At 61.6% G+C, this 65,734-nt stretch overlaps 6 protein-coding genes across 6 annotated transcripts; 3 read left to right on the top strand and 3 right to left on the bottom strand.

Moving 5' to 3' along the window:
* Window positions 1-1,691: 1,691 nt before the first annotated feature.
* On the bottom strand, window positions 1,692-4,715 carry EBI3 (Epstein-Barr virus induced 3). Its single transcript, XM_082297762.1, has 7 exons — window positions 4,493-4,715; window positions 3,785-3,915; window positions 3,188-3,403; window positions 2,978-3,095; window positions 2,717-2,877; window positions 2,042-2,205; window positions 1,692-1,959 (listed from the first exon to the last, which is right to left on the bottom strand). Exons 1-7 carry the CDS (start codon window positions 4,504-4,506, stop codon window positions 1,807-1,809), a joined length of 957 nt encoding a protein of 318 aa, XP_082153888.1. The 5' UTR covers window positions 4,507-4,715; the 3' UTR covers window positions 1,692-1,806.
* Window positions 4,716-4,921: 206 nt separating this feature from the next.
* Window positions 4,922-12,351, bottom strand: ANKRD24 (ankyrin repeat domain 24). The gene is made up of 19 exons (XM_082297757.1): window positions 12,228-12,351; window positions 9,959-10,089; window positions 9,793-9,881; window positions 9,451-9,515; window positions 9,069-9,126; window positions 8,920-8,990; window positions 8,651-8,757; window positions 8,390-8,577; window positions 8,140-8,168; window positions 7,950-8,042; window positions 7,652-7,756; window positions 7,495-7,539; window positions 7,277-7,375; window positions 7,129-7,201; window positions 6,912-7,033; window positions 5,741-6,832; window positions 5,357-5,494; window positions 5,209-5,274; window positions 4,922-5,048 (listed from the first exon to the last, which is right to left on the bottom strand). The coding sequence occupies exons 1-19, from the start codon at window positions 12,261-12,263 to the stop codon at window positions 4,971-4,973; spliced, it is 2,685 nt and encodes an 894-aa protein (XP_082153883.1). The 5' UTR covers window positions 12,264-12,351; the 3' UTR covers window positions 4,922-4,970.
* A 1,587-nt stretch (window positions 12,352-13,938) lies between these two features.
* Window positions 13,939-19,480, top strand: SIRT6 (sirtuin 6). The gene is made up of 8 exons (XM_082297832.1): window positions 13,939-14,014; window positions 15,143-15,270; window positions 15,554-15,736; window positions 17,581-17,640; window positions 17,807-17,902; window positions 18,135-18,215; window positions 18,298-18,421; window positions 19,107-19,480. The coding sequence occupies exons 1-8, from the start codon at window positions 13,949-13,951 to the stop codon at window positions 19,413-19,415; spliced, it is 1,047 nt and encodes a 348-aa protein (XP_082153958.1). The 5' UTR covers window positions 13,939-13,948; the 3' UTR covers window positions 19,416-19,480.
* An 855-nt stretch (window positions 19,481-20,335) lies between these two features.
* On the bottom strand, window positions 20,336-23,297 carry CREB3L3 (cAMP responsive element binding protein 3 like 3; the record flags this gene model as incomplete). The annotated part of the gene is made up of 10 exons (XM_082297789.1): window positions 20,336-20,685; window positions 20,800-20,896; window positions 21,120-21,204; window positions 21,287-21,355; window positions 21,442-21,548; window positions 21,629-21,760; window positions 22,007-22,122; window positions 22,509-22,764; window positions 22,870-22,994; window positions 23,132-23,297. 10 exons carry the CDS (start codon window positions 23,295-23,297, stop codon window positions 20,336-20,338), a joined length of 1,503 nt encoding a protein of 500 aa, XP_082153915.1.
* Window positions 23,298-25,647: 2,350 nt separating this feature from the next.
* On the top strand, window positions 25,648-35,237 carry MAP2K2 (mitogen-activated protein kinase kinase 2). Its single transcript, XM_082297635.1, has 11 exons — window positions 25,648-25,769; window positions 26,917-27,127; window positions 28,228-28,374; window positions 28,927-29,004; window positions 29,312-29,363; window positions 29,459-29,583; window positions 31,655-31,868; window positions 32,642-32,706; window positions 33,428-33,489; window positions 34,010-34,055; window positions 34,873-35,237. The coding sequence occupies exons 1-11, from the start codon at window positions 25,684-25,686 to the stop codon at window positions 34,981-34,983; spliced, it is 1,197 nt and encodes a 398-aa protein (XP_082153761.1). The 5' UTR covers window positions 25,648-25,683; the 3' UTR covers window positions 34,984-35,237.
* Window positions 35,238-39,596: 4,359 nt separating this feature from the next.
* Window positions 39,597-58,856, top strand: ZBTB7A (zinc finger and BTB domain containing 7A). The gene is made up of 3 exons (XM_082297753.1): window positions 39,597-39,732; window positions 52,571-53,778; window positions 56,810-58,856. Exons 2-3 carry the CDS (start codon window positions 52,586-52,588, stop codon window positions 57,261-57,263), a joined length of 1,647 nt encoding a protein of 548 aa, XP_082153879.1. The 5' UTR covers window positions 39,597-39,732; window positions 52,571-52,585; the 3' UTR covers window positions 57,264-58,856.
* Window positions 58,857-65,734: the final 6,878 nt, after the last annotated feature.

Raw genomic sequence — 65,734 nt, 5'->3', positions numbered from 1 at the left:
GAGATTTTCCCTTTGCTGTGTGTTTGGAAGGTCACACAGCTGTAAGTCAGACACAGGAGGAGCTGGAAGCCTGCAGGGATCATTGCCTCCATCCCACATGTCCCATGGAAGGAAGCTCTCCTGTGAACTGACATCCCATTAACTCCTGCTGGTGGGAGCCTATTCCTGGGGCTGGAAATCCTTTGGAGCCTCCAACTGCTGGTTGCTCATCCCACAGATTAACTCCGGTCCCATCCCTGACCTGGTGACTTGTATTTATTTTCTCATTTTATAAGAACCAGGCTCTTCCCTGCTCTCATTCCGGGTGGGAACGAACACTAACCGGGTGTGAGGCTGCTCTGTCTCAGATACCCGAGATGGAAAACTGGGATCTTGTCCAACAGGCTGTCTGTCTTCCTGGGAAAAACCTCGGCTCCACACGCTCCCAATCGTGCCATCAGCTGGAGCGAGGTGGAACTTCACGGGATGGAACAAACCAGCCCTTTTCCAAAACTACCTGAGGACAGAAAGCGGTTCCAGAGCCCGTAGAGCTCAGTAAAGACAATCTGGAGGGCACAAAGCCCGGCAAAGCTTGGGAAAAGTTCTGGTGCTTTCTGGAAGGTGGCAGATCTCAGCCTAGGTCCCCATCAAATCCCTTTTGAGAGATGGAATATGGGGAAGGAATTCCTCGCTGTGAGTGTGGGGAGGCCCTGGTACAGGTTGTCCAGAGAAGCTGCGGCTGCCCCTGCATCCCACCAGGCTGGACGGGGCTTGGAGCAGCCTGGGTTATGGAAAGTGTCCCTGCCCTTGGCAGGAGGGGCCCGGGACGATCTTTACGGTCTCTTTCCCTCCCAATCCCGTCCGCGCCCCCCCCGGTTCCCGCCATCGCCTCAGCCCTGAGGGGCGGCGCCCCGGGGTCTCCCCTCCCCGCGCGCAGGGGCTGCGGGCGGCGGGACGCGCCGGGACCACCCGGGGGCGCCACCGCTCGGGGGCCCCGCTGCGCATGCGCACAGCGGCCGCCGCCGGAGCGCGGGAAGGCAGCGGCGGACAGGTACCACCAGGCGGCGCTGCGGGGGGGGCCGGCGTCTGTAACGGCCGCGGGGCTCCGGTGTGGGGCCTGTGACTCCCCGGGGCTCCGGTGTGAGGCGGGTGACCCCCCGGGGCTCCGGTCCGCGGGGCTCCGGTGTGAGGCGGGTGACCCCCGAGGCTCCGGTGTGGGGCCTGTGACCCCCGGGGCTCCGGCGTGAGGCGGGTGACCCCCGGGGCTCCGGTCCGCGGCCTGTGGCCCCCGGGGCTTCGGTCCGCGGGGCTCCAGTGTAGGGCCTGTGACCCTCCGGGGCTCCGGTCCGCGGCCGCCTCAGCCCGGAGAACGCCGCGCAGGGATCAGGCACCCCCCGTTAATCACGGCACCCCCTCCAGCCCCCGTCCGACACGGCCGCCCACCCCTCAGAGCCGCCGCTTCCGTGACAGCCCTGCCCCGGTGGTCGCTGAGGGCCGGGATGGGGCGGGGAGCAAAGGGGCCGTCCTGCGGCGTAAAAAGGACCGACCCCAGCGGCAAAAAAAGGGTCAAACGCAGGATAACAAAGGAATTGTCCTGGAACAGCAAAGGGACCATCCTGGGACAGCGTAGGGACTGGCTGTGGGGGCAGTGAAGGGCCCGACCCCAGGGGCAGCTCAGCCATCACAAATATCACAAGATTAGGACAGGGACGGAGCCTCAAGCCGGTTTATTGCCCATTCCTGGCAGCACTCGTGGCTCTGCGCGGCTGGGGTGGGACAAGGGATGGGAGCAGGCTCGGGACAGGGACAGCGGCCCTGTCCTGCTGGTCACGGCCCCACCCAGGGTGTCCCCGAGGCTGGCGGGCTCCAGGCGCTGAATTCCCCGGAATCCGCGAGGTCCTTGGTGGCCACCTGGACGTGGTGGAGGGTCCCAGGCTCCAGGTCCGTCAGGGTGTGGGATGTCAGCTCGTATGGCCCCACCTGGGGACAGCGGGGTCAGGGGCACGGACACGCCAGCTACAGCCACAGCTGTGCCTCAGTTTACCCAGCGTTGTGGCAGTACCGTGGTGGGGATGGAGTCGTTGTCCCGGGAATAGCGGATGCGGTACTGGAGCGGGAAATACTCTGGGAAGGGCCAGGATGATGGAGGGCTCCACTCCAGCAGCAGCTTCTGGGGCTCCCCAGGGATGGGAGAGACCTGCAGGGCCTCGGGGGGGTCTGGCTTTACTGGGGAGACAAGGTATGAGAGAATTCCAGAATGGATTGGGTGGGACAGGACCTTGAGGATCATCTCATCCCACCAGGGACACCTTCCACTATTCCAAGGTGCTCCAGGCCCCATCCAGCCTGGCCTTGGACACTTCCAGGGATCCACGGGCAGCCACAGCTTCTCTGGGAAATCCATCCTAGGGCCTCACCACCCTCACAGCCAAGAATTCCTTCCCAATATCCCATCTAAATCCTTTAGATTAAAACCATCCCCCTTGTCCCACCACTGCGTGGAAAAAGTCACTTTCCTTCCCTTTTAGATGAAGGGGGGGGTGTGGGATCCAGCATGGGGTCATTGGATCCTGCCCTTGTATTCCCCTGTGAGCTGTGCAGGGACAGTCTGAGCCCCAGCAAATCACTGCACTGATGATCCCACATCCCAAGCAGGAGAGAGCCCCAAAGGACACGCCAGGGTGAGACACGAGGGTCCTGCAGGGGACCCCGGTGTCCCCCATCCTGTAGCACTCACTGATGTTCTCCAGGAGGAAGGGCAGGATTCCGGAGGCAGCTCCCAGGGGGTTCTGGGCCGTCACGTTGAGCTCGTAGGGAGTGAGGGAAAACACCTGCAGGTCCCCAAAGGAGCAGCTCCGTGGGCCCGTGAGGGTGCACTCACCTGTGTCTGTGCCGTGCCTGGGGACACAGGGACAGCAGCCCAGGGCTGGGTGCCATGGGGGGCTCAGCTGGGCCAGGGCTGGGTGACAGAGGGGAGGCTTTGGGGACCCCCACTGACCTGTAGGTGGCCACGAATTCGGTGTCCAGCAGGGGGTCGGGGCTCAGCCCCCAGGAGCAGTTCACAGCCTGGGGATAGCTGGTGGCCCAGCACTCAATGGCCGGTTGCGGGGGTGGGTCTGGGGCAGGGGACAGGGGTCACCCCACTGCCAGCACCCCCAGGGACCCCCGGCCAGCGGCAGGGTCACGGCAGGGCTGGGGGATCACTCACAGCCCAGCCGCAGGCAGATGGTGGCCCAGGTCTCACCGGTGACAGGGTGGTGGCAGCTGTAGTGGCCCTCGTGGGCCAGGCTGGCATTGGGCAGGGCCAGCCCCGGGGCAGGGGACGTGCCCAGGACGGTGCCCCCCCGGCGCCACTCGGCCGCACCCCCTGGGCATGGCAGCAGCACCTCGGTGCCCAGGGACCCGTGCTGAGGGGTGCAGGGGCCTGGGGGACACATGGGGACACAGTGGGGACACAGCCATGGCAGGGGCAGGGACACTGCCTGAGGAAGGGTCTGGGCCTCCCTGGGCCCCCCAGTGCCATTCCCAGTGTCCCCAGTCCCCCGCCTCTGCCCCTGGGCCCCCCATGTTCCCAGACCCCCAGGGTCCCTATTCCTCCATCACCAGTCCCTCCGTGCCCATGTTCTGTACCCCCATGTCCCCCCTACACTTCTGTCCCTAGAGACCCTGTCATTCTGTCCTGTCCCCTCAGTGTCCCAAATCCTCTCCATCTTCAACCCCAGTGCTCCCAGTCTGCCCAGTCCTGCTGTATCCAGGCTCCCCAGATCCCCCCAGCCTCCAACCCAGTCCCCCCAGTCCCCCATACCTCTGTTCCCGTTGTCCCCATGCCCAGTGCTCCCCACCGTGCCGTTGTAGGGGACGGTGCAGGCAGGTGCCACCAAAGCCACGACCCAAAGCCACCTCATGCCAGGAGACTCAGCGGGGCTGCCCAGGCACCTGTGGGGACAGGCAGGACGGTCATACCCCAGAGCAGGGGACAGCAGGGACACCAAAGGTCCCCAGGGATCTCGGGACATCACCCTGGAGTCACCCCACACTGCTGTGCCTCAGTTTCCCTGCTGGCCCTGCCACACACCCTGCGGAGGGATGGATTCCAACAGGGTCAGATCCTACAGCCAGGAAGGAAAGGGGGTGAAAATTCCCGCTGTTCCCACAGTTTCCCAGGGGGACCTGCAGCCACCCCTGCAGTCCCACACCTGGAATCAGGGTTTGGATCCCTTGGGTGGCCCCCACCTGCATCCAGGGCAGACCTGTCCCTCACAGAGACCCCCAAAGCCCAGCCTGGGGGCCGAGTTGAGCTCTCTGCTGTCCCCAAGCCCGGCACCACAGGGACAGGTCCTGCCCTTGTCACCTCCTGCCACAGCCATGGGCTGGCTCAGCCCCAGAGGGGACATGCTCCGCTTTCCCTGGATTTGGGGGTGCCCCAAGCCCTGCGCTATGGGGTCACCCCACACCTCCAACACCCCCCACTGTCCCCAGCCCCGAGGGGATCCCAGTGCCCCCAAACACTCACCGCAGCAGGGCCATCTGGGACCGAACTGTTCCCACCGGATCCCGGCGCTTCCCAGCCCATTTCCTCGCAGGAAGTGCCGTTCCCGTGGGGACGGACCCGTTTCCCTGCGTGTTGCCACCGGGATCCCCAAGCCCCGCGCCCCTGGGAAAGGCATTCCAGCCCTGGCCAAGAGGGTTCCCACCTTTCCCATGCCACCATTCCTTTCCTTCACGGTCACCCCTCCCCTCGGGGAACCGCAGGGCTGGAGATGGTGGCACCGATCTCCTGCAGTCCCCAGATCCCCACAGCCCCCCGTGCCCACGCCGGTGCCCCCAGAGAGAAGCCACCCCGTTGGTGTGACTATAAATAACTTTATTGCTGCTGTGCTGGGGGTGGGGTGGGTGCCAGTGCCAGAGACTGCCTGGACAAGCAAAGGAACACAGAGGGTGCTGTGACAGACCTGTCCCCCCCTCCCCATGCCACCCGTGCTGGCAGGGGCTCATCTGCCCTGCTCCTGCAGCTGCTGCATCCTCAGGATCTGGCACAGGAGTCTCTGCACATCCTCGTCCATGTGGCCCTGGGGTGGAGGAGACTTTGGAGCAGGGACATCAGGGAGGCTCCATGCGTGTCCCTGGGCTGGCACTTGGCTCGGCCCCTCAGTTGCCTCCTGTGGATGGCAGGTGGCCCAGTCCCCATCCCAGTGTCCCCAGTTGCCCCCAGCCCTGTCCCCAGCTCACCTGCACAGCGTAGAGCAGGTGGCTCCGGTACAGCGTCACCACCTTGCTGTGCCTCGTCTCTGTCTCCTGCAGCACAGGGAGGGGGTTTGGCCAGAGGGCTGGGGGCTCATGGGAGCCCCGAACCCACCAGGCGGCACCTGGTACCCACCTCCAGCTTCTCCTCCAGTGCTCGGATCCGGGCCTGGAGCGTGGCTGTGTTGGGCGGGGACTGTGGGGGCCCCCCAGATTCGGGGAGGGCGTTCAGGGCTTCCTTCAGCCTGAAAACCTCCTTGGAGAGCTCCGTGATCTGCACAGGGCACAGGGTTACAGGGTGCTCAGAGAAGCTGTGGTTGCCCCATCCTTGAAATTTCCAAGACCAGGTTGGACGGGGCTTGGAGCGCCCTGGGACAGTGGAAGGTGTCCCTGCCCATGGCAGGGGTGGAATGGGATGAGCTTTAAGGTCCCTTCCAACCCAAATTCAGTGACTTCTCATGTGCAGCTCCCAGGCCACCATTCCCCTCCAAGCATCCCCTCATGATTCCCTGAGCCCTACCTTCCTGTCCCTGTCCCTGACCAGCCGTGCCGCATCCTCGGCGTGGCCGTGGAGCTCCCGCAGCCGCCGCGCCTCGTCCTGGGCCTGCTCCAGCTGCTTCTGCGCAGCGCCCAGCCTGTCCTCGGCCGCCTGGCGCTCGCTCTTCATGAACAGCGCCTGCCGCTGCACGCGGAACACCTCCTCGCACGTCTTCTCGTGCCGCCGCTCCAGCTCCTGCAGCCGCCGCGCCAGCGCCGCCGCCTCCGCCCGCAGCCCGGCCTCGGCCGCCTCATGCTGCGCCCGCGGCACGGCTGCCGCCAGCTCTGCCTCCAGCCGGGCGGCCTCGCGGGCCTTGGCCTCGGCCGCGGCCTCCAGCTGCGCCAGGCGCTCCCGCAGGGCCTGCGCCTGCCGCAGCCGCGCCGGGGCCTCCTCCTCGTGCTCCCGCAGCCGCTCCCGCAGCGCGCCCAGCTCAGCCTCCCTGCGCGCCAGCACGGCCCGGAGCTCTGCCAGCTGTGCCTCGGCCTCCTCCTGCTGCCGCGCCAGCTCCGCCGCTCCCGGCTCCGGCGCTCCTGGCGTGTCCCGCGGCCTCGCCTCCAGCTCCCGCCGCAGTGCCTCGGCCTCAGCCTCGGCGCGCCCGCAGCGCTCCAGCAGCGCTTTCTTCTCCCTCGACGCCTCCTCCGCAGAGGCTCCCGGTGAGGCAGCAGCCTCCGCAGCCTCCAGCCGGGCCTGCAGCTCCTTCAGCCGCCGCTCCCGCTCCTCCAGCTCGGTCTGTGCCTGCTTCAGGGCTGCCTGTGCCTCCACCAGCTCCGTGCCCGTCTCCCGCTGGCCAGAGGGTGAGGAGGAGGGGGATGTCTGCACCCCCAGCTCGTCCAGCACTGCCTTGCACTCGCCCCAGGCCCAGGTTGGCCCCTTGGTAGGATGTGGTCCCGCGCTCCCCTCCGGGATGGGCTCCGAGGCCCCGTGCTGCCCATCCCCTCCAGCCTGCGCCGTGGCCTCCCTGCCCTGCGCCCGCAGCTGCTCCAGCTCCCGCTGCAGGGCCCGGTACAGACTGGCGGGCACCACGTCCCCTGGGGCAGGGGGGCTGCTCTCATCCCGCTCGTAGTTCTCCAGCACCTGCCGAGAGACCATGAGGCCACCGTGGGACAGGGGGCAGGAGACAGAGGGACAGATGGATGGACAGAGGGGGACATGCCTGGATTTTCTCCCTTAGCTCCTTGTTCTGCACGGTCAGGGACTGCACCTGCCCCTGGAGCGTGGCCAGCAGCTCCTCGGCCGAGGGGCTCAGCGTCTTCTTGGAGAGCAGCAGCTCCGCTCCTGTGGGACAGAGGGACCTGGGCCTGTGCCTGCCTGTGTCCCTGCTGCCCAGTGCCACCTCCCGAGGTGTCCTTGGGAGGCCAGCAGGACCCTACCTGGGAACTCAAGTGGGTCTCCCTCCTCGTCCTGCAGCGTCTCAATGTCGTAGCTCGTGTTCTCCTTCTCGTTCTGGGGGTGCAGGGTGGAGGTGACTCCCCTGTCCCCAGCCCTGGACGCTGCCAGCTGTGTCCTGCCCACACCCACCTCCATTGAGGACAGGCGGCTCCGCAGAGCCTCCACCTCCTTGCCCAGCTTCTCCTTCTCCCCATCCCGCACCGCCAGTCGCTCTTCCAGTTCCCGGATCTGTGGGGCAGGACATGGCAATAGGGTCCCCTTGGCTCCTGCCAGAGTCCTGATGGCATTCCCAGCACCGGGACCCCTCGGACAGCTGAGGTCACCTCCAGGCTCTTCCCTGGCCTCACCTGCTTCTCCATGGAGCGCAGGGAGCTCTCGTCCAGCTCCGCCCGCTGGCAGGGCCCAGGGAGAAAACAGGGAGGGATGAGTGCTGTCCCCATCCCCCCTGTCCCCTCTGCTCTCCAGGGACACGGTGGCCTCTCCCTGGGACCCTGCAGCCGGTACCTCCCGTCTCTGCTTCTCCTGCTGCTCCAAGCCCCGGATCTTCTGCAGGAACTGGGCCCTCTCCTGCCGCAGCCGCACGATCTCCTCGTAGGCGTCCCGGTCCTCCTGCAGGGAATCACAGAAAGCATCGAGTGCAACTCCTGGCACAGGAAACCCCAAAAATCCCACTGTGTGCCTGAGGGGGCTTGTTGGCACAGACCCGTCAATGAAGGAACCCCTCATCAAGGAGTGTTTTGCGCTGCTCTGCACCTGCCAAGCCAGGTGGGGACCTGGAAGTTGATGGGGACCCCCCTTTTACCTGGCTGGGGGTGCCCAGGGGAGGCAGAGGGGCCTTTCTCTTCCTCGGGGTGCTGCTCTTCTCCCTGACGGACGACTGGCTGGGCGAAGACGTCTGTGGAGACCCCAGGGCAGAGGGGACATCACACCCACAGTGCCCTCCCTCCTTCCTGAGCCAGGGGACTCTCCAGGGATGGGCAGCAGTCCCTCACCTGCGATGTCTGCTCAGTTGACTCCTCTTCTATGGGGCAGAGCAGGAGGGAAAGGAAATTGGGGAGATTTAGGGGCTCAGAGCTCAGGTGGGTGCAGGGGCACCTCGGCTGGGGGCAGCACAGGCAAAGGCAGCCCCAAACACCCGGGAGAAGGGAACACATCCTCCCCAGCCTGTCCCAGCCCTGTCCTGATGGTGACAACCCCCCAGCGACGGTGACAGGGAGCCCCGGGGTGTCCCGGCAGCCTCACCGCTGGCCCACGATCGGCGCTGGGCCGCCTCCTGCAGGAGGTGCTGGATGAGGGCGTTGCCCGTGGCCAGCCCGTAGTGAGCGGCGTCGTGGCCGGTGGCGTCCACCACGGCCACGCGGGCGCCGGCGCTGACCAGCACCTCCACGGTGTCCACGCTGCCGCTCTCGCAGGCCAGCATCAGGGCTGTCCTGGGCACGGGGAGAGCGCGGGTGAGGGGACAATCCCTGCGGCCGCTGCCGGCCCCCAGCGCTGCAGCCCCACCTGCCCTGCAGGTCCCGGCTGTTGACGGCGGCCCCGCGGTGCAGGAGGTACCGGCACAGCTCCGAGTGGCTCATCTTGGCAGCCAGGATCAGCGGCGTGGAGCCGTCCTGGGCAGCGCAGGTGGGAGGATGAGCAGAGGAGGCTCAGATCCCCCCACGGGGCACCCTGCTCCCGATATCAGCCCAATTTCCGTGTCCCACCCCACGCTGTGCTGCACTGCGGGACAGCCCCACCCTGGCACAGCAGGACCAGGAGCAGAGGGACCTCACCTTGTCCTTGCTGTTCAAGGGAGCCTTGAAGTCACAGAGGATCTCGGAGCAGGAGATGCAGCCGCTGGCAGCTGCGGACAAGGACAGAGGCTGAGCACTGCCCCCGACGGGGACATGAGCAGGACAGGGCTGGCACTGTCCCCACTCACCCGCCAGGTGCAGCGCGGTCCGGCCACTGCCATCGGCCACGTCCACGGGGCAGGAGGCCTGGGGGGAGAGCCTGGATTACAGGAGGATGGGGACAGAGGGACAGACTGCTCGAGTGGCTCTGTGGTGCGGTGAAGGACGGGGGACTGATGGACAGACTCTGTGGTGTGGTGAAGGACAAGGGACAGACCCCCTGTGGCTCCCTGGTGCCAGGCAGCAGCACGCAGAGCTGGGAACCACCATGCCAAGGCACTGGTGAGGGAAGGGGGTTCAAGGACAGGGAGGACACTGCACTGGCACAGCACCTTCCTCCCTCCCTCCCTCCCTCCCTCCCTCCCTCCCTCCCTCCCTCCCTCCCTCTGTCCCTCCTCCCTCCAGCCGTACCTGCAGCAGTTTGCTGACACACTGAGGGTGGCCGTGCTTGGAGGCCAAGTGCAGGGCAGTGTAACCTGGGAAGGGACAAACAGGTCAGAGCACGGCCAGCGGGGCTGTGCCAGAGGGGACGGCTTGGGGGACAGACAGAGGGACGGGCACACAGGGAGATCTGCTGGAACGGGGCTGAACAGGAAGGGAACAATCCCAGGAGCTCATCAGGCAGTGCTTGAGCTCCTTTAAGAAACTGGGACAATTTACAGCCCCCCAGGTGTGGTCGCCACCTCTGTCCCCTCAGCCTTAACACCTGCAGACAACCACTGGCCCAGGGGCACGTGGTAGCCATGCCCTCACCCGAGCTGTCCTTGGTCATGGCATCCACGCCGTGGGCCAGCATTGCTTCCAGGCAGTCCACATTGCCCCGTGTGGCGGCCAGATGGAACCTGCAGCAAGACCAGGGGCTGTGGGACTAGTGTCCCCTGTCCCCAGCCGTGTCCCCAGGGCAGGGCTCGGCACTCACGCGGATTTGCCCTCCGAGTCCAGCTTGGTGGGCACCAGGCCCTTGCGGAGCAGGAGCGACGTGACCCGCCCGGCATCGTTGTAGTCCACGGCCTGCAGCAGCTTCTCGTCGTTCTTGGTCCAGTCCTGGCTCTGCAACGGAGCCCAGAGGAGGCTGTGACAGCGTCAGCTGTGACAGTGCTGTCCCCAGGGCGGGCAGGGCTGGGCTGGGCTGGCTGTCCTTGTCCCCATGCCCGGAGTGCTCCACCCAGCCCTGTCCCTGGGGGTGGCCGTCTCCGTGTCCCTCTCCTGGGAGCTCACCCCCAGGTACGGAGAGTTCAGCTGGGGCTGGTATGAAAATCCCCTGCAGGCCCCCCAGTCTGCAGCTCACAGAGCAGGGGATTTACAGACACAGCCCAGTTGAGCTGTGCCAGGCTGGGATTTGGGAGTGAGCCCGGCTGCCCTGGGGTTTGCTCCTGCCACCCCCAAATCCCAATACTAAACCCAGCCAGCACCCATGGGAGCCCCAACCCTGCCCATTCTCCCTGCTCCCCTTCCCAGCTCTGCTTTGCTCCCGGTGGAGGAAGGGATCAAACCAGGGCGAGCACAGCTGGCAGCGAGAGCGGATCCCCGGTGAGGCTCCAGCCTCCCAGGATAACGGGGCACAGCGCCATCCCCCCAGAACAGGACCGCGGCTGGATGGGGACTTGCTTTCCTGGTGCTCCCGCACATCCCTCTCCCTAAGGAGCGACCCGCAGCGGGACAGGACCGGGACAAGGACTGCGAGTCTTGGGTTCATCCCGCAGCCGGTGACGACAGAGCGGCTCTGGCTGCGGTCGCGGCGGCAGGAAATGGATGTCACCTTTCGGGAGCCGCTGGCACCTGTCCCGAACCCGCCTTTGCCCGCCGGGTGCCCCCCCGAGCCCCTCCAGCCCGGTGGGACCAGGGACAGGGAACAAACCAGTCTCCCAAGGCTCCTGGGCAAACTGGGAGGGTGGTGCCCGCTCCCCCCACCCCCTTGTCAGGCAAGGACAAAGCAGGACGGGGAGGACACGGAGGAGCCCCGGGATGGGGACGGGAATGGGGATGGGGGGGTGCAGGTGGGGCGGGGAGGACACGGCTCAGCCCGCAGGACGCGGCCGGAGGGGAGCCGGGAGGGGAGCCGGGACGTACCGCGAAAGAGGCGGCGGCACAAAGGCAGATCTGCTTCATGGTGCTGAGCAGGAGGCGGCGGGAGGACGCCATGCGCCCCCCGCCCCCCGCCCCGGCCAGCACGGGCACCCCCGAGCCCGGAGCGCTCCGGCATCGCCGCCCGGGCGGGGGCCGGGGCTGCGGCAGTGGGAGCCGGACCCGCCTCCCTCCACCCCCGTCCCTCCTCCTTCCCTCCCTCCTCAGCATCTCCCGCTCCGCGCATCCCTGCATCCCGCCTCGGAGCGGGGACCAGCGCCCAGACTGGTCCCAGTTAAAGTGGGAGGGGCTGGCGGGGGCAGCTGTCCCACCTCGTGCTCAAAAGCACCCCCAAAACAGGGCTGAGCATCCTCCTGCCAGCCACATCCTGTACCCGAGGAGGGGACCTGGGACCCCCTGCCCTGCCCTGGGACCAAGGGAGGGGCAGAACCCCCCGCCTGCACCTCACGGACCCCCCCAAGCACCCTTCAGGAAGGAACCCCAAAACGCAGAGGGTCCCCAGGCACTGTACAGGCAGTCCCGGTGGCAGCAGGACATCGGGAGCCTCTCGGGGATGTGTCCAGGGCAATGTGGGGAAACTGAGGCACAGAGCACCCCGAGCAGGGGGGTCCCCTAGACTCAAGGTGAGGGGCTTCAACCATGTCCCCATGTCCCCAACCCTGTCCCCCCCAGTGCACTGGGAACAGCGCTGTCCCCCTTTGCCCTCTGCGGCCCCGCGCCAGGCTGATGCTGAATAATTGAGGAGCATCGACAGGCGGGTTCCACGGGCTGTGGCAGCTGGCAAACCGGCACTTGTCGCCAGGAAGGGGACACGGAGGGGGACCTGGGACCCGCTTCCCTCTCCTTTGCTCTGCCCCACTCCCAACGATGGCTCTGGGAGCACTGGGGGTGCACTGGGGGCTCAATCCCACCAGACAGGGTGGCAATGCCAACCTCCGTGGGGCTGCTGTCCTTGTGGTGAGCGACCACCCCGCGTCCCAGGGCAGGTCCTCGTGTCCCTGTGACGCTGGGGGCATCGTGGGGGAAATCCCCAGGTCCTCATGTCCCTGTGAACACCCCGGGGCAGGTCCCCGTGTCCCCACGTTCCCAGGGATGGCACTCACATCCGCCTTCTTGAACCTGGCCTTCAGGCTCTTCATGGTGGCTCAGCCTCAGCCCTGCGGCACCTGCTCGGGGGGGATGGCCACGCTCGAGGGTCTGTCCCTGCCTGGGGACAGCTCAGCCCCGATCCCGCTGCTCCCAGCCCGTCCTGGCGTTTCCAGCGCAGCGCCCGGAGCTGGGAACCGGAGCCGGGGATTGTGTTACGGCCGCGGCTGCTGTTACAGCCCCGGGCAGCCGGGGGGGCCGGGTCGGGCTGCCTTTGGGGAGGGGTCTGCGGGCACCTGCCATGCCCGGGGACAGGGGACACGGCCCGGGGGGGCTGGGGGTGCGTGGGGAGGGCTGGACGCTGGGGGTTCGCACCCCTTGCCCATCCCAAACACCCCCTGCCCTTGGTGGCAGCTCTTGTCCTGACCTGACATCCCCTTCCCCGCCCCCGTTTTTGCCAGCACCTCCTGTTCTTGTCAGCATCCTCTGCTCCTCCCTGGCACCCCTGTCCTCCCCTGGCATCCCCTGCCTCTGTCAGCACGCCCTGTCCTTCCCTGGTATCCACCGCTCTGCCCTGGCACCCCTGCCCTTGCCAGCACCCCCTGTTCTTGTCAGCACCTCCTGTCCTTCCTGCCTTGGCACCCCTGCCCTTCCCTGGCACCTCCTGGTTTTGCCAGCACCCCTTGCTCTCCCTGGCACCCCTTGCCCTTGGTGGCATCTCTTGTCCGTCCCTGGCACCCCTGTCCTTGCCAGCACCCCTTGCCCATCTCTGGCGCCCCTTGCCCATCCCTGTTTCCCCCCGGGCCGGGGGTTCAGCGCAGGTGAGGCAGTGCCGGGGCAGGGTGAGGGCAGGCTCGGGGCAGGGTGAGGGCAGGCTCGGGGCAGTGACGGAGCGGGCCCGGGGCAGTGTCCGGGCAGTGACGGAGCGGGCCCGGGGCAGTGTCGGGGCAGTGTCCGGGCAGTGCCGGGGCAGTGACGGAGCGGGCCCGGGGCAGTGTCGGGGCAGTGACGGAGCGGGCCCGGGGCAGTGTCCGGGCAGTGTCCGGGCAGTGTCGGGGCAGTGACGGAGCGGGCCCGGGGCAGTGTCCGGGCAGTGTCGGGGCAGTGTCGGGGCAGTGACGGAGCGGGCCCGGGGCAGTGTCCGGGCAGTGTCGGGGCAGTGTCGGGGCAGTGTCGGGGCAGTGACGGAGCGGGCCCGGGGCAGTGTCCGGGCAGTGTCGGGGCAGTGACGGAGCGGGCCCGGGGCAGTGTCCGGGCAGTGTCGGGGCAGTGACGGAGCGGGCCCGGGGCAGTGTCCGGGCAGTGTCGGGGCAGTGACGGAGCGGGCCCGGGGCAGTGTCCGGGCAGTGTCGGGGCAGTGACGGAGCGGGCCCGGGGCAGTGTCGGGGCAGTGTCCGGGCAGTGTCGGGGCAGTGACGGAGCGGGCCCGGGGCAGTGTCGGGGCAGTGTCCGGGCAGTGTCGGGGCAGTGACGGAGCGGGCCCGGGGCAGTGTCCGGGCAGTGTCGGGGCAGTGACGGAGCGGGCCCGGGGCAGTGTCCGGGCAGTGTCGGGGCAGTGACGGAGCGGGCCCGGGGCAGTGTCGGGGCAGTGACGGGGCAGTGACGGAGCGGGCCCGGGGCAGGCTCAGCGTGAGGGCAGCCCCGCCTTGCCCGGCTCCAAGATGGCGGCGGCGGCCCCGGGGCGTGTCCCGCGGCCCCGGTCCCGCCCCGCGCTTCCGGCCGCGCCGCGGCCGCGCCGATGGCGGTGAATTACGCGGCCGGGCTGTCCCCGTACTCGGACAAGGGCAAGTGCGGCCTCCCCGAGGTGAGCGCGGCACCGCCCGGGGAACCCCCGCCCGCCCGGGGGAGCCTCCGCCCGCCCGCGGGGCCCCCCGCCCTCCGCGGGCCCCGCCGCGGCCCGGCGCGTTCCCATGGCAACCGCGGCCTCGGCCCCGCCGGGGACACCGGTGGGGAGCGCAGCACCGGGGAGGGAGCGAGCCCTTTGTGTGTCCCCAGCGCATCCCGCCGCTCCCTCCTTGTGCTCCTCCATGGCCCTTTCCAGGGCCTCCCTGACCCCACCCAGCGGCTCTCTCCTTCTCCCCCCAGATCGCCCCCTGGCTCCCTCCACGTCTGCCCTGACCCCCAGCAGTACTTGAGAAGCTTAAAACAGGGTTTGGGAGAGGGACAGGGACACTCAGGGGCCTGTCCGGTGCCAAGGGGGTGGTGAGGGGATGGAGACACTCAGGGCCTGTCCTCGGCCCTGTCCCCAGGAGATGGGGCTGGAGAAGCGTCTCAGGAATCAAATCCCGTGCCCACACCGGGGTCTCGTGTCCCACCTCCGTGGCTCCCGGGTCCCTCGCTGTCCCTCGGCCCTGCCCTGTCCCCAGAGCCGGTGGCACTGCTGGTGACAGCTGGGGCTGAGCACACGTGGGGTGGCCTCGGGCCGCTCCGGCCCTCCTGGAGCCCAGCCTGGGCCAGCTGCCTGTCAGAGCAACAAACTCCCCGTCGGTGTTGGCTGTTCCCGGCCCTGTCCCTGCACGGAGACGCTCTGGACAACGCCGAGTCTCTCCCATTAAATGCTTCTGTTGTTAAGGAATGCAAAATCCTTCATGGATAAGGAAGAATTGTTACTGGGGTTACTGGGGCTCTAGAATCATGGAATGCCAGAAAGGTTTGGGTTGAAGGGACTTGAAGGATCATCCAGTGCCAACCCCTGCCATGGGCAGGGACACCTTCCACTGTCCCAGGCTGCTCCAAGCCCCAATGTCCAGCCTGGCCTTGGGCACTGCCAGGGATCCAGGGGCAGCCCCAGCTGCTCTGGGAAATCCATTACAGGGCCTCCGCACCCTCATGGGGAAGGATTTCTTCCCAATACAATCCACCCCCCACATCTCCCCATGGAGATCCATGCCCACTTCTCTCCATCCCACACTGGTTTTGTGTCTTTTCCCAGATTTTTGACCCTCCGGAGGAGCTGGAGCGGAAGGTGCGGGAGCTGGCGGACCTGATCCGGAGCTCCTCCAATGTGGTGTTTCACACGGGGGCAGGGATCAGCACGGCCTCGGGGATCCCTGACTTCAGGTAAGGCCGAGGGCTGGGAGGGTGGCAGCTCCTCCAAGTCCATCTTCCTTCCTGGAGAGCTCTGATTTACCCCAGACCTGCCCCATCCCTGCTGTCCATCCTGGATCCAGCTGCAAACACCCTTCTCCCTCTTGCACATCTCAGCTGTTCCCACAGAATCCCCACGTGTGCTGTTTGCATCAGCCCCCAAAACCCTGCTGATCCATGAGCTCTGCTCCCATGGATGGGGCTGGCATTGCCCCTGGAGCTGAGCTCTCCCTCCCTGCTCTTCCCATGGCTGCAGGGGCCCCAATGGTGTCTGGACTATGGAAGAGAAAGGGCTCTCCCCGAAGTTCGACACCACCTTTGAGAACGCCAGGCCCTCCAAGACTCACATGGCGCTGCTGGGGCTGCAGAGAGTGGGAATCCTGAAATTCCTGGTCAGCCAGAACGTGGACGGCCTGCACGTGCGGTCAGGATTCCCACGGTACTTTCCCAGCCCCGCGGGGGTGTTCGGTTCCCGAGGAATCTCTGCCCTAGCTGATACGGGGCATGGAAGCTGGAAGGGGATAAACCAGCTGGAATTTAGAGGAGAGAGGTTCTGGTTCTAATCCAGAGGGTCGTGGAATGAAATCAGCCTCGGCTGTTGCTCTCTAGAAATGTTTCCAGCTGCTGTGTGCACAGGACAAACAGGTTGTGGAATCATGGAATCATGGAATCCCAGGACGGTTTGGGTTGGGAGGGACCTTAAAGCCCATCTCGTTCCCCCCGCCAAGGGCAGGGACACCTTCCCCTATCCCAGGTCACTCCAAGCTTCATCCAACACCTGTCCCCATCCAGGTCCTGCTGGTTGTGACTCTCAGTGCCACCAGGAGCACCTGGGGCACCGAGGATCCAAGGGATTCCCTCTGCAGGGAGATGTGACGGGAGCCGAGGCTGGGAGAGCTCCACTCCCTGCGTGGAGGGGGCCGGAGTGGCCGTGTCAGAGTTGTCCTCAGAGGAACCTGAGCCTCTCCTGAGCCTCGTGACAGCCGGAGCTCTGTCCTTCACGGACTCCAGCCCGTTACAAAACCCATTCCCAGCACTTAAGAGCAGCCAGCGATTGTCTTGGGAGGGAAAAGCGCTCGGAGCTGTTGGGAAAGGGGAGGGGAGAGCAGCTGAGTTCAAGGAAGAAAATAAACTGAAGGGAGTCATTGAGGCTTGAAAGATGCTGAGTGTGACACTGATACCTTTGGTGTTCTGTAGAGGGAGGTGAGGCCCTGGCACAGGTTTCCCAGAGGAAAATGGGATGCCTCATGCCTAGAAACAAGGATGGAAACAGGAACAGGCCTTGGACAACACTCTCAGGGATGCACAGGGTGGGATTGTTGGGGTGTCTGTGCAGGACCAGGGGCTGAACTCCATGATCTTTGTGGATCCCTTCCAGCTCAGGATATTCTGTGATCCCTGGGAACAGACAAGGCCAGGCTGGACAGGGCTTGGAGCAGCCTGGGATAGTGGAAGGTGTCCAGGCCCATGGCAGGGGTGGCACTGGATGGTCTTTAAAGGTCCTTTCCAACCCAGCCCATTCTGTGATTCCATGAGTCAGGATGTGCCTGAGGAGCATCGATGTGTCCTTGCAGAAGGTGCATCTCACAAACACCTTCAGCCAGAGCTGCTTCCAGGGGTATTTCCTGGGATTACAAGCCCCAAGTCCTGGCTCCTGCTCCCAGCCCCATGTTTGTCTGTTTAAAATAAACAACCACGGGAAAAGGAGTAGGGAACGATGACAGAATTCCATGGTGCTCCCACACCCCAGAGCCACTGGCTCCTGTTCCAGTTCAGCCCAGCTCTGCCTCCCAAACAAAGCCTCTGCTTGAGTAAGAAGCACTGAACTGGGGCCAAACTGGTGGAAATCAAGTCAGTCCTGTCTCACCCAGCCTGGAGGAAGTTCCCAGTCAGCGTGGGGCGCTGAGGAAAATAGGGAGAGCATGGCTGTGTTTTCCTCTGGCTTCTGCTCTGAGCCTGAGGGGAGTTTTAGGAAAAACAGGTGTCAGAGGGCTGGAACAGCACAGGGACAGACAGGAATGTTGGGTGCTGGAAAAGCAAAGATCTGGGTGCTCCTGGGAGCAGAGATTTCAGTGGATCGGGAGCTGGAATCAGTGCTGCGGATGGAAGCATTAAAATTAAAAGGACAGGACCTGCTGTCCCTCCCTCAGTCCCTGCTGGGAGATGAACCCATCCCCAGGCAGAGCTGCGATACCGGGAAGCCCTTGAGGGTCCTGGGGAGGAGGGGGGGTTCCCCCAGGGCTCCCCACCCTTCCCCAGCTCACCTGTGCCTCTCTCCCACAGGGACAAGCTGGCCGAGCTCCACGGGAACATGTTTGTGGAAGAGTGCGTGAAATGTGGGAAGTACGTGAGCCCTGAGCCCCGGGGGGGGGGCTTGGCTGGGATTTCCATCCTGGGATGGGGGCTTGGCTGGGATTTCCATCCTGGGATGGGGGCTTGGCTGGGATTTCCATGCCAGGCTGCGTGGGGGCCGTCCCAGCCCCTCCCTGAGCAGTCCGTGTCTCCGCAGGCAGTACGTGCGCGACGCCGTCGTGGGCAGCATGGGGCTCAAGCCCACAGGCCGCCTCTGCAGCGTCACCAAGGCCCGGGGGCTGCGGGCCTGCAGGTAGGGATCCCTCCTGGGATATGGGATGTGGGAATGACCCAACAGCCCCTCGGATTCAGGAGAAGCAGCCCAGGGTGTGGGAAGATCTCTCTGGGTGCTGTCTGTCCCTTCCCAGTGTGGGACAGGGAGGCTGGGACAGGCTCTGGTCACTGTCCCCTCTGCCAGGGCAGCTCTGCTGCCCATTCTCCTGCCTTTTCCAGGGAAAACCATGATCCTTGTGTGTGTTTTTCAGAGGGAAGTTACGAGACACTATTCTGGATTGGGAAGATTCCCTGCCCGACCGTGACCTGACGCTGGCAGATGAAGCCTGCAGGTACTGACACCCTGCCCAGGAGCTGAACAGTCCCTTCCCACTCATCCATGCCCTGATCCTGGATTTCTCCTCCTCCCTTCAGGAAAGCCGATCTCTCTGTCACCCTGGGGACCTCTCTGCAGATCAAACCCAGTGGGAACCTCCCTCTGATCACCAAGAAGAGAGGAGGGAAGTTGGTCATTGTCAACCTCCAAGCAACCAAACATGTGAGTGAGCGTCCTACAGCTCTGCCCTGCTCCTTTCCCCTCCTGTCCCCTGTTCCAGGCCCATCCCAAGTTTGTCCCTGCACGTTGTCCCCTCCCAGGTGGCCTCTCTTAGCAGGCACACAGGCTGGGAGTCCCGGGCTGGAGGGTTTAAACTTGCAACTCCTGCTAAACACATAGAGATTGCAGGTAAATATTAGAATCATGGAAAGGGTTGGGTTGGGAGGGACCTTAAAGCTCATCCCATTCCCCCCACTTGGGCATGGACACCTTCCACTGTCCCAGGCTGCTCCAAGCCCTGTCCAACCTTATCCACACAAGTGTTGGGAGCAGAGTAAAAGCTCAGCCTGGAGCCTGCTGTACCCTCTGGGATTTACAGCCCGGTGGAGTGGCCACACACACGGAGCCCGTGTAGGTCATGCTCAGTTCCTGCTCAGTTCCTGCTCAGTTCCTGCTCAGATGTTGGTGCCCCAATTGTTCAAAGTCTTTAAATACCCAGAGCTGGGGGTTCCTGGGATGTCACCAGAGCTCCCTTGTCCCTGTCACGCTCTGCTGTCCCTGGCTCTGTACCCACATCCCGTCCCCAGGCAGAGCCCCAGGGTGAGCTCACGTCCCGCCGGGAATGGGGACATCGCCCTGTCCCTGGGAGGGGCCGTTTGTCCCCTGAGCCGTGTCCCTGCTGTCCCAGGACCGCCAGGCCGACCTGCGCATCCACGGCTACGTCGATGACGTGATGACCAAGCTGATGAAGCACCTGGGGCTGGAGGTGCCCGAGTGGACGGGGCCGGTGGTGGTGGAGAGCGCCGAGCTGGCCACGGCCGAGCAGCTGCAGGGGCGGCTGAAGGAGGAGCCCCTGGCCCAGCACAACGGCGCAGGAACGCCGCACCCCGGGAAGGCGCCGCTGGAGCGCCGGGACGGGCTCAAGCAGGAGTGTCCCAGCCCGGACACGGGGCCGACACCGGTGAAGAAGATGAAGGTGGAGCCTCTCCTCACCTGACCTGGACTGTCCCTGTCTCACCTGGGCTGCTTTTCCTACCGACTTTTTTTTATACCCTTAAATATTGTCCCTTTTTTTATGTCAGTATTAAACACACTTGAATTGTGGCTCGTGGAGCAGCTACACCCACGGGCCTGGGGAGGGCCTTGCACAGGAAAATTCCTCCCCGTAAGGGTGGAATGGAATTCCCAGAGCAGCTGTGGCTGCCCCTGGATCCCTGGAAGTGTCCAAGGCCAGGCTGGATGGGGCTTGGAGCAGCCTGGGACAGTGGGAGGTGTCCCTGCCCATGGCAGGGGTGGCACTGGATGATGGGCTTTAAGGTTCCTTCCAACTCAAACCATTCCATGATTCTGTAATTCCATGTCACTCAGTCATGGAAGAGGACTGGTGCTGGCTGGATCCCAGTTGGACTCAGGGCTGGGAGCTGTGGGAAGGTGCCCTGGCCCCAGCTCCAGGTTGGGCATGGCCATGTGTCCCCCCTCTCCTGGGCCCCTCATGGCAGCAGGTCCCACCAGCCCAGGCCTCCTTGAAACCTTGTGGATCACCCCCTCTTAAACAGCAGGTGGATTTTTTCCAAAATATCTTATATTTAGAGAGGAAAATAAAATTTACAAAACCAAAAACCAAAACAAAACCAAGAACAAAACCAACCATCAGCAGCCAACCAGCCCAGGGCCCCTTCTGCTTCCTCAGCCCCATCCTGAGTGACCCTGTGTCCCTTCCACTCCTGCTGTGCCAGGGGGGCAGGAGCAGCCCCTCCCTCCCAGTAAGGCCAGTGGTCTCTTCCCAGTTCACAGATCCAAGCAAAGCCAAGCGGGTCCAGCATCGGGAGGCAGATCCTGGAGGGGTCCCCCCGAGGGCTCGTCCTGTAGGGGATGAGGTGCTGTCACCCCGTGGCACCCCCGTACTGCCGGGTGCTGCTAAAGCTCCTCCACCGGCTCCAGCACCGCGGGCCGGCCGTGCCCGGGCTCAGACCACGCCAGGGATGCCAGCCCCGGGTGTGGCACGGGGTCATCCCCTGGCACAGCGACAGCGTGGTCCCTGTCCTCGTGGCTCAGCCCCTCGGCGGCCGATGATGCCCGTGAGTCATTCTGGAGGGACACCTTGTCCGGGTGTGTCGGGAACGTGGCCTGGAAAGCCTCGTGCAGGGTCTCGGGGGTCTCCTCCAGGGGCTCCGACCACAGCGGCTCTGGGGGCTTCTCGTCCCCTGCCTGGGGCTGGGTGTGAACCACACGGGAGGCGGCAGCGTTGTGCAGGGACCTGGAGAAAACTGAGCACCACGGAGGGTGAGGGCCTGGGCCAGGGCCCTGAGGGTCTGTCAGGGCTCTGGCTCAGCTCAGCACAGCCCTGGCACAGCCCAGCACTGCCCCAGCTCAGCCCTCACCTCGCACGGGCCTGAAGTCACCGTTTGCCTCAGCCTTGCTGGGGGCGAAGGGGCTGATGGAGGGGAAGACAATGAGGGTGAAGGAGAGCAGCAGCACCTGGGGACAGAGAGGACACCACTGAGGACAGCAGGGGAGAGGGACCAGGAGCTGGGACAGCTCCCAGGGAGGGGGCTGGTGGCAGAGCCAAGAATGCATCTATCCCTCCATCCCTCCCTTCTGGTACATGTCCTACCAGAGCACCATCCCTCCCTCCCTCCCTCCCTCCCTCCCTCCCTCCCAGCCCATCTCCAGGGCTCCAGGGTTTACCAGCCCCACGCACCGCCAGGCAGGTCCCTGTCTGTGCTGCCTTGTTGCTTGACTGTACCACCATCGCCTGGAGCTTCTTCAGCTGTTCCAGGAGGGATCTGGGAACAGGGAGAGCCCATGAGCTCCCATCCCAACACTTCTCACCCCACCCGGTCCCCATCCTGCCCCAGGAACACCTACGAGTTCTGCTTCTCCAGGTGCAGGACTTTCCTCTGCAGCTCCTGGTTCTGGGCCGTGCACGCCGACATCCTGGGACAGGGAGAGGGGGATGAGCTCAGGGGACAGCAGGGGGTTGGGGTGTCACCATGCCCAGAGCGAGGGGCTGGGCTCTGTACCTGCTCTCCAGCCCATCAATGTATTCCTTCTTCTTCTTGCGGCTCTCCTGAGCCGACTGCTTGTTCCGGATCTTCCTCCGGATCTTCTTCAGCACCCGCTCCTCGTACTGGGGGAGACACGGGGGGTCAGGGCCACCAGGGCTGGGACCCCCTGCTCCACAGCCTTCCCAGGCATCCTGACACCCACCTTGGTGAGGGGCAGCTGCGTGGGCAGGGTCACCCCCTCCTTCGCCAGCAGCTTCTTCTCATCCTCCGTCAGCACCAGCTCCTGGAAGTGGCCCTGGCTCGGCCGGAGCAGCGAGCCAGGAGCCTGTGGCTGCTGCAGGAACACAGAATGGTGACATCTCTGGGTGGGGGTCACCCCCCACCTGGCCCCTGGGACCATGGGTGGGACCACAGTGCAGGGACTGTGGGCCAGGAAGGGACCATAAATGAGGACCAGGAAGGGAAAGGGGACAAGTGTGGGGATGGGGAGGGATAGGGATGGGAATGGGGGATGATCAGGGTCCAGGAAGGGACACAGCTGGGGACAGAGAGTGTTGGGGACACAGGGACAGGGACTCACATTGTCAGAGCTGCCCGAGAGCAGCAGGTCCTTGACGGTGAGGGCACAGGATGCGGGCGGGGGGACCACGGGCAGGTCCTGGCTCTCCTCCAGGAAGAACCCAGGGTGCCACATGTCTGCGTGAGGGCAGAGCGGGGCTGTCAGCAGTGCTGTGTCCCCTCTGTCCCCAGTGTCCCCACTGCAGGACTCTCCCCCTGCCATGGCCCCAGAACCAGGGGGATTTGCTGCCCAGTCCAGTGACCCTGACTCTGTCCCCCCAAACTGTTCCTCTGGTCCTGCCCTATTCTCCCCCCAACACCAGTCTGCCCAGTTCACCCCAGTTCCCAAGCTCTCCACACTCTCCCCATTTCCTCCCTAGCCCACCAGACCTCCCAGTTCTCTCCAGTTTCCCCCAGCTCCCCATATTTCCTCACAATCCCTGAGAGACCCCACCGCTCTCAGCTCCCCAGTGTCCCCAGTCCCTCCAGTGCCCCCAGCCTGGTCCTTTCCCAGTGTGGCTCACCCAGGTCGATGGAGACCTCGGGGTGCAGGACCCCAGACCCGGCCGGGGGGGGCTGGGCCCGGCAGGGGTTGGTGTAGGGGTACAGGACCCCTCGGGGACCCCTGTCACAGCTCCGGGGGGGGCTGTCATGCTGGTCAGAGGGGGGGTCCTCGGACACTCCGCTGTCGCTGGTGGCCGGGGACCAGCTGGGCGAGTCCAACACCGAGTCCCCGGAGGCCAGGATGGAGCTCAGGAAGTCCTCGCTGTCCAGGTCACGCTGTGGGGACACGCACCCATCACCAGGGCGCACCCACGGCCCGGGGTGCCCAGGGCTGTGACCCCGCAGGGCTGAGCTGGGGCGGGGACCCGGCCCGGGGCTCACCCTGTCCTGGGGCCAGGCTCCCGGCGGCGTCCCCAGCTCCACCCCGCACAGGATCTCGCTCTCGCGGTCGAAGAGGAGATCCAGCAGGTCCAGGCTGTCGAGGCTGCCCGCGCTGGAGGCCGTGGCTGTGGGGTGGCAGGGTCAGTCCCTGGCCCAGGCCCCGTGGTACCCCCCAGACACCCCCACAGGAGCTGCACGGCCCCGGGGCCACCCCGAATCGCGGGAGGCGGCTGGGAGGGGGCAGGGCCGTGTTGGGATTCACCTGGAAAAGCCCTACAGGTGCGGGACTGGAAGGCTTCAGGCCTGGACCCCATCCCCAGCCTGCTTCCAGCAGCTGAAACTCCCAAATCCTCTGGTTTTCCACCCAGAGCAGCCCAGCCAGGGGGTTCCCTCCTGGAGGTGACTGTGCTGAAGGGCTGGTTAATCATTTTGGGTGGCAAGTGGAGGGGAGGGGACTGTGGCTGCCAGCCACCCCAGGGAGGGGACTCAGCCCCAAGGAGGGGGCTTGGCCCCAGGGAAGGGACTCGGTCCCTCACTGCCACCCCAGGTACTGCTTGAGACCCCCGACTCAGAGAGAGCCACTGGGCCAGTTGACTACTTGCCCAACGGGCCAATCAGCCAACTGACATCCCAACTACCCGACCAGCTGACCCACTGACCAACTGGTTGACCAGTCAATTAATGAACTGATCAATAGACAGACCAAATGGTCAGCCTGTTGGCCAAGTGACCAATGGATGGACTGACCAACCAACCAACCAAGCCACGGAGCAATGGACTGACCAGTCAACTCTCTGACTGACTGACCAACCAACCCACCACCCAACCACTGACTCGAATGTCCTCTCCAAGCCAGTTGGGGACAGTTGTCATTACTGTGACATTTGTCTGGCCAAGGTGGACACGGGGCTTTATTGCACCCTGTCCTTCGCCCTCGGTCCTCTCCGTGACTCCTGATGGCCCCGTGGGATCTCGCTGAGTGACGGCAGCCAGGACATACCTGTGTGAGACGCCATGGATTGTCCTCTCAACCCTCTCTGAGCACAGGGGATTGGGGTGGACAACAAGCCTGGCCTTCACCCTCCTCCTCTTCCTCCTCCTCTGTGATTCCCTGACCCGAGTGGCAAAGTTTAAACTCCAACTGCACAGAAATAATGTCCCAGATTGCAAAATGTCCCAGCCCTGATTGGGGCCATCGGGGTGTGATGGCAGGGCCGCCCCGGGGCTGGACCCGTAACTCATTAGCCAAATGTTTTTGTGCTCCTCTGCCAAGCGGGGCAGGAGGGGCTGGGGCTGCCGGGCGAAGTCCAGGTGCTATAATTGTCCATGAACCTTCACCCACTTTTGGGGACAGTTTCCCTTTTCTCAGACATCTCAGCATTAATCACATTCGATGGGTGCTGAGAGCAATATCCGGGGACATTGGCTTGGACTGTACCACTTACGGCTTATGCTGGAAAACCTTGGTGCTCTCAGCTCCCTGCAGCTCTCCCTGGAGAGAGGCCAGTGACAAGGGATGGAGGGACAGGACACAGGGAATGGCATCCCACAAGGGGCAGGGATGGATGGGAGATTGGGAAAGAATTCCTGGCTGTGAGGGTGGGCAGGCCCTGGCACAGGGTGCCCAGAGCAGCTGGGGCTGCCCCTGGATCCCTGGCAGTGCCCAAGGCCAGGCTGGACAGGGCTTGGAGCAGCCTGGCACAGTGGGAGGTGTCCCTGCCCTGGCAGGGGTGGCACTGGATGGGAATTACGATCCATCCCAACCCAAACCACCCCGGGATTCCATGAGTCCCTCATGGCTGTCTCAGGGTGAACACGGGGTGGTGGCTGTGCCAAAGCCCCCTCCCCCTGCAATGAGGGGCATCAGCACAACAGCAGCACCCGCGTCCCCCCAGTGACCTCATCGCCACCAGCTCCCCGGGGATCCCGGGCACAGGGACGGGACACGGCTGACTAAGGCTCCGTGTGCCCCAGGCGTGGCGCGGGGACAAGGCCACGGCCCCTTATCGGCCGCCCCACGGCCTCTGACCGAGCAGGCGGCAGCTGCTCCCTGCTTTATGGCCCCGCCGGGACCGGGCAAAGGGCGCCCACCCGGTGCCGCCACCCGGGGCTGCTCGGGGCCCCTCGTGAGGAGCCTCGGGGGTCCCGGGGCCTGGGATCGGGCATGGAACGGGATGCGCAGAGCGGGCAGGAGCTGGGAGGGGGATCCTGCTCATTTCTGGGTCACTAATTAGTGATTCTTTAATTAACGCTCCGTCCCCAGCCGGTGCCCCCCGGTGCCCCTCGGGCGGCGCCTCCGCCACGGCCGCCACCTCCTTCTCCCCCTCAGCGAGATCTCGCGAGACTCCGCCCCGCCGCGAGCTCTTCCCGGCGCTCCCGGACCCCGCCTCCTCCCGGGCCCGCCCCCGCCCCGTGCTGTGCCCCGCCCCGGGAGCCACCGGGACCGCCCCTCCGAGCCACCGGCACCGCCCCTCCGAGCCACCGGCACCGCCCCCCGGAGCCACCGGCACCGCCCCTCCGAGCCACCGGCACCGCCCCCCGGAGCCACCGGGACCGCCCCTCCGAGCCACCGGCACCGCCCCTCCGAGCCCCGCCCCTCCGAGCCCCCGCCCCCGAGCCTCCGTAGGCCCGGTCGTGGCCCCGCCCCTCGCCCCCGCCCCGGTACCGGCCCCCGCCCCGGTACCGCCTCGGCCCCTCCCTCAGGCCCGGCCCCGCCCCCGATTGGCTCGCGCTCGGCCCCGCCCCGGCCCCGCCCCGCGCGCCCCCGCGCCCGGCCGCGCCCCCCCGGCCCCGCAGGCGCGGCCCGGCCCGGCCATGCCGGCCAAGAGGAAGCCGGTGCTGCCCGCCCTCAACATCGCCCCCAGCGCCGCCGAGGGGCCCAGCCCCGACGGCTCCGCAGAGTGAGTCAGGCCCGGCCGGGACCGCCCCGGCAGCGGGGCTGGGCCTGGGGGGGGACGCGGGGCCTGGGGGGGGACACCGGGCCTCGGGGACACCGGGCCTGGGCACGCTGGGGAGGCCGGGACAGAGCGGGCACCGGGTCTGGGGAGTCGGGACACGGCGGGCAGGGGGCGTGGGGAGGGACAGGGAAGGCCTGAGGGAACTGGGACAGGTTTGGGAAGGCCTGGGAAGGTCTGAGGGGGGACCTGGGGCAGACTCGGGGGGACCACGGAAGGCCCGGGGGAATTGGGACAGGCCTGGGGGGCTGGATGGGCCCAGCCTGGGGTGTGTGGGGCAGGTAAGGGGTCAGGGAGCCAGAGCCGGGGGGAAGGTTGAGGGTTGGAAGGGGTGGGCGGGGGGGCAGGTGGGATGGGATGGGATGGGCAGGGGGAGGCTGCTCTGGCCCCCAGGTTTGCTGGGGGGTGCAGGGTCCAGGCCTGGAGCAGGGGGAAAACAGCACTGGAGACCAAGGTTGGGGCTGAGATGGGGACCTGGGGTCTGGGGGGGACTTGGGGCAGCAGTCAGGGCTCGGCAGGTGGGACGTGGGGTGGAAGGAGGTGAGAGGGAGCACGTGGGGGTTCTGGGTGGAAGGGATGGGGTGAGACCCTCCTGACACATCCCCCTGGGTGTGGGTGAGGGGGGACAAGGGGGTGGCAGCAACTGGGACAGAGCAGCTGGAGCTGGCACAGGCAGCGGGGGCTCGGCAGCAGGTGCTGGGGGAGCACAGACCCCCCTTTGTGCTCAGGGTTTGGGGTGGGGGCTGTAAAGGAGCTGCTGGACCCCATGGAAAGCGCTTCTCATGTTACACAGCCAAAGCCAAGCTTGGCTTCCCGAGAGGGAGCGACTGCTGGTGCTGCCTCTTTAAGGGCTGACGGATTTTCTCTATTCCTTGGCTCTCCCAAAACACCTGACTGCTCCAAAGCTCCTCTGCAGAGGGGCTGTGTGTGTCGGGCAGGGACTTCTCCAGGTCTCCCTGTCCAGCTGATCCTGTTGGCAGGGGCTCAGGACGTGTCAGGGGATGGTTTTCAGTCATTTCCCTCCACCTCCCTAAAAACTAAACCCTCCTTTCCCTGGTGCTGACCGTCTCCCATCTCCTCCTCCCCTCTCCAGGGCCAACCTCGTGGACCTGCAGAAGAAGCTGGAGGAGCTGGAGCTGGATGAGCAGCAGAAGAAGCGCCTGGAAGCTTTCCTGACCCAGAAAGCCAAAGTGGGGGAGCTGAAGGACGATGACTTTGAGAGGATCTCAGAGCTGGGGGCTGGCAATGGCGGGGTGGTCACCAAAGTGCAGCACAAACCCTCAGGGCTCATCATGGCACGGAAGGTAACAAGGGACTGGGAATGCTGGGGAGCATCTGGAACCCTCCCTGGCTTTGTGAGGGCTGGATTTGGTTGGATTCTCTCTGGAAGTGGTAGTGGGAAGGATGGGCTTGACACACACATCCCTCAGCCCCATTTGACACATCCCGAGGTCATTCCAGGCAGGGACAGAGGTTCCTCTCAGACTTTGCTTCATTGGGAACATCTTCTACTGTGGTGCCACAGAGCAGAAAATCAGGAGCTGCTTCATGTGCCTGCTGGAAGGGGCTGTGCTTGGCAGGAGCAGCACAACCACTGCCCTGCCTCCTTGGGACCATGGAATCATGGAATGGTTTGAGATGGAAGGGGCCTTACAGCTCATCCAGTTCCATGGGCAGGGCCACCTTTCCCCAGCCCAGGGTGTTTCCCTCTCCGCTCTGCTCCGAGCCCACGTGGAGCCCCAGAAGCCGCTGCTCGTTCGTGTGCAGGACCTTCACAGGGGCTTTTTCTTTTCTGTGGTTTCCTTGATCTCGGAGCACCTTCTTACAACACCTCCAGAGCTTGTGAAAATGTTCCTGTCTGCTGAGTCAGAGGGGCTGAGATCAAACTCCTGACTCGTCTTTCCACCCGTGTCCGGTGCAATCCCGGCACCTTCCGTGGCTGAGGCAGCACAGAGCTCTCCCTCTGCCTTTAGCGTGGAATCCCACACGGGATTGGGTTGGAGAGACCTTAAATCCCATCCAGTGCCACCCCAGCCATGGCAGGGACACCTCCCACTGTCCCAGGCTGCTCCAAACCTCATCCAGCCTGGCCTTGGGCACTGCCAGGCATCCAGGGGCAGCCACAGTTGCTCTGGACACCCTGTGCCAGGGCCTGCCCAGCCTCACAGGGAGAGATTTATTCCAAATATCCCACCTAACCCTGCCCTCTGTCCGTGGGAAGCCATTCCCTGTCTCCTGGCACTTTATCCTTAATATTAGTCTGCAAATGGGAACAATTCTGCTCCAAAGCAGCCCCTCCCTTGAAGATCTCATTTCTTCCCAGCACTCAGGGCTTGCTCACAGGCTCCCCATCAGTTCTCTGACTTTCCAGGGGTCACATCTTGCCTGTTTTCTCTCCTGGCAGCTGATCCATTTGGAAATCAAACCGGCCATCAGGAACCAGATCATCCGGGAGCTGCAGGTGCTGCACGAGTGCAATTCCCCCTACATTGTGGGGTTTTACGGGGCCTTCTACAGCGACGGGGAGATCTCCATCTGCATGGAGCACATGGTGAGTCCCTGCCCCTCCCCTGGGCCCCCCCAAATCCCCTCTTCCTGCCAGCTGGGTGGCTCGGGGCACTGCCAGCTCCTTGCTCTGGCCACTCTGCTCCTGGAGGGAGCCACACGTTCCTGCTCAGGCATCGGAATGAGGGAGACAGCGACTTTTGGGAAGCGGAAGCAGAGGTTTGGGGCCTGGCCAAACGGAAATGTTGCCAACCCACTGCTCTGCAGAGCCTGCTGAGAGGCTCAGAGAACATATTCTGTTGTTTCTGGTGGAGAATGATGTTGTTCCTCCTCCAAACCTGCACTGTCTTTGCATTTCCACTGATGGAAGGAAGCAAAGAACCAAGAGCAAGAAGCAGAGCTGGTAAAAAACCAGTTTCCAGTGATCAACTTGAGCTCAGATCACCAGATATCCCATTTTTTGGCTGGAAAAGGAGTGTGCTCCATGCTGAGGGATGCTCTGTACTGCTCATCCCTCACTTGCTGCCCTGTACATCCAGCTGCTCCCTTTTCCTGCTGGGAATTGCTGTGTTGGTCATTCCCATGTTCTTCATTTTAGGATGGCGGCTCTTTGGATCAGGTGCTGAAAGAAGCCAAAAGAATTCCTGAGGAAATCCTGGGCAAAGTCAGTATAGCGGTGAGTTATGGGGCTGCTCAGGCTTCCAGGGGGGATTTGCTGCCTTGGGAAGCTTTCTGCACTCTCCTGGACCAAGGGGCCAGAGGGGAGGTGAAATATTCCCAACCCCTTTTCCTCTGGATAATGTTGGCTTCACCTCGAGGAGGTTTGGGAGAAATTTTGGGTGGTTCACCCAAAATCTGTGATGGAATTGGGGCTAAATTGCAAACCCTGAGGGACGTGGACACTGCAGGGCAGCTCCCCTTGAGCTGAGGGCAAAGCTCTTCCCTGCCCAGCCCTGCTCTCATCCAGCCTTGGAATTCTGCAGGTTCTGCGGGGCCTGGCCTATCTGCGGGAGAAGCACCAAATCATGCACAGAGGTGAGAGCAGGGCCCTGAAAATCCCAACCTGCACTGCAGGAGCCCCAGGTGTCCCCCAGAGCCACCTTCACTGTCCCCTCTCTCGCTGTTCCCAGATGTGAAACCCTCCAACATCCTGGTGAATTCCCGAGGGGAGATTAAGCTCTGTGATTTCGGGGTCAGCGGGCAGCTCATTGACTCCATGGCCAACTCCTTTGTGGGAACTCGGTCCTACATGTCTGTAAGTTCCTTTCAGATGGGGTTTTTGGGTAATTTGGGTTCATCTCAGCTCTGTTTCCATCCCCATCTGGTTCACTTTGGGGTGAGTCCAGTCCTTTGGAAGCAGAGAGCTCCTGATCCTCTGAGGACGAGCAGTGGTGTGTGTGGAAATGCAGATCCTCCCAGGAAAAACATTTCATGTCCTACAAATCCTTCCACATTTTATTTTGGGAAGTGTTTCTGGGTACAAAACCATCTTCTCTTTGTGTGTGCAAAGCTCTGTCCAAAAGCTGGGGGCAGAGAGGACACAAGAGCTGCTCCAGCCACCTCCCCTGGGGGTAAATGGGGGTAAAACCAGTTCAGAGCAGCTGGGATTCGGGACAGGCCAGTGGGAAATTAAAGCCAAATTGGAATCAGTCAGTGGGAGTGAATCCCAGACTGCTTTGGGTTGGAATGGATTTTAAACACATCCCATTCCACCCCTGCCATGGGCAGGGACACCTTTCCTGATCCCAGGCAGCTCCAAGCCCTGTCCAACCTGGCCTTGGGCACTGCCAGGGATCCAGGGGCAGCCACAGCTGCTCTAGGAATGTGTGCCAGGGCCTCACCTCCCTCCCAGGGAAGGATCCCGAGGTCTGAGCTGCTCCTGTATTTTGGGAATGGTTATTCCAGTGCAGTTATAGTTAGACAGGGGCTATTTAAAAATCCTGTCCCCTCTCTCCCGGGCACTGGCTCCAAGCTGCCTCAGAGCTGCCAGTGGGGATGACTTGCATGGATTGATTTATTTCTCATTTTTTCTTTTAATGGCCATAACCTCGAGTGGATTTTCTGCTCCTCTGATTCCTCTTGGATGTTAACAGGAGTGAGCAGGAAAATACATTTTTATGAATAATTTGAGTTCCTTAGATTTCATCACACGGAGGAATAGATTCCTGCTGGCTGTTCCAGACTCCCAAAGAGAAGTAGCTGGGAATGCTGCTGAGTTGGGAGTGTGGATGAGATGCTCCAAGTGCTTTTTGGCTGCACATCATCCTTCTTTTCCATTCCCATTGCACACGATCCTTCTGAGACTCTCCTTTCCCTGGAAAGCTGCCATGGAGAGGCCCTTGGGGTATCACAGAATTCCAGAATGGTTTGGCTGGGAAGGGACCTTAAATCTCATCCAGTGCCACCCCAGCCATGGCAGGGACACCTCCCACTGTCCCAGCGTGCTCCAACCTGGCCTTGGGCACTGCCAGGGATCCAGGGGCAGCCACAGCTGCTCTGGGCACCCTGTGCCAGGGCCTGCCCACTCTCACAGGGAAGAGTTTATTCCCAGTATCCCACCTAACCCTGCCCTCTGTCTGAGGGAAGCCATTCCCTGTGACCTGTCCCTTGTCCAGAGTCCTTCTCCAGTTCCCTTGGAGCCCCTTTAGGCCCTGGAGTTTGAGTCTCATCCGTGTAATTTCAGCACAGGATATCTGTCACCCTGAGTGTCAATATCCCATGTCACCCCCCATTCCCTGTGCCCTGGGTGCCATTATCCCATATCAATTCCCATGCCCTGGGTGCTGTTATCCCCCATCCCCATCTCTGTCCCCATTCCCCCCATTCCCCCATCCCTGTCCCCGTTCCCCCCATTCCCCCATCCCTGTCCCCATTCCCCCATCCCTGTCTCCATTCCCCCATCCCTGTCCCCATTCCCCTCTCACCCCATCCCTGTCCCCATTCCTCCATCCCCATCCCTGTCCCTGCTCCCCCATTCCCCCATCCCTGTCCCCATTCCCCCATCCCTGTCCCCATTCCCCCCTCACCCTATCCCTGTCCCTGCTCCCCCCTCACCCCATCCCTGTCCCCATTCCCCCATCCCTGTCCCCATTCCCCCCTCACCCCATCCCTGTCCCCGCTCCCCTCTCACCCCATCCCTGTCCCCGCTCCCCTCTCACCCCATCCCTGTCCCCATTCCTCTCTCACCCCATCCCTGTCCCCATTCCCCCATCCCTGTCCCCGCTCCCCTCTCACCCCATCCCTGTCCCCATTCCCCCATCCCTGTCCCCATTCCCCCACCCCTGTCCCTGCTCCCCCCTCACCCCAGCCCTGTGCTCTCCCCGCAGCCCGAGCGCCTGCAGGGCACGCACTACTCGGTGCAGTCGGACATCTGGAGCATGGGGCTGTCCCTAGTGGAGCTGTCGATCGGAAGGTACCCAATCCCCCCGCCAGACTCCAAGGAACTGGAAGCAATTTTTGGCCGTCCTGTGGTGGACGGGGCGGAGGGAGAGTCCCCCAGCATCTCGCCGCGGGCCAGGCCCCCAGGACGCCCCGTCAGTGGTAGGGGCTGTGGTGTGCGTTGGCAGCAACACTTCCATGGGGGATGAAGGGGTTGGGATCTGGCTGGTGCGGCTGGGAGAGCCGCTCTGGAGGAGGTTGTGGTGGGAATGTTTGTAGGGAAAGTCATGGATGGAGCCACGGCGATGCTCCGGCAGGACCCGCCCCGCCACAGGTTTGTGGAATTCAGGTGGGAGCGTGGGGAGGGGCCTCTCAGGATGGATTTGGGATCTATTGAAGAGTCCACGGGCTCCTTAGACCCCCCTGTGTCCCACAGAAAGGCTCAGCCGCCTGTGCTGTGGGCACAGCTGGAATGTGGATCCCTTGGAAAAGACATTCTGAGGGGCACAGTCACAGCCCTTGTGGTCCTCAGGCCTTGCCTGTGCTGCCAGCAGGTTTCTGCCAGGCCTGAGGCAGCTTTTGGGGAAGAGCTTTGCTGGGAGCTCTCACAGAAGCACCAAACACTGCAGGGATTCCAGGGAGGCTCTGCTGGAGCCATTTCCTTGGGAGCAGAAGGCTCTGGAAGCGCTGCCCCAGCCAGAGTAGATGATCTGGTGCTGCCCAAACACTCCAAGCTGGGAAGTAAATCTGGACTGGAGGCCTGGTGAAAGAAATCCAAAATTTGGGAATGGACTTGATTTCTCTTTAACCATGACTCAGTTCCCCCGGGAGTTGCCTCAGCCTCTCCCAGCAGAACTCCCCCAAAGGGGTGTTTTTCACCCCAAACTGAGCCCTGAGCAGCCTCTCAGCACCGTTTGTGTCGTGTCACCCCCCAGGCCACGGGATGGACACCAGGCCTGCCATGGCCATCTTTGAGCTGCTGGATTACATCGTTAACGAGGTGGGTGTTTGTTCTCCCAAGGCTCTGCCGGGATTCCCGGAGGTTCCACAGGGATGTCCCTGCTCTGCTGAGTCAGGGTGGGATCTGGAATGCTTGTTAGTCATGGAATCCCAGGATGGTTTGGGTTGGAAGAACCTCAAAGCTTATCCAGTCCCACCCCTGCCGTGGGCAGGGCACCTTCCCTGATCCCAGGCTGCTCCAACCTGGCCTTGGACACTTGCAAGGATCCAGGGGCAGCCACAGCTGCTCTGGGAAATCCATTCCAGGGCCTCCCCACCCTCCCAGCCAGGAATTCCTTCCCTATATCCCATCTAAACCTTCCCTCCTTCAGCTTAAGGCCATCCCCCTTGTCCTACCCAACTTGCAAAGGACAAGTGTAAAGAGCAGCTTCCCTTTCCAAGGTGATGGAATTGACCCCAATTCTCATTTTGGGATTGTTTCATCAGCTGTAGGTGTTACCAGAGCTGGGATTTGTGAGGTTGGATTTAGGGTTGGGATGTTTGGTGATTTCCCAGCTTTGGCTGGGGTTCAGTGTGGGGTCCCTCAGGTGCAGGACGAGCTGGAGCAGCCAGGGAAGGAATGGCAGGGAAGGGTTTTCCTGGCTGGAAAGTCAGTGAGGATGAGGAGGATGAGGGTGGCACAGCTCACTGACCCTGCAGCTGGCACTGATTTTTGGCACAGTAACACAGCAGTGATGCAGGAACCCCTTCTTCCTCCACAGCCGCCTCCCAAGCTGCCGAGTGGAGTCTTCACGCAAGATTTCCAGGAGTTTGTAAATAAATGGTGAGGATTTCATCTCCTGGCTGGAGGTGGAGGCCTGGACGTGCTCCCTGACAGCTCTGCGGCTCCACCCTCTGTGTTCTGCCTGATCCCCCATTGTGCTGGGAGCTCCTGCCTCGGGAAGGGTTGGAATAAAAGCAGTTTATTTGTGGGGCTGCTGAGCAGGATCCCAGCTCCTTCTAAATCTGAGCCTGGCCAGGGGGGAGGTGGAGCAGATCCTGGGGCTGAGTCACCCTGTGGGCACAGGGACACCTGAAGGTGCTGCCAGAGCTGCCAGAGATTGGATATTACAAAAATCTCAAATTCCTGCCAAGCTTTAGGGCCTCTTCTCCATTTGCAGGGCACAGTTTGTCCCCACACTCTGGGAGAGATGGATCCTGCAGCTCTCCCTGGGAGCTGGGCTGGCAGGGCTGGGGCCCCTCCCAGGATCCTGAGTGGCTTTGGCTGAAGCTGGAGACCTCTCCAGCCTGATCCCCACGAGGAATCTCACGCTGGCTTTGCTCTCTTGTTCTTCTCATTTCAGCTTAATTAAAAACCCAGCAGAACGAGCAGATCTGAAGATGCTGATGGTGAGTGGGGAGAGGATTTTCCTCCTGTACCAGGGTGGCACCAGCTCTGCCAGTTCTGCCCCATCCCTCCTGCTCCAAAGGCTGGGAAGTCCCAGGCTGAGCTCAGGATGAGCAGAGAGGGCTGGGCAGAGGGAGGGACTGACCCCCTTTCATCCAGGGGCAGGGATACCTGAGGTGTCCAGGACAAACCTGGCTCCTCAGCTGGGCAGGAGGGCGGCACTGAGGGCTGGATCCCAGCTGTGCTCACATTCCAGAGATCCAGCTGAGTCCTGGGCTCATCCCCCAGCCTGGGCAGCAGGGAAAGGGGGGATTCTGCCCACTCGGGTGAGAACCCACCTGCAGAGCTGCCTCCAGCTCTGGTCCAACAGCAGGAAGATGTGGAGCTGCTGGAGAGAGTCCAGAGGAGGCCCCGGAGCTGCTCCAGGGCTGGAGCCCCTCTGCTCTGGAGCCAGGCTGGGAGAGCTGGGAATGTTCACCTGGAGAAGGGAAGGCTCCAGGGAGAGCTCAGAGCCCCTTGCAGAGCCTAAAGGGGCTCCAGGAGAGCTGGAGAGGGACTCGGGCCAAGGCTTGGAGGGACAGGATACAGGGAATGGCTTCCCACTGCCAGAGGGCAGGGCTGGATGGGATATCGGGAAGGAATTGTTCCCTGGGAGGGTGGGGAGGGCTGCAAGGATCCAATTTTTTCCCCAAATCCTCTTTCCCGTAGCACCAGGATCTCCCCCCCTCTCCAGGGCACATCCCACAGCGCGGGGCTGGATTTTGGGATCCGGGATGCTCCTCAGGGGTGCTCCTGACCGTGTTTTCCCTGTGCTTGCAGAGCCACACGTTCATCAAGCGCTCCGAGGTGGAGGAGGTGGATTTCGCGGGCTGGCTGTGCCGGACGCTGCGGCTGAACCAGCCCAGCACTCCCACCCGAGCTGCCATGTGAGCCCGGCCTGGCACTCGCTGCCTCTGGCACCGCTTCCTCTCCTCCTCCACGGCAGAACTGCCCCTCCTTCCTCCCTCCCAGCCCGCCGAGCCCAGCGCCGAAGCTCCGGCCCCCAAAGCTCCGGCCCCTCGGAAGCGTCTCCATCGTCCGGGGCTGCTGGGCAGGGTTGGTTCCTCGGATGCAGGGGTGTTCCAGGCCTCTGCTCCAGCTCTGGAGCTCCTGACACTTGGGAATTGTGGTGCTGCTTATGTTGATTTTTCTTTAGTTTGGGGTTGTTGTTTTTTTTGGTTTGTTTTTTGTTTTCTTTTTTGGAAATGTGTTCACTTGGGTTCAAAAGAAGGTGACGGGGGTGTGGGGTGGGGCGGGGATGAGGGGCTGAGCAGCTGATGCTTCGCCTCATCCCTGGTCTTCTCTGGGATGGAGAATCAGCGGGGTCAGGAATGGAGAAACCCTGCCTCGGGTGGCCCAAAGCGGTGTCACCGCCCTGCCTGGGGACACAGGGGGGCTCTGGGCTGGCCCTGGGCGTGGGGCAGAGCAGAGATCGGGGTTTGCCTGCTTTGCTTTTTAAATGGTTGTTCCGAAGCCCGGCCTTGTCCCGCGCTGGATGTTCAGGGGAGGGGCTGGATCCATCGGGGTGAGGAGGGAGGGAATAGGGGTGGGGACGGCTCCCACTTTTCGGTGTCCAGGTGAGGGGACAGCGTGGATTTTCCTTCCCTGCCGAGGTGGAGGCAGAGCCCGGTTGTTCCCGGTGGCCGTGCCCGGGATTTGGGTCCCTTCCCTGATCCCATCTGGGGGCACAGGGAGGGGTGAAGCCCCTCCAGGCTGCAGTTTTCCCCCTCCAGCTGCCTCTGGCCCATCCCTGGGGTGGCCTCAGCCATTGTGGACGTGGCAGAGCTCCAGGATTCCCTGTCGGAGCCCCCTGGCCAGGGATGAACCCACCCAGCCCGAGCCACCTCATCCAAAGGCCCCTGGATTGTCCCTCCCATCAAGGACCTTGCAGCCCCCCAGGGCCCGACCCCCTCATTTCCCACCACGTGTGGATTTTGGGGTGAATCGTTCCCCTGCTCCCCTCACGTGGCTCAGCAACCCCTGAGCCCCCCATAAGGATTTGGGAAGTTTGGTGGGAATTTTTCGGTGTTTCCCTTCTTTCTTTGGCTGTTTTGCACCCAGTCAGGCTGGCAGCTGCCATCCCCCTGCCTGCCCTGAGTCCCACCATGGCAGCCCCCCAAAATTAACAGCCAGGGCTGGGTAACCCCAAATCTCTCATCCCTTTTCCTTTCCTGTTTTCCAGCACAGGACAAAGGCACTGCCCTGCTCAGGGCCAACCCGGAGGGCAACCATGTCCCCAAAGGGGGGACACCCCAATTTTTGCGGGGAACACCCCAGTTTTGCGGGGGGGAACACCCCAGATTTGGGGGGTCTGTGCTTGCTGGCTCAGCTCATGCCTGGCCAAGCCACCCTGGAGCCGTGAGGTGCTCGATGTGACAGATTTTGCCTCTTATTTTATGTGGGAAGGTTCCTCAAGTTTCGGGCTGTTTTCCATAGGTTTTGGTGCTGGGTTTTGGAGGAGGAAGAGGAGGAAAAGGAGGAGGAGGAGAGCGTGGATGGAGCAGTTTGGTGGTGCAATTAATTTTTTTTTTTAAACTCGATATTTTCATCATGGGGGGGGGGGGGGGGAGGGAATAATAAATAAACGGCACTTTACATTTCCAGGCGGTTTCTCTCCTCGGTTGTGCCCCGGGTGGGTTTAATCCCCTTTGGAGCCGGAATTCCGGCCGGGAGCGCTGCCTCCGGGAGTTCTGGGATGTGCTGCTGGCTCTCCCGGGGATGCTCTGGCCACGCTGTCCAGCGGCTGCCTCCAGTGGAAGCGGGAGACACCAGAATTACCCTGGCACGAGGCAGCCTCGGACGGGATGGATGTGGAATCCAAGGACCTAAATCCTGCCTGGGATCAGCTTGGAAATATTTGTGGGGGGGGGGGAATATTTAGGGGTGTTCAGTATTTGGGGTGAGGAGGAGCTGGGAGAGGCTGGAAAAATCCAAATTGGGCCCAAAATTGGAAAATATTTTGCATTTTGTGCTGTGAACGATGCAGGGGCTCAGGGGGTGACACCAGCACCGTGCCATCCCTAATTCCAGGCTCCTTCTGGGACATTTTTGGGGGTCCCGTGAGGTGGTGCCGCTTTGGAGGGGTCCCGGTGTGGCTTTTCCTGCTGTTTTGGGGTCCCCCAGGGCTCTGGGGTGTCCTGCAGAGCCCGGGATGAACTCGCTGCACCCCTGGCAGCTGTGCCAGGTTTCGGTGGTGCCAGCTGGGAATTGGGGGGGGGTCCCGGGGGGTCCCCAGGGTGGGGGCGACCACCGCCCTTGTGCCACAGCGGGATTTTGGGGGTGCAGAGAGGAAGGGGGGGTGCCCAACCAGGCTGGAACAAGGGGTCACCCAACCCCTGTTGAGTTTGTGGGGGACAGTGGGGGGGGGAGGGTTGGGGTCCTACCCCCACCCGGCCCCACGGGGGGGTTTCCACAGCTGATTTTGGGGGGGTCCCAGTGCGAGGCAGGCACTCTGGGGGTTCATACTTTGGGGGGGCCCCCCGGGCGTGCCCTGGGCGAGCCAGGGGAAAGCGAAAGCAGTCGGGAGCTGGGGCTGCTGGGCTACGGCAGGGACGGGCCGGGGCTGCAGCCCCCCACCCCAAAACCCACCCCAAAAACCTCCTGAGCCTCCCCCCCCCCTCTGTTTGGGGGCCTAGGGACCCCTCAACCCCCACCCCCCAGCCGCGGTTCCCCATCCTGCCTCAGTTTCCCCACCTGCTCAAAGGTGTTAATGACCCAAAACCCCCCTAAAGCCCCCCCAGCAACCCCCCCGCGGGCCGGGGGAGGGGTGAGGGGTGGGCGAGGAGCTCGGCCGGGGTTATTTAAGGAGAAAAAGGGGGGAAAAGGGGAAATCCCAGGGAGCCGACCGTGGAACGGGCCCCCCCGAGCGCGGGGGGGGGGGGGGGGCCTGTTGATCAAAGCTTTGCTTTTCTTGCTTTCTCTTCCTTTAATTAATTAAAACCCCAATGATCATTAATTCAAAATCCACCCTAAAATCTCGCCGGGGCCCCCCTCCCGACAGCCGCTTTTCCACGCGGATCGACCTGGGAAGCCGCTGGAAGCGGCCTCCGGGAGCTGTTCCCTCCGGAGCGGGGTGCTGGGGGTGGCACAGCCCCGCCGCGCGTGGGGACAGCCACGGCCGTGTCCCCGTGTCCCCCCCGGCCAGCCCCGCAGCCGGTGGCCCCGGCGGGATTGTCCTGTCCTTGCCAGGCTGGCTCCCAGCCCACCGTGACCTTGGGCTCCGTGTCCCCTTCCCAGCGTGGGGGGGGGCGGGGAAGGGGGGGAGAGAGCCCGAGGGACACGGGGAGGGGGTGGCAGGGAAGGGCTGGGGGGACGCTGGGGACACAGAGGGGGTGCTGGGGGTGGCACGTGTTGGTTTGGGAAGGTGGCCTGGGGCGGGCAGGGAGGCACCTTGTGGGGTGACACGTGCTAGGGGTGACACGAGTGGGGCTGGGGGTGTGGGGAGGTGCCCCGGGGGGGTGACACCCAGGTGGGGTGGCCCGGAGGGGCTCGGGGAGGTGCCCGTGGGGGCGGCCCGAGTGGGTTTGTGGGGACAGGGAGGTTCCCTGTGGGGACACACGTGGGGTTGGGGGCACGGGGAGGGGGTGAAGGGGGCGACACGTGGGTATGGTGACCCAGAGGAGCCCGGAGAGGTGACCAGAAGGGTGACACGGGTGGGTTTGGGGGTGCAGGGAGTGAGGTGCATGAAGGATGACCCAGAGGGCCCGAGGGAGATGCGCCGTGGGGTGACACGGGTGGGTTTGGGGGAGCACAGAGGTGCCCCATGGGGTGACACGTGCGTGGGGTGACCCAGAGGGGCTCAAAGAGGTGCTCCGTGGGGACACGAGCGCGTTTGGGGCTGGGGAATGTGCCCCGTGGGATGACACGGCTGGGTTTGGGGGACACTAGAGTGACCCGTGGGGTGACCCGTGGGTAGGGTGACCCAGAAGGGAGCTGTGGGTTGCCCCGTGGGGACGCGAGTGGGTCTGGGGTAGTGTGACATGTGGCAGGAGGTGCCCCATGATGTGACACGGCTGGGGCTGGGGTCTGTGTGTGTGTGACACTGCCGGGGGGGGGTGACACGGCTGGGGCTGGGGTCTGTGTGTGTGTGACACTGCCGGGGGGGGGGGGGGTGACACTCTGGGGTCTCTGTGTGTGTGACACTCCGGGGGGGGGGTGACACCCTGTGACACCCTGGGGTCTGGGGTCTGTGTGTGTGTGACACTGCCGGGGGGGGGGGGGGGGTGACACCCTGTGACACGCGTGGGTCCGGCTCGCGCTGTCACGCGGGGAGGGGGGGGGGGCGCGGACCGTCCCACTCCGCGCGCGGGCGGGGGGGGTCCGCGGGGTCCCTTCGCGGGGCTCCTCCGGACGCGCCCCCCCGAACCCCCCTCTCCCCCCCCCGCGGCCGCGCCGCGCTGCGCCCCCCCCCGGCCGGAGGCGGCTGCGCCCCGCGGGGGGGGCGGCGGGCGGGGGGGCGGCGCGCGGCCCCTTTAAGAGCGGGGCGGCCCCGGCCGGAGCAGGAAGGAGCCGCATACGGGCCTCGGCGAGCAGCTCCCGCGGGGCGGCCAGAGCCTGCTCCGCCCGCCCGCACGGCCCGGCCCGCCCGCCTCGGCACGGCGCGGCCCGCTCCGCTCGCCCGGACCGCTCGGCCCCCGCCCGGTACGGAACTGAGGGGTGGGCGCGGAGGCGGGGGGGGTCGCGCACGGGGGGGGGGGGGGAGGGGGGGGTTCAGGCCTGACCCTCCCCCCCCTTCCCCTGGGGTAGTGGGGGGGAGTAGGGGGGTGGGGAGGGGTCAGTTGGGTCCGTTGCGGGGGGGGGTGGGGGCTGCCCTCCCCCTCCACCCCCCCCTCCGTATACGTTGTACTTGGCCGGGCCGTGCTGGGGGGGTCGCGGAGGGGGGGGGGAAGGGTTCGGAGCGGGGAGGAGTGGAGGGAGCGCGGCGCGGGGGTTGCTGGGAGCTGTAGTCCCTTGGCGGCGCCGCACCGCAGGTGCCGGTAGACGCGCGGACTGCGGTTCCCGGCGCCCCGCGCGCGCGGCGAGCGGGAGGCGTGTTGATGGGCAGCGGGCGGGGCCAATCGGGGCGCGCCCTCCGCCCCGCGCGCCCGCCCCGCCCGCCGCCGCCCGGCCCAATGGCGGGCGCCGCGCGGGGTGGCCGGGGACGGGCGCGGCGGGGCCTGCGCGGTCCCCCCCCCCGCCCGGGCCCGCGACCCCCGCCCGGGCCCGGCACCGCCGCGACCCCCGCCCACCCCGGTACCCCCGCGGGGCCGCCACCGCCACCTCGCCCCCACCCCCCCTCCTCCTCCCGCCGGCGCCCCCCGCCCCCGCCTCCCCCCGGCCTCCATTGCGGCGCCCGCCCGCCCGCCCGGGGGAAGGGGTGGGGTCGTGGCGCCCGGCCAAGGCTCCCTGTGGGCCCCGCGGGGGGGGCGGCCCGGGCCGGCGGGGGGGGGAGGCCGGTCATGGGTGGGGTCCCCCGGGGCCGCCCCGTGCGGGGGCGTCGGGCCGGGCCGTCCCTGCGCACCCCAAGGTCGTTGCCGGCCGGGGGGCGCCGGCCCGGCCCTGCCCGCCCCGCTCCGGCCCTGCGCGCCCGGGGTTGTTTTTACCCCCCTCGGCCGTCCCTTATCTCCCCCCGGCCGGCTGCGGGCAGGGGGGGCCGCGGTGATAATCCCCCCGCGGGGCTGGGGCGCTGCTGCCCGGAGGAGCCCGGCGGGATAAGCCTCTCCCCCCGCGGGACTGCGCAGCAGCGAGGCCGGCGAGAGCTTGGCGTGAGGGGCAGCATCCCTCCGTCCTGCCCAAACGTTCTCTGCCTGCCCGGGTACCCGGCACTGCCTTCTCATCGTCATCCCCCCCCGCAGGGCTCGGGGTTGGACGTGGTGGTTCGGGTCAGGTGCCCAAAACTGCCGTGCTGAGTCCCCCGTGACAGAGCCAAAGGTCCCTGCCCTCTTCGCCTTGGAGCGGTGCTTCGTGAGGCTGGAGACGGGACAAAGTCACAGACACATTGCTGAGACCGTGGGCTGGGAGCTGGGCACTGCCAGGGGATGGGTTCCTTGGCTGTGTTGTTCCAGGAGTGCGGGAAAAAGGTGGTTTATGAAGCTGTATTAGGAGAGGTTGAGGTTGGATATCAGGAAAAGGTTCTTTCTCCACAGGGTGCTGGGCACTGCCCAGGCTCCCCAGGGAATGGTCCCGGCCCCGAGGCTGCCAGAGCTCCAGGAGCGTTTGGACAGCGCTGCCAGGGATGCCCAGGGTGGGATTGTTGGGGTGTCTGTGCAGGGCCAGGAGCTGGGCTGGATGATCCCTGGGGTTCCCTTCCGGCTGAGGATATTCCATGATTCCATGGAAAGCCCTGGGACTCCGGCAGCAGCACCAGAACGTGTGAATCCCAGCGTTCCTATGTTGAAAGCAACAGTTCCTGTTGTACAAGCCCAGCTGACGTGACTGCCTGTCCCCTGCCTGGCTCTCCGTGTTCCCAGCTCCTGCGGACCCTCAGCTGCGGGGCAGGAGGAGTTTGGGCAGCCAGAGTTTCTCTGGGCTCAAGGACTCTTGGTAAGAGTTTGCTGCCGGTCCCAGTTCAAGAGCAGCCGTGCTCCCGGGGCTGTTAATTGTCCTGGCTATCGAAACCATAACTTATATAATAACTATTTTATGGACATGGGTAGAGAAAGGTTCTGCCTGGAAGAATTTACAACCTAATGAGGGTTGAAGTTGTGCTCAGCGTACCAACGGAGCTAAAAGGTCATCCTGGCACTTTCCAAAAGTGTTTGGGGAGGTTGTTGTTGGTATTTTTCAAGGAATTGTGTGATTTCTCAAGGATTCTGCCGGTCCTGGTTGGAAGTTGCAGCGTGTGGGCTCTTCTGGAGGCTGAGCAGGAAGAGCCGGGCTGGCTTTAATTCTGATGGTTTTGCTGGAGTTGTTGGATTTCAACTACTTTTAAAAAAAAAAAAAGAGACCGAGAGAAACTGAGGAGTTTATTAGAGAGGAGCCTTTCTTGTTTAATATTCATTCTGGCCCCTGTTTAGGCTTGTTCTGGTGAAAGAGGGAGTGAAGAGGCACAACCCAAACACGGGTGAGATGGTGGGATTTTTCCACCAAGCCTTAATTGCTTCAGTAACTCCAGGGAGGGTTTTGCAAGGCAGGAGCTCTTAATAAATGTGGTGGTGAATGAAAGTAGTTCTTCACTCTGCTGCTCTGCAACTCTTCCTCTGCCTTTTTTTTTAAATTATTAATTGTTTTTCACTCGTATTTCATCTCGTGGCCGTGGGTCTGGTGATGATCTTTAGCTGTGGCTTCATGAGGAGCTCTGCTCCGTGAAGGAGCTGGCTGGAATTAATTTGGCACGGTGAGGGCGCTGGGTTCCCTTCATGTTTGGTGACTTTTGGAAGCAGAATTAAAAATTCCAGTTGTTCTCCCAGCGTGGGAATTTGGATGTGGGCACGGGACGCAAATGAGGGGTGAAATTTATGCTGCCATCGAGGCTCTGTGGTGGTTTGGGTGCTCCTGTCTCCTTCAAGACCTTATTTTGGGATCAAGTGCCGGGGTTTCACCGCAGGATCAAGTCCCACCTAAAACCGGGGGGGTGGCCTGTGAAATTCCAGGTCTGTGTTTGAGAAAGTCTAAATGCTTGAGAAGTGTGGTTTAATCGTGATTAAAACTGACACTTGAGGGTTTTCCCCTGTCTCGGGATGCTGAGCTTTTTGGAAGATGAGCTTGTGTGGCGAACAATTAGAAGCCGACTCGTTATCTCTCCTAGTCCAGGCAATAAACAGTTGCTTGAACTACACTCTCAACCAGCCTTAACCTCAAATTTGAGCAGACCGGTCCCAGTCTGTAATTAAAAGCCTTTTGACGAGCAGAACTCAGGGAAGGGGAGAAAGACAGGCAGTGTCTGGGATAAGGGAAGCGTTTATCCCCAATCCCATGGCCCTTTGATCCAAGCTGTGTCCGTCCCGATACCTGTGCCTGGAGCGTCCCAGAGGAGCTCTGGGAGGACGTCAGCGGGAGTAAACGAGGTCAGGCAAGCGCTGGGATCCTCTGCGAGTATCCAGGGACGATTGTTCCTCGCCCAGCCCCCTGCCCGTATCGCCTTCCCTCCGCGCAGTTTCAGTTTCCCACCCTCCCGGTGGCAGCGCCGGCTCCGGTGGCAGAGCCAGGGCGCGACTTCCCGGGGCCAAAGCGCCTTGAATCGCGGTGGGGCTCCTTCCCCCGGAGCCCCGGCCGGCTGAGGGACTGGGGAATGTCCCGCAGCAGCCCCGGGCTGCAGGTGGAAGGGAACTATAGGGCTCAGCTTAATGTGACAAGGTGCGAGAAACTGGAAACTGGCGCGAGCTGCCCCGGGGCTGCAGGTGGGAGCCAAGGGCACGTCGGTGGGATGAGCCGCAGATCCCCTGGCAATCAGCGGCTTCCCAACACCCTGGCTTTGCCCATCCCTGGAAAAATGTGCGGCCGCAGCGTCAGGAGCGTGACCTGCCAGCGCCGGCCCGGCTGGCTGGAACGCTGCTCCCCGATTCCCGCGGATCCCTGTCCTCCTGGGGCGCCCTTGGGATCCTGCTCCTCATGTTTCCCACCCCTGTGCCCGCCTGAAGCCGGGGACCCTCTCCCGACCCTCTCCCTGCTGCCTGGTGTTTCTCCACAGCAGAGGATGCTCCCAGGTGTCCCAGCGCTGGGTTTTAACTCCCTCCTCCCCCCACCCTTCACTCCACTCCTGCACCCATTTCCTTCCTGGTTCGTGCACCTCCTGATTTCCCACCAGCGCACTGGGAACCAGTGAGTAATTGGCTTTTTTTCCCTGTTGTTTGTTGGAGCTGGGAAGGCGCCGGAGGTGGGCTTGTAGCTACAGGTTGCTGCTGTGCAGTTCCTCGGAGCCTCCTGCCCCGACAGGCAGAGCCCACGGATCAGCGTTCCCTCCCTGCATCCCTGTGCTCCCAGCAGGGCAGGAAGGAAGGAGCTCCGTGGCAGGAGAGCGTTGCCAGGGATGAAGCCCCGCTTGCTCCGGGGATTCGCTTCTGCTCGTCATCAGCCGGAGTCGGGAATGGCGGGACGAGCTGTCTGTTAATCCACAAACTGGGAATTACATAAGGGACTGCCCTGCCCTGCTCTCTCACCAAACTCCAGTCTTATTCTTTTACTTATTTTCCTTTTTTTTCCCCCCTCTTTCCCGGTGTGGAAAAGAACAACCGGTCTGCGAGGTGTCATTTGAGGCAATTAGATTAATGCCAGAGCCTCGGGCAGGGAATGTCAGGGGTGGGGGGGGGGACACGGGGGCTGCAGAGGGAATCCTGTGATGGGGAGGGGGACAGGCGGTTTGGGGGCTCCTGCAGGGAGCAGGGTGGGAATGGGGGGATTTGGGGTTTGAGCAGTTCTTCAGGTTCTCTGTTCAGGAGTCAGGAGAGATGTGACAGGGAGGGGAGCATGGGGTGAAGGGGTGAATGCTATCGGGGACCTGTGAGAATGGGGGAATTTGGGTTTTGAGCAGTTTTTGTGGCTCTCTCAGCTTAGCAGATGATGAGGGCTGTGGCAGGAGAGGGGGAATGTGGAGTGAAGGGGCAGATAGGTTTAGTTTTTCTCAAGGAAACACTGGAGTGACTTTGGGGTGATTTTGGCTGGACTGGGGGCAGGCTTTGGTCTCTGAAGGGGACAGGGTGTCCAAACATGACCTGCTCTGATTTTCCTCTAGCCTGGAGCAGCTGGGCTGTGCTGGGGGTTAACGCTTCGTGACGAGTCCTCAATTGCTCCCTTGGCAAAGGGGCCCCACGTTGCCTTTTTGGAATAGCAGCAGCTTATTCCTGCCTGGATCCTGGTGTCTGCAGGCTCCAGGGCTCTCAGGTTGGGAAAGAACCATCCTGGGAGAGAGCTTTTCCTGGAGCACACATGGCCTTGTGGTTTGTGCAGTTTTTCCCCTTTTTCTGTGTAACTCCTGAGACTTCTTTAAGCGTTTCAGAGAACTGGGGCTGGCTCAGCCATGGCCTGGTGTTGTCCAGAATCTCCCAAAACCAGGGAGCTTTCCCACAGGAGCCACGTGGGAGAGAACCTGTTGGAGGGCCAGGACTTAGAGCAGTGTGGGCACACTTGGACTTGGTGAAAAGAGTTTGTTTGAGCAGCAAAACAAGGAGTTTCCATGAGTGCCGGGGTGTTCAGCCTTCCTGGGCTGAGCTCAGATGGGCTCAGCTTAGGCTGAGGATTGAGGGAAGGCTGGGAGTTGCTGGAGCAGAGGTGGGTTTGGAGCAGGGTTGAGGATCTCTGAGCAGCTCTCAGCCTCTCGGGCAGGTTGAGGTTTGTTTTGTCTCGGTGCAGGGAAGTTCCTGTGACCTGTTGGGGATCCGGCACACGGAGTTTGTGCCACAGGCCTTTGTGTCGAGGCAGAGCAACAGTGCCGGGGATGGAGGGGTTTCTCACCCCAAATAACCCCTCACACACAGAGCTGGGGTGGGAGACTCCCCAGGCTCAGAGCAAGGCACATTCCTGCCGGATTAAACCCGGCCTCTGATGACAAAGGAGAAAATTGGCAAGGAGGGCTGGGTGGAGGAACCAGTTCAGGCTCACCTTGCAACATGAGAGGAGTTTGGTGCTGTCGTGGGACGGGGCTGAGGGTGGCAGCTCAGGGAGGCTCCGTGCCTGGATTTGGGATCCTCTGGAACAGCGCTGGTGCTTGGTCCATCGGGGTCCACATCCTGCCTTTGCCAGCAGCTGGAAACTGGAGTTTCCCAGGAGCTGTGCCATGCCCTGGAAGGAAATCCCATCCCAGTTACATCCCAGGGAGCTGTGGAATGTGACTTTGGGTCATCCCTCGTCTGCCTGGATTGTGGAAGTGAGTCCTTGCAGAGGGAGCTGTGTCTCTGGGAACACCACCAGGTTTCCTGGGAGATGCAGAGTCTTTCCCAGGCCTTTGGGATGAGTTGGAGTGAGGCTGTTCCTTGGTGACACTTGTCCTTCCACTGGAAGAATTCCACAGCTGGCTTGTCCAGCCTTGTCTGGGCCAGTGAAAACCGCTGGAATTCAGGCAGTTTTGGAAAACCAAGAGGAGCAAGCCCCTTTCTTCCTGGTGCTCCATAGCAGCATTCCCGACAATTCCTGACCTGGGTTGTCCCTGCTCCACTGCGGTCACTCCATGGTTCCTCTGCTCCCAGCAGGATTCGGGAGCCCCATTCCAGTTGCTCTGGTTCTGTTTGGCACAGGTTGTCACTGTCACCACTGAGGTGTCTTGGTGAAGGGCTGGAAAGGGGGCAGTTTAGAATCCTGGGAAGATTGTAAGTGGGGTGAGGTGGAACATTTCACTGGGTCTCTCGGCCTCAGGGAGATGGAATTCCCCCAAAACCTGTCCATCCAGGAGCTGCTGGGGAGGGGAGGCTCCCGATTCCCTCACAGCCCATTTCCATGGATCAGCTGCTGTAACCTGGGCTTGGGGCTTCTTCACCCCAGTTTTTCCCTGCAGCTCTCCCAGACCTCAGAGATTCCTTGCCAAATCCCTGGGCCCTGTGCAGGCTCCCACGGATGAGCCCGGGATGCGGCCGTTCCCGGTGAGGAAATGGCTGCCTGGCAGCTGGGAAGGGCTGTCCTGGCTCTGCTGGCGCTGGGATCGACCCCTTTGGCCAGGGACAGGAGAGCAGAGCACCAGGGCACAGCCAGCTCCTGGCACTGCTCCTCCCTCTGGGCTGTTACTCCTTTCCACACGAAGGAAAATCAAGGGTCTTTATTGCATTAAAGCTCTGGGATGCTCATCGAGGGGATGTTCAGATCCAGTGCTCCATCCAGACTTCCACGGGAGCAATTGCTCCTCCTGCCACAGTTCCCTTGGCAGCAGCTGCAGGATGTGGGATTCTCCTTCCCTGTCTGAGCCTCCGTGCTGTCAAATCCTGATGTGTCCTGGTTGTTCCTGCAGTGCTTTAGGTGCTTCTTCCTTTGTGTAAATGGCTCTTGGAGAGCTTTAGCCCTTCTCTTCACAAGGGCCTGGAGTGCCAGGGGAAGGGGGAATCAAAATGTCAGCAGGGATAGGTGGGATACAGGGAAGGAATTCCTCCCTATAAGGGTGGGGAGGCCCTGGAATGGATTTCCCAGAGCAGCTGTGGCTGCCCCTGGATCCCTGGAAGTGTCCAAGGCCAGGTTGGAGCAGCCTGGGATCAGGGAAGGTGTGCCTGCCCATGGGATGGAATGGGATGAGCTTTAAGGTCCCTCCCAACCCACTCCATTCTGGGTTTTCAGGGATGTGTTGATCCGTACTGCAGCCTCTGTGGGGTTTGGGGCAGATTTCCCTTCCCTTGGAGCAGCTGCTTGGTGTGAAGGGGCCATAGGAGGGGAATTGGCCATGCTGGAGCTTCCTGTGCTGCCCAGGCACATCCGTCTAGAGCAGGGAGAGGCAAACCTCCCCGGCAGGTCCGGCCTGGCCAGGACAGCCCGGCTGTTTTGGTTGCGTGGTCGTGCCGTGAGTCCGTTGGGTTGGGCTGAAACGGGGGGAGGCTGCCAGAGCCCAGGAGCTGTCGGGACATCTCGGATGTTCTTCCACTTCACCTTGAATTTGAGACTTTGACTCATCACAGAATGGTTTGGGTGGAAGGGACCTTAAAGCTCATCCTGTCCCACCTCTGCCGTTCCATTCCAGTCCATCCCCACCCTCACAGGGAAGAATTCCTTCCCCATATCCCATCTAAACCCACTCAGTTTGAATTCATTCCCCCTTGTCATTCCATGACCTTGTCCAAAGTCTCTCTCCATCTCTCCTGGAGCCCCTTTAGGCACTGGAAGGTCTCTCCAGAGCCCTTGCAGCAGCATTCCAGCATCCAAGGGACCTACAAGAAACAGGATGCTCTGATCTTTGGAAGGACCAGAACAAACCAACCACTCAGAGGAACCACTGGAGCAGGGTTTGCTCAGGGGTGTCATCTGGAGCCTCTTTGGGAACCAACTGAACCCTCCTCATGTGGCTCAGTCTCATTCCTTAGCTGAGCCCTCATGTCCCAAATCCAGAGCTGCGGTTGCTTTTCCCTGTTGGGAGCTGGGCAGGGATGTGCAGGGGCTGGAGGGGATGGATGCCCATGCTTGGAAAACAGAGCCAGATTGTCCAAAGCAGCCCACAGATATTTGCAGGGTGCTGGTTCTGCTCTGATCTCTTCACTTCAAGAGCTGCATGATCTTGGTCATGTTACCCCAGATGGGGTGTCCAGTCAGGACAGAAGAAAGCTGGAATTCACTCTTTGCCATTGATGGCTCCGTTGCCTTCTCAAGACCAAGATTTCTTCCCACTGCACCATTGAAAATGTAGTTTTATTTGAAATAAAAAGCGTGCTGAGGGGTTTTCTTATCTTGATTTTTCCCACAGTGCAGTTCCTTCTGTTGATGTGCAGGGTCTTCCTCTCAGGAACATCCAGCTGTTCTCCAGGCCCAAATAACTGAGATAGTTTGGCCCTACAGCACTGACAGCACGTTCCTTGTCGGGAGCAGTTGAATTTCCATGGCTCTGTGGAGTGGTTGGAATTGTGACTTCTCCCAAGGAGGCAAAACACCTCCTTCACTTCCTGCAGCCTCCGTGTTCCCCCCTGCCCGGCGCTCCGTGCGAGGTGTGTGTCCCGAGGCCTCGGCAGAGTTTCGGGTGGATCCTGGGCAGAGGGAGGGAGACCTGCTGGGGCTTGTCCTGGGCTCGGTGTTGGCACAGGCGCTGCCTCCTGCTCCCCGTGGCCGCAGAGCTGCCTTGTCCCAGGGCATCCAGCCTGGCAGATGTGTCCAGGGAGAAGGACGGGGGCACTGGGATGGTCTCTCCCTAAATATAAAGAGATGAGGACTTGTGGGGTGTGAGCTGTTCATAGGGGAAAAAATTCTCGTTCCTACGGTTGGTGGTGAGGGAATGCTGGGGTAGTGTTTGAGCCTTGGGCAGCAACCACTTTGGGTGTGTTTTTGTTTAAAGCACCATTACTTTAATAATTCTTCCCTGGTGCTGCTGCTGAGGCTGCCCTGCCTTGGTCACATCCAAGAAATCCCAGAGCAACTTGGGATCCTTGGGCATCTTGAGCAAGAAGCTGAGTATCCCAGAATCCTGGAATGGTTTATGTTGGAGGGACCTTAAATATTCCTGCCATGGACAGGGGCACCTTGCACTGTCCCAGGCTGCTCCAACGTGGCCTTGGACACTTCCAGGGATCCAGGGACAGCCACAGCTGCCCTGGGAATTCCATTCCAGGGCCTCCCCGCCCTTACAGGGAAGGATTCCTTCCCAATATCCCATCTATCCCTGCCCCGTCAGTTTGAATCCGTTCCCTCTTATCCTGTCGCTCCATCCTCCAGACTCAATATCCACGGGTTGTCTCCCAGGGCTCGGCTGTTCCCAGGAACTGTGGCTTTGTGAATGGCAGAATTCCCTAAAGCCCTTTTGCCTGGTGCTCCATGGCGAGGGCGATGCCCATTCTCCCTCCCTGCCCCGAGCAGGTGCCAGGTGCTGCTCAAGTTCTCACCTGTACCTGGAGTGGGCGGCGCCTCTGCCTTTGGAAAGCGTTTTGGGATCTTTTCTGGATTAGAGCACATAGAAAACATTGGCTGTTCCTGGTTGCCCAGGTGTGGCCGAGCTCTTCCACCTGTGCATTCCTGAGCCCTCCCAAACTGCTCAGCTTCCTCTAAATTTTAAGGTAAAGAAGCGAAGGGAAAAGAAAAAAATAAAAACCGCACTGAGGTTCCATGGAAAACTGGTAATTAAAGAGGTGTTTTGTCAGCACTTTTGGTTGTGATCCCATCTTGATGTGGTCGTCTCATTTGAATGTAAATGTCAAATTCCAGAGCTCCTAGAGGAGAGGGATTGGGTGACATCCTGCTGAGGGAAGCACAAGCTCAGGGGTTTCAGGGAGCTCTGGGTGCTGCTCTTGAGCTGGGGGGTCTGGGAGGAGAGAGGTGAGGAATTGAGGTTTTGCCACTTGTCGCCTGGCTGCAGGGCATTCCCAAGTGGATCTTGCCCGTTCCGTCATGGCGTTGAGCCTTGTTGTCTTGAGCATGCAGTGGGTTTGGGGTGTTTGGAACTTCTTTTGAGTCTCCCGCTCAGGAAGTTCCCAAAGCCCCAAATCCATGAGGTGGAGCGCTCCATTTCCCGTTGGTAATTCCGAGGCTGTTCAGCCCCTTGGGAAGGGAATGGGGGGGTGATTTTTTAAGGACTCAATCTCTGGATGTGGCTGGAGCATCCAGGCCCTGACTCGATTCCTGGGGGGCTCGGGGTGGCCCCTTTGCCCCCCACTGTCCTCGGCCACCGCGGCCGCGGGACACAAAGGCCGTGTTGTGTGCAGGGTGGCCGAGTTGGACAAGGCTCCAGGCCAGCCCTCGGCAGTCTCATGACCCTGCGGCCATTCCCACACTGTCGGGATGATTATCCCAGCCCCCAGGATGGGGGGGTGACCTTGCCTGGATGGTCTGGCTGCTCCCCCAGGCCCCCAGAGCCGGGGTGTGTGGGGGACAGACACGGCTCCCTCAGGATCGCAGGTCGAAGCTTCCAAACGCTGCACGCAGCTCCAATCCCCGGGTTTTCGGGGAAAAAAAGCTTTGTAAAGCATCTCTTGTAGAGGAGAAGGGGACGGGGAAGCTCCAAGGCCGTTTTTGGGGTGGGCAGGGATATGGGATCCACTTTCCTGTGTGTGGTGGCTCTGATCAGGGGCTTTTGGGGAGCTCTGTTGCTGCCCTGGTGGGGATGGGAGCAGCGGTGCTGAGGCAGCAGGAGCCTCCCTGGAATCCCAGCTCGGGAGGCAGGAGGGTCCCTGGGATCCCCTGGGGATGCTGGGATGGGCTGACCTTGCCCAAGGTCACACCCAGAGCCGGGGCCGCGTCCGGAGCGGTGCCACCAAATGGCCCTTTGCCCTTTCCTCCCTGCCAGGACCCTGATGTGAAAATCTCTGAAATTAGGGCTGAAAGGTCAAATCCTGGAGCGCAGGAGGTGGCTCTGGAGTCAGTCCCAGCTGTCTCAGGAAGCTGCCTGGCTTTGGTGTTTGCTCTTGGTGGCAGGACTGGGGCCTGCCCTGCACATGCAGCTCCCCTGCATCCTCCCTCCTCCTCAGCCCCATCCCATTCCTCTTGGGAGCTGAACACTGGTGTCCTCCTGCTGTTGCATAGCCAGGGATTTGCTCCAGATCGATGTTCCACAGCCTCAGACCTGCCTTCTCCTGCCTTTTCTCTGTATAAAACAGGAAGGTGCCAAAATTAAACTCGTTTTCTGGGATTGACCAAACTTTTCAAAAATGAGTAAATATGGAAAACTACTGAGGAGGCTGGGCTGGGTGGGGGAAGCCGGAGTTGTGCAACCTGGGCTCCTGCTCCGTGCTGGGACCCGGGGCTGGCAGTTGCTTCCTGGGTAATTGCTCCTGTTCTGGATGCATCCTGACTCATCCATCCCCCCATGGAGTGGGACAGGCCACATCCCACCGTGCCTCAGTTTCCCCACCTGAAGATCAGGAACTCGGATACTCCAGCCTTGTGCCAGGGTGGTTTGGGAACTGATCTGTGCGTGTATTTCTTGGCTTCTGCTGATCCCAGTGTTTGGGATGGGGGAACTACACTGATTTTCCAGCAAAGGCATCACTGCTTCAAGGAGCACGTGGATTTGTTGCTTGAGATGGAGAGGAGGGAAACATTATTCCTAATTTTTGGGATCAGAGGACTGGGATTGTGGGCTAATTGGGGGCTGGCAGTTTGGCTCCAGTGTCCCTTTCCCAGCAAAGGGGATCCCTTCCCACCAGGGCTGCTTGGTTCCCTCTGGGTTTTTCCAGCCTTTGGAGTCAAGTGGATCTGTCAGGAGTGACTTTATTTATTTATCTTGTCCCAAACAAGCCCTTGGCGTTGGGAAGAGCCGCTGCTTGTGCTGGAACCTGTCCAAGATCCGGCTCTGGTGCTGGCACTTGCTGACCCCGATGTCCTTTCCTCTCTCCTGCTCCTGGGAAAGAGCAGGAGCTGCCTCGGGTTCAAGGGATCAGCTCTTGTCTGTCAAACACCTGCAGCAGCAGGTTGGGGTGGCTGGGGCTCCCCTCTCCCTGCCCTTCCCAAAGGGTATTCCCTGCCTGCATCTCTCCAGGTGTTCTGGCACCCCGGGATGAGTGATGGGAATGGTGTTCCTGGTGATGACATCATTGTGCTGGCTGCTCTCAGTGAGCAGGGGACCTTCCCAGTAGGACTGGGAATGGTAAGTGCTCCCAGAGGTGGACTGGGATGCACTGGGGAGGCTCAGGCCCATGCTGGGCACGGCTGTGCTCACTCCAGGTGCTGCCTGGCTGGCGATCCCAGCTCCCTGCCAAGGCGTGCTGCTCTGGCCCAGATCCGTGCTAATTCAGCTGTTCTCACTTGAGAGCACCTGGGCTCTGCTCCTCCTCCTCCTCCTCCTTCCCAGGTAAGTACAGGACAGGCAGGATGCCGGGCAGGACGATGGGAGAGGTCCAGGGGACAGGGAGAGGCGCGGGGGACACGCGTGGTGCTGCCGGGTGCGTCCCTCAGGAATTTGGGAATTCTCCCGATGTCCCCAAGCTGTGACTCACGGCCGTTCCCTCCTTTCCCGCAGCCTTTAGCGTGGAAGATGGCGGGTGGCGTGGACGGCCCCATAGGGATCCCGTTCCCAGATCACAGCAGCGACATCCTCAGCAGCCTGAATGAGCAGAGGAACAACGGGCTGCTGTGCGACGTGGTCATCCTGGTGGAAGGCCAGGAGTTCCCCACCCACCGCTCCGTCCTGGCAGCGTGCAGCCAGTACTTCAAGAAGCTCTTCACCTCAGGGTTAGTGGTGGACCAGCAGAACGTGTATGAGATAGACTTTGTGAGTGCGGACGCCCTGTCGGCGCTGCTGGAGTTCGCCTACACCGCGACCCTCACCGTCAGCACTTCCAACGTCAACGACATCCTCAACGCCGCCACGCTGCTGGAGATCCCGGCCGTCAGGGATGTCTGCACGGATCTCCTGGAGAGGAAGATTCTGGCCAAAAATGACCAGATGGATACAGTAGATCAAATTGATCAGAGGAACCATCTCAGAGCAAAAGAGTACCTGGAGTTCTTCCAGAGCAACCCCGTGAACGGCCACCAAGGCAGCTTTCCGTGGACCAACCCAGAGTTGAGAGACCTTCAGAGACTGAACTTCCGAGGCCAAGAGGAGGAGGAGGAGTCGAACTGCAATGGCCTGGACTTCTACTCGCAAGCCACCCCAACCGAAAGACCAAAGGCAAGTGACTGTGACCCTGACAGCAACCCGGCCATGTGGCTGGACCGCGAGGACGAGGAGCCGGTCAGCGGCGGGATGTTCTCCCCTTCCCAGAACGGACATTACAGCAGCCGTGGCTTGGCCACCCCAGGAGAAGAGGAGGGGGGCACCCCCAGGGGCCCTCTGGACCCACAGGAAGCCGGGGACTCGCCCAGCTTCATCCCCACTGGCACGGAGACGGAGGACGATGCCAGGGAGGTGGATGACCTGGCCGCCAGTGCCCTGCTCCAGCAGATGATCAACTCCGTGGGGCGGCAGCAGCTCGGCGACGACGACCGCAAGGACGAGGACGGGGTCATGGATTATTACTTGAAATATTTCGGCAGTTCCAGCGAGGGCGACGTGTACCCGTCCTGGTCCCAGAAGGTGGAGAAGAAGATCAGGGCGAAAGCATTCCAGAAGTGCCCCATCTGCGAGAAGGTGATCCAGGGCGCCGGGAAGCTGCCGCGCCACATCCGCACCCACACCGGGGAGAAGCCCTACGAGTGCAACATCTGCAACGTCCGATTCACCAGGTACGGGCCGGGCGCGGGGGCTGCACAAACCCGGCTCTCCCCGGGAGCCGGCGCAGGGCTGGGCCTGGGTGATTTTATCTCCCCTGCTCTGCTCATTTCCATCCTAACAGAGTTGGGTCTGGAGGCCAGAGTTTTCCAGGGAGACGAGCGATTTGGGGGTGTGACACTTGAGCTGTCTCAAGGGGCCTGGCTCGATGGCCAGTGCCACCATCCCGCTGTCCTGAACTGCTGAGCTCTGCTGGAAACCCGGCCAGAGCTGGAGTGACGTGCTGGGGAAACAGAGCTGCAGCTCTTGGCCCGTCCGTCGCGGCCGAGGCAGGAGCGGGGGAATCGTTCGGGAATGGCTCCATGGGGTGGCTGAGGTGGCGGTGGTTGGGTTGGAAGGAGGTTGGACCCTGCTCGTGTCCTGGCAAACCGAGCGCTGCGGCCCCGGTGCAGCTCCCGCGGGCGTTCACCACGGCCCCGTCCCTAATCAGGGCTCCTCTGCTCCTTGCCTGGGCCAGGGAGCACCAAAGAAAGGGGACATTGTTTGGATCGCTCCCGGTTCACTCCAGTCCGCGGTCGGGCGCCGCCTCCTCTCCCCGGGCTCTGTGGCCGCCGGGGCTGCGCTGGGGCGGGGGTCCCACCCTGGAGCGGCCCTGGCCCTGCCGAGGGGTGACGTGGGCTGCCTGGGCCTGGGACCTGCTCCCTTCCCTTTCCCTGCTCCCTTCCCTTTCCCTTTCCCTTTCCCTTTCCCTTTCCCTTTCCCTTTCCCTTTCCCTTTCCCTTTCCCCGCTCCCTTCCCTTTTCCCTGCTCCCTTCCCTTTCCCTTTCCCTGCTCCTTTCCCTTTCCCTTTCCCTGCCTGCTCCCTTCCTGCCCTGATATTCCCACTGTGCCAGTTCCCACTGCCAAGGCCGGCCCTCCCAGGCCGCTCGTGCTTTGGGGGCTCCGTCCCATGGGGCTGCTCCATCCCATGGGGCTGCTCCATCCCATAGGGCTGCTCTGTGTGGGACCCGTGAGGGATCCCTGGGGCAGCTGCGGTGCAGCCGGAGGGGCCGAGCCGTGGGCAGAGGCCGCGTCCTGCCCCTTCCCCTGGTCCCGGCCGCACCCAGCCCACGTTGGAGAGCTGAGGAATGCAGATAATGGCAGGGGCAGGGTGCCAGCCCTCCCTCCCCGCTCCCCCGGCCCTGCCACGCGGCACCTCCCTGCTCCGGGGGCCCGGGGGGCCCATCCCAACCGGTCCCACAGCGATCCCACAGCGATCCCACCCCCCTGTGCAGGATCCAGGGGCCTGCAGGATGTGGAAATGCCACAGGGTCCCTGGCAGCTGGTGGCACTGCGAGATGAGGGGAGGCCCAGGGATTTTCGGGGAGGGGGAGTTGGTGGGGCAATGCCACCCCAGCCCTTTTCCATCCTGCTTCCCTTCCGTGGGTTTTGGATGAGGACCTGCTCCCTGTTGGCTCCCAGGAGGGCCTGGCACCTGTAAAAAAGCGGCTTTCCTAAAACACCAGATTCCAGCCAAAATACATCCTGCTGCTGCTTCCCACAGCCGGGGTTTGGGCCTGGAGAAGCCTGGATAGGGACAGGGAGCTGTCCTTGGCACCGCTGTTCCCTGTCGTGCCCTGAGCTCGAATTCCCCCTGATTTTATTATTCCTTTGCTCTCCTTCCCCCTCTGCATCCCACGGCTGGAAAACAAACCCCTTCCCTGTTCCACGGGGCTCTGGGAAGGCTGGACACGGGAAGCTGGCTCTGGGAGGGGGTTTGGGGTGTGCCAGGAGGAGCCGGGGCTGTTCCAGCCGGGTGTTCCCGGCCGGGTGGGGACAGGCCCGGCCCTTCTCAGGGATTTTTGCTCCCTGGTGCTTCCTGGTTCCTCTGCAGGCGTGGGGGGGAGGAGCAGCAGCAGCTCTGATAAGAAAAGAGAGAGTGGGGGGTTATAAAATGATAAATTTTAATTTCAAAAGGCCATTTTTGTGTCCCTCAGAGCTGGAGGCGATCTTGGGCTTTGATCCTTCCCTGGAGCTTTAGGATTTTTGGGATCCTGTGGGCAAAGGGAGAACGTTCAGGGCGGGGATCAGAGTGTTCCATCCGGGAGAGCGGAGAGGGATGGGGTGGATCCGCTTGGGAAGGGTCGAGCAGGTGCTGGGAGGGCAGGAGGGGCTCCCACGGCCTCGCCACGTGCTCTGGCCTGGGATTTTCCTGCAGGAAGCAGCGATGGCTGCGGCTCACGTGGCCCTGCTGGCCCCCGGCCCGGCCTGTGCACCGGCCCTGCCCCGGCTGGGGGAGCTGCGGCTGCGCCGGCCCCGAATGAGCCACAGGGCCCCAAATGAGCCATGCGTGACCCCAGAGCTGTGATCAGCCCTGTACTGGGCAAGGTGTGACCCCATAACCCTGCTCAGACCCCATATGGGGCAAGGTGTGACCCCATAACCCTGCTCAGACCCCATATGGGGCAATGTGTGACCCCATAACCCTGCTCAGACCCCATATGGGGCAAGGTGTGACCCCATAACCCTGCTCAGACCCCATATGGGGCAATGTGTGACCCTATATGTGACCGTGTGTGACCCCACACTCACACCCTGCTTTACGGGGCGATGCTTTACCCTGTGCTGCCGCTCAGCCCTGGATTGATGCTTGACCCCGTACTGGGCGATGCTCAGCCCCATACTGGTGTTCAGCCCTTTACTGAGGCTCAGCCCTGTGCTGGACAGCGGTGACCCCATAGTGATGCTCAGCCCTGTATGGGGTGATGTTTGACCTCGTGCCAGGTGATGCTTGGCCCTATATGAGGTGACCTCTTAGCCCCATATGAGGTGATGTTCAGCCCCACCCGGGTGGATGCTCCACCCTACACCAGGTGGTTCCAATGTCCAGCCCCACACCCGCTGCTGCCCAGCCCTGTTCCACCGACACCCCACCCTCTTCCATCCGCAGCTTTCCCCCATTCCCCCCATCCCTTCTCCCCGCTCCGCCACCACCCCAGAGCTCCCTCCCGGCCCCGTTGCCCGCCCTGCCCGGGGCTGACGGTGCCCTGTGTGTGCTCTCCGCAGGCAGGACAAGCTGAAGGTGCACATGCGGAAGCACACGGGGGAGAAGCCCTACCTGTGCCAGCAGTGCGGGGCCGCCTTCGCCCACAACTACGACTTGAAGAACCACATGCGGGTGCACACGGGGCTGCGGCCGTACCAGTGCGACAGCTGCTGCAAGACTTTCGTCCGCTCCGACCACCTGCACAGGCACCTTAAAAAAGATGGATGCAACGGGATCCCGTCCCGGAGGGGCCGCAAACCCCGGGTGAGGGAGGCCGGGGCGATGCCCCCCACCCCGACGGGCAGCGCCGAGGACGGGAGCTTCCCGGCCGGAGCCGAGAGCCAGGAATCCGAGGACACCGCGCAGGGCACCGAGCAGGAGCAGCAGCACTTTGAGGAGAATTCCAATAACGAAGCGCCGGGATTGAATGTAGCAGGAGGGTCGGATGAGGGTAACACGCAAGGACTCTCCTAAACCAAAAAAAAAAAAAAAAACAACAAACCCCAACAAAACAAAAAACCAACCCCAACCAACGAAACAACCACCTGAGAAACAAAGTCACAAAATCTAGTTAGTACTTTTCCTCCGATTTTTCTCTTTAAAAAGATGTTTCTCTCCCTTTTTTTAAGAAAAAAAAGCGATAAAAACAACAAAAAAAAAAAAAAAGAGAGATATTATATTAACGTTTTCCAATCTTCCCATCGTAAGCGGGGCTCCCCCGAGGATCCCTCATAGCCAAGGACCTTTTCTTGGAAAGGCAAGGACGCTAGGGAAGCACGAGGTGGGGATGGAAAGTGGCTCTGTCACATGGAAAAGAGCTTCCATGTAAATCCAAAGCTTTATTTTGTGTCCAAACACGTGTTTAAAAAAAAGAAAAGAAAAAAAAACTTATTTCAGAGAGAGATCTATTTAAGAAAAAAAAAGGAAAAAATAGAAAAAAAAAAAAGGAGTGGTAGGAGTTGGAAGGGCTGTGGCAGGGCGGGGTTTGGGATTTGGGGGCCGGGGGCTCCTTCCCAGGAGATCGGGGTCAGGATTTGGGGCCCATCCCCCCAGCCCTGCGCGAGGCTCAGTCGGGCAGCGAGGGCTCTGGGTGGGGAGCGGCCGGAAAATTGCTGGAAATGTCTGGAAATTGCCTGAAAAAAAAAAAAAAAAATCATGTGAGAGAGAGGGCAGCAGGTTCGGCAGGGTTTGTGTCGGGCACGCGGGGCTGGGGACAGCGGAGATGATGGGGACAGGGCAGGGATGGGGACAGCCAGGGATGGGGACAGCCAGGGATGGGGACAGGCACGGGGAGCAGCACCTGGAGCAGGGACAGCGGGGATGGCTCCGCCGTGCCGTGGATCCAGTGCTGGGGTGGCCATCCCCGTGGCCATCCCCGTGGCCATCCCTGGCCATCCCCGTGGCCATCCCCGTGGCCATCCCCGTGGCCATCCCTGGCCATCCCCGTGGCCATCCCCGGCCATCCCTGGCCCTCCCCGTGTCCCCCCATCCGTCCCCACCCCGCAGTGCCCAGGAAGTGCCTGAGTCAGCCCAGCCCCCGCTGCCGGCAGAATTTGGGGCTGGGGGGTCCCAATTCCTTCCCCCCCCCCCCCCCCCCGGCTCCGCCCAGCGCGGCCCCAAAAACGCCTCCGGATTCCTTTGGAAAAAGGGTTCTTTGGGGTCTCCCCTAAAGGAGCAGGAGGCCTTTGGGAAGGGGGGAGCAGCCCGGCCCCCCAGCCCCATTCCCAAAAATGAATTATATAAATATATATATCTAGAGATGCTCTATGGCTGGAGAGGCGGGTCCCGACCCTCGGGGGAAAAAGGCACCTTTGAGTTGGTCACCTGTTTTCTAAATGCACATTTTTAAATGCTAAAAAAAAAAAAAAAAAAAAAAAAAAAGTAAAAAACCAGAGAGATTTTAAGCCCTTTTATTTTCAAAGCACTTTTTAGATTCTCTTCCTTTTATTTTAATTTTTTTGTTGTTGGTTTTTCCTTTTTTTTTTGGTTTTTCCTTTTTTTTTTTTTTGGTGTTTTTACTTTCAAAAAGAAAAAGCAAAGAGCAGGTTTTGGCCGAATGTATTTTGGAGAGGGAGTGAGAGAGGGGGAGTGTGTGCTGGGGGTGGGGTGAGTGGTGGGGCTGGGGGAAGAGATGGATGTTTATTTAATGCAGAAAAACAAAAAAAGCAATAAAAAATTCCAAAAAAAAGCTAAAAAAATAAAAAAAAAAGAAAACAAAGAAGTCTTAGCACTTTGCGATGGAACGGGTACTTTGAGCTCACTTTATCTTAATTTAAAGAAAAAGCAAAATTCAAGATGTTTACAAGTCAAAAAAAAAACTTTAAAAAAAAACGACTTCTACGGAGAAAAAAAAATATTATTAAAAAAAAAGCCTAAATTTATTTTTGTAAGAATAAAAAATGTGTATATATATATATATATTTAACAAAAAAAAACCTAGAAAAAAAATACAAATATAGGCAGAATCCAAGTGAGATTGGAGGATGGGAGGAAGGATGCTAATTAGGTTCTGTGACGTGCCCTGACCCTCGGGAATTTTAAATAGAAAGAGAAAAAAAAAAAAAATCCATGGAAGCTTGAATTTTAGGCAGGAATCCTGGGGGTTGTGGCTCGGTTGCTGCTCCCCGCAGCCTTGAGGAGGATTTTTTTTTTTTTTGGTAGAAATAATTTTATTTTTTGATGTTTTTTAGCCAGTGCCAGCGCAGAGGTGTCGGGATCCCCGCGGGTTTGGATCCCTCCTGCTCCCACCTGGGGCAGGGAATTGGGATCTGGGCAGGGAATCCCCCCAGGAAGGAGCTGGAGGGATCCAGGTTGGAATGGGAGGGGCTGGGATGTTCGCCAAGGAGTTCCTGGGCAGGGAATGGGATCTGGATCGGGGCTGGGAGAGGGATTTGTGTCCCTCCAGCTCTGCCCTGGGCGGGGAAATTGGGATTTGGGTGGGGAGAGTGGGATCGGGGCAGGGAATCCCCCCGGGAAGGGGCTGGAGGGACCCAGATCCCGCTGGAATGGGGGGTCTGCGATGCTCCCCATGGATTTGCATCCCTCTGGCTGCCCCCGGGCAGGGAGATCGGGATCTGGACAGGGAATCCCCCCGGGAAGGCGCTGGAGGGACCCAGATCCAGCTTGGAACTGAGGGGGCCACGATGCTCCCCATGGATTTGGATCCCCGCAGCTCCCGGGCAGGGAACTCGGGATGCGACAGCGAATCCCGGCGGGAAGGGGCGGGAGGGAGCCGGAGCCGGGACACGAGAGGGACCCGCGGTGATCCCGGGGATTCGCGTCCCTCCCGTTCCCCCTTCGGGCACGGAACTCGGGATGCCAGGTCCGGGATGCTCCCTGTGGATCTGCATCCCTCCCCTGAGCGGGGAATTTGGGATCCGGGCAGCGAATCCCGGCGGGGAGGGGCCGGGTCCCGGCTGGAATTGGGGGCTCCGGGCGGGGCCGCCCCCTCCGGTCTGGGAATGGGGAAGAGAATTCCGCGTGGGTTTGAAACGGAGCTCGCGGTTCGGGCGGCTCCTCTCGACTCCCTGGCCCGGTTTTTCCCTGGGAGTTTTTCCCACCCTCGCTGCTGCTTTTCCTTCCCCCTTCCCAATCCTGAAGGAATTTTGGGAAGTTTGGGAGCTCTGGGGAAGCAGCACCGGGGCGGGGGGGGGGGGGGGTGTGAAGCTGGTGGGATGTTCCAGGTGTGGGGAAAAGGGGGAACAAGGGGGGGGGAGGAAAAGATGGGAGAGGGGAAAAAAAGAGGGGGGAAAAAAAGAAAAAAGAGGGGAATGATAAAAAATAGAAGGAAAAAAGGGGGGGAAGGAAATTGCAGGGGAGAAATAAAAGAGGGAAAATAAGGGAAAGAAAGGGGGGAAAGAAAAAAAGGGATGGGAAAAAGGGGGAAAATGAGAAAAGAAGGAAAAAAGGGGGAAATAAATTGGGGAGGACCAGGGGAGAAAAAAAGGAAAGGAAGAGGGGAAAAAAAGGAAAAAATACAAAGGAAAAAGAGCACAAAAGAGGAAGAGAGGAGAGAGGAGCAGACTCAGGATTCCCCCAGCGATGTCCCCGTGTCCCTCCCTGTCCCTCCCTGTCCCCCCACTGGCACCACTTTAGCACAAGGTGAAGTTTGCACTAAAAATAAATCAAGAGAAAGCAAAAAAAAAAAAAAAAAAGCTCCAACCCCCCCCAAAACCCGCCAGGACTGTCCCTGTCCCGTCACCTGCCTTAACCCCCGAGCCCAAAATCCCCCCCGTAGCTCAGCATCGAGATTTTTGTCATTTTTATTCTGATTCATTTCCATTTAATTTGATTTTTTTTTTTTTTTTTTGGTCGGTTTTTTTTTGGATCCAAGTTGGGATAAAATTGTTGCCAAAGAAAGTGCTGAGTTCCGGTGGGAAGAGAGAGGGAGAGAGAGGAATAATAATAATAGAAGTGATTATTAATATTAATAATAATTAATTATTAAGTAATACCCTTTGGATCGAAGCCAAGCAGGGGCAAGGCGAAATGGGGGGGGGGGGGGGGAAAAGGATTTTTTGATTTAAAAGAGGAAAAGAATTTGTGTGTCCCCCCAAACTCCCCAAACCACCTCCCCCCCATGTCCTGAGGGGGCTCAGCCCGGGCTTGGGGGGGTTAATCCAGGTTTGGGGGGCTCAGCCCAAGTCTGAGTGGGCTCAGCCTGGGTTTAGGGGGAATAATCTGGTTTGGGGGGCTCAGCCCAAGTTTGGGGGTTTCAGCCTGGATTTAGGGGGTTCGGCTCAATTTTGGGGTGGCTGAGCTCGGTTTAGGGGCTTTGAGCCTGGTTTTGGGGGCTCAGCCCAGATTTGGGGGACTTGACCCAGGTTTGGGGGGGCTCAGCCTGGGTTTAGGGGGGAATAATCTGGGTTTGGGGTGCAGAGCCCGGGTTTGGGGGGATGGATCCGGGTTTAGGGGGGCTCAGCTTTGGGGTCCCAGCTCAGGACAGGTGGGGGAGGGATTTGGGGCCGTTCCCGACTCATTTGGGGTCTGGGAGTGCCGCGAGAGGGGCTTCACCCCTTGCTGGGCTGAGCAGGGACAAATTTGGGGTTTTCCCCCCCCAAAATTGGGTCCGGGGGGGTCCCGCCCCCCAAACTAAGCGGGAGGGGCCTCATTTTTCCATAGGGAAAGGGCTGATTCCCCCTCCCCACCCCAAAATTCTCCTTCATCCCCCCCTTTAGAGCCCCCCCAGCCCCATTTCCCCCCCAAACGGAACCATTTCGTCATTTAATAATAAACCAAGACAAAACCCCCTGAATTTCTCTCTCTAAATTTTTCCATCGTTTGGGTTTTGATTCACAACGAGCAGAAAAAAAAAAAAATTCAAAAAAATTTCAAAAAAATTCAAATTTCAATTTCAATCAAGAGAAACAAACAAACAAAAAAGAGCAAAACGGGACGGAAATTTTGGGGGGGTGGGGCGGGGAGGGGGCGAAATGCTGCGTTAAATTGTGTTTTATATCGAATGCTATCTCTATATATATATATATATACACACAGCAAGAGCTGAAATGTCCCCAGGGACGGGGGGGACACCGAGCTCGGCCCGGGGACCCCAAAGGACGCTCGAGGTGGGGCCACTTTATTATAAATATTAATTTTATTTTCGTTTTTTTTCCCTTTTTTTTCGGTTTTTTTTTGGTTTTTTTTTGTTTTTTCCTGCGTCTTTCTATAAATCTATTAAAGAGATTCTTTATCTTCAAGCACTCGCAAAGGTTGCAGCGGTTTTTATGTGTTTTTTCCAATTTCTTTTTTTTTTTTTGGTGAGGATTTTCGCGGGGTTGGGGGTGGGGGGGGGAGGAAAAGGAGCGAGGAAAGGAGGAGAGAGAGAAAAAAAAATGGATAAAGAAAGAAATATATTTAAATAAATAAATAAATAAATAAAGCACAGAAAAGACATTCCATAGATTGTAACTTTGATAGTTCTTTATAAAGCGGGGGGAGATGAGGAAAAAAAAAAAAAGAAATAAAAACAATGACAAAAAAGGACAAAAAACAAACAAAAAAAATTTAAAATAATAAAAAATTGCACTTTGGGGGGGGCTTTAAAATATTAAAAAAAAAAAAAAAAAGAGAGAAATAAACTATATATTAAAAATACACCCGGAGCCCGCTGGATTTCTTGGGGGAGGAGTTTATGGAGGGCAGCAGCTCTTTTTTGGGGGGTCGCCCCAGTGTTTTGGGGTGGTTTTGGTAGGGTTTTAATGATTTTGGGGGGATTTTTTTGGGGCGGGGGAGCACCGGGCGGGGGAAGCAGGGCAGGGCCCGGGGGTTCCCTGGGGTTTGGGGGGAGGGTGGGGGAAGTTTTGGGGTTTTCCCCCGATTTTGGGGGTGTCCAGGGCTGCAAAGGGGATTTTTGGGAGGGTTCCCCCTATTCTGGGAGTTTGCAGGGGGGTATTTGGGGGGGATCTCCCCTATTTCGGGGGTGTCCAGGACTGTTGGGGTTTTTTGGGGGGGGTTCCCCTATTTTGGGGAACTCAGCAGGGGGTCCCCCCCCAACGCCCCCTCCCCCCAGTGCCCCCCCAGTCCGCCCAGTGCCCCCGGCCCCATTAAGCCGCTCGGGGGGGCTGAGGCCCGGGGGGGTCGGGGGACCCTAATCGCGTTTGGGGCCAGATGGCCGCGCCTTAAGGAGCCTTCGGGGGCAGATTTGGGGTGTCCCCCACCCCCCCAGACCCCCCCAGCCCGGGGTGGGCACCACAGGCCGGGGCAGGGCGTGGGCGCTGGTGACCCCCACATCCCAAAAATCCCCCAAATCCCGGGGTCCCCGTGCCCGCAGGACCCAGCCCGCCCCCCCCGGCCCCCCCAAAGGGCACGGCCAATGTGAGGGGATTAATTTGTGTCATAATCTGCCTTGTTCGGGGGCACGCGCGGGGATTTGGGGGTTTATCCCGGGATTTAGTGGCCGAGTCGTCTTTCTTAGCGAGACGCCCTAATGCCACTTAACACCTGGGAGCCGCGATTTTCATTAGGGGCGTCAGGGACAATTAGTAAGGGAATAATTAGGGCAGGGGCAGCCGCTGCAGGGTTTAAGCCCCATATGTGCCTGAGCGTGCCGGGAGGGGGGGGTTGGGGCACCCCCGGTTTGGGGGTGTCCAGGGGGGTTTGTGGGGGGGATCGGTCCCAACTGGGGCCGTGCCTCAGTTTCCCCCAGTGGAAAACCCCTCTTAGGTAGCAAAGGCAAAGGGTGGGGGTCCCCAGCGTGCCCAGTGCCCCCTCCCAGTCTGCCCAGTGCTGCTCATGGGGGGACACTGGGCACTGGGTGTCATCCTGGGGTGTCCTGAGGGGGTGGCAGCACCGGGAGGATGGGGGGACTCGGGGGGGCGTGGGGGGGTCTCTCAGGGGGTGCAGACCCCGGGAATGGGCCCCATCCTGGGTCCCTGGTGACAGGTGACACACAGGTGACCCTTGGCGTGGTGCGGGGGTCACCCGGAGCCGGTGACACATCCAGGGGGGTCCCATGTGGGCACTGGGCAGGGGGGGCACAGGAAGGGGGAGCCGGGGCAGGAGGGATCCCCGGGGGGGGTCACAGGAAGGGGGCCCGGGACAGGAGGGGTCCCCGGGGCACCGGGAGCCGCCCCCAGCCCCAGCGCGGCACTGGGGGGCACTGGGGGGCCCTGGGCAGCGCCAGCGAGGCCGCGGCGGGGCCCGGGGGGCAGCAGGGGCAGCAGCAGCCGAGGCCGTACAGGGCGTAGGGGTGGAAGTAGCCGACGTTCACCCTGCGAGGGGAAACAGAGCACGGGGTCAGCGCTGAGCCTCAAACCCCCCCTCGGTGGCCCTCAGGGCCCCCCCGGACCCCCCTGACCTGCGGACGCGGCGCCGGGCCCGCCGCCGGTGGTAATCGCCCTTGGCGAAGTCCTCCAGGTTGGCGGGGTGGATGGCCCAGAAGTGCCCTTTGCCGTTGTCGCTGCGCCCGGCCTTGACGAAGCACTCGTTAAGGGACAGGTTGTGGCGGACGCTGTTGCGCCAACTCTTCTCCTGCACCCAGAGGGGTCACTCAGGCCCGCAGGGGTCACTCAGGCCCGCAGGGGTCAGCCAGGCCGAGCCCCCCTGGCCCTGCCGTGCCCGCTCCGCTCCGGAGGCCCCCTAGAGAACCCGGGCCCGGGATCCGGCCACCAGCACAGGCGTTTTCCCGATGGATTGGGATCAGCCAACACCAGTAGGCTCCAAAATGAGCCTGGAGAAAGCGACCCCACCAGCACCGAGGTCTGGACACCACAGAGGCGTTTTCCTGATGGACTGGGCTCAGCGGAGCTGGGTGAGTTTCCCCAGCCCAGTCCCACACCCCACAGCAGCACCCCGGGCTCGGCTCACCCCAAACCATGGAAACCAGCGGAGATCCCAAGGGAACGCGCCTGCCCCGGCCCCGCAGCCCCTCCCTCACCTTGTTCTTGAAGTAGGGGTAGTTGTCCATGATCCACTGGTAGATGTCGGAGAGCAGCAGCTTCTTCTCTGGGGACGAGAGGATGGCGGTGGAGATGAGGGCGATGTAGGATTGGGCCGGTTTGTCCCCGGGCTCTGGAGGGGGCCGGGGGGCGGCCGGGGGGCTCCGGCCGGGGGGCTCCGGGCTGGGGGCGGCCCCGTTCCCCTGCCCCGACAGCAGGTACTCGATGGTGAAGGAGGCTCCGGGCGGGCGCCGGGGCGCGGGTCCTGTGTGCCCACTCATGCCCGTGTCCCCTGTGTCCCCCGTGTCCCCCATGCTGCAGGTGCTGCCGGCAGCCGCCGGCGCTCGGGGCTCGGTAATTAGCGCAGATTACTGGCTTTGCTAATTGTGTTTTCACAAACGAGCTGCCCCCAAAGCGGGCTGTTTATCTGGCAAAGCCCCGGCTTTAGCGGGATTTGGGCCCTTAAGCCTCGTAAATAAAATGATTAATCCGCTGGAGGTGGAGGAATTCAAAGTGGCACCGAGGAGGTGCCCGGGGGTCCGGCTGCCCCCCAAATTCCAGGGGAAG

The sequence above is a fragment of the Coloeus monedula genome (genome assembly GCF_965178545.1).
Source record: "Coloeus monedula genome assembly, chromosome: 27".
NCBI classification, from domain to species: domain Eukaryota; kingdom Metazoa; phylum Chordata; class Aves; order Passeriformes; family Corvidae; genus Coloeus; species Coloeus monedula.
The sequence above is the reverse complement of the archived record's forward strand: the minus strand, read 5'-3'. Positions and strand labels throughout refer to the sequence as shown.

What these genes read in the sequence shown, in the direction of transcription:
- EBI3 (XM_082297762.1), bottom strand. An exon ending in TGGGGACAACGGGAACAGAG is followed by an intron (nt 3,404 to 3,784) that starts GTATGGGGGACT and finishes TGTGTCCCCCAG; the next exon opens with GCCCCTGCACCCCTCAGCAC. An exon ending in ACGACTCCATCCCCACCACG is followed by an intron (nt 1,960 to 2,041) that starts GTACTGCCACAA and finishes CGCTGTCCCCAG; the next exon opens with GTGGGGCCATACGAGCTGAC.
- ZBTB7A (XM_082297753.1), top strand. Translation starts at nt 52,586, where the DNA reads ATGGCGGGTGGCGTGGACGGCCCCATAGGGATCCCGTTCCCAGATCAC. An exon ending in TGCAACGTCCGATTCACCAG is followed by an intron (nt 53,779 to 56,809) that starts GTACGGGCCGGG and finishes TGCTCTCCGCAG; the next exon opens with GCAGGACAAGCTGAAGGTGC.
- MAP2K2 (XM_082297635.1), top strand. Translation starts at nt 25,684, where the DNA reads ATGCCGGCCAAGAGGAAGCCGGTGCTGCCCGCCCTCAACATCGCCCCC. An exon ending in CCCAGGACGCCCCGTCAGTG is followed by an intron (nt 31,869 to 32,641) that starts GTAGGGGCTGTG and finishes GTCACCCCCCAG; the next exon opens with GCCACGGGATGGACACCAGG. An exon ending in CAGATCTGAAGATGCTGATG is followed by an intron (nt 34,056 to 34,872) that starts GTGAGTGGGGAG and finishes CTGTGCTTGCAG; the next exon opens with AGCCACACGTTCATCAAGCG.
- ANKRD24 (XM_082297757.1), bottom strand. Translation starts at nt 12,263, where the DNA reads ATGAAGAGCCTGAAGGCCAGGTTCAAGAAGGCGGAT. An exon ending in GCCGCCTGTCCTCAATGGAG is followed by an intron (nt 7,202 to 7,276) that starts GTGGGTGTGGGC and finishes CTGCACCCCCAG; the next exon opens with AACGAGAAGGAGAACACGAG. An exon ending in AGCTAAGGGAGAAAATCCAG is followed by an intron (nt 6,833 to 6,911) that starts GCATGTCCCCCT and finishes GTCTCTCGGCAG; the next exon opens with GTGCTGGAGAACTACGAGCG.
- SIRT6 (XM_082297832.1), top strand. Translation starts at nt 13,949, where the DNA reads ATGGCGGTGAATTACGCGGCCGGGCTGTCCCCGTACTCGGACAAGGGC. An exon ending in GCAAGTGCGGCCTCCCCGAG is followed by an intron (nt 14,015 to 15,142) that starts GTGAGCGCGGCA and finishes GTCTTTTCCCAG; the next exon opens with ATTTTTGACCCTCCGGAGGA. An exon ending in GAGTGCGTGAAATGTGGGAA is followed by an intron (nt 17,641 to 17,806) that starts GTACGTGAGCCC and finishes GTGTCTCCGCAG; the next exon opens with GCAGTACGTGCGCGACGCCG.